The sequence below is a fragment of the Solanum dulcamara genome, chromosome 4 (assembly GCF_947179165.1).
Source record: "Solanum dulcamara chromosome 4, daSolDulc1.2, whole genome shotgun sequence".
In the NCBI taxonomy this organism is placed as follows: Eukaryota; Viridiplantae; Streptophyta; class Magnoliopsida; order Solanales; family Solanaceae; genus Solanum; species Solanum dulcamara.
In genome coordinates, this window is record NC_077240.1 from 37,444,772 (window position 1) to 37,516,860 (window position 72,089).

A 72,089-nucleotide genomic window follows, 5' to 3' on the forward strand; every position below is an offset into this window, starting at 1 on the left:
GATCTCAATCTGTATCGTCAATCCCTGCAGCTCTTGAGAGATTTTCAAGCTGGTCATTGAATAGTTAGTCACCTTACTATAGGATTTATCGTTGCAAATTTACCAAAAGTAATAGCTAGATATCATTTTGGAACGGGCATGTATTCATGGTTGGAAGCCTTGTTATACTATTTCCAAAATGTAGTTTTTCCTTTTTAGCTCTTGTTAAAAGAGAGCATGCATGACCAGTGGTGATGTTTGAAGTAGTAGTATTATATCAGTTGCCTATTTGCAGACTTCTGAATCTCTATGTTGGGAGATAAGAGGGTACTGGTTGTTTTTGGGTCCTCTCTGTCCAACAAACATATCTTTTCCCAACTTATTTCCAGAATTTGAGTTCGACCGCGGCTTCCCCTGTTTTTGGGGGGATCAAGTTCCTTGCCAACTGCCACCTATCGACCAATGCCGCATCAAAGATCCCCTTCCATCGGACTTTCCATTAAAAAATGGAACTCGAACGGTTGAAGTTTTATAGCTAGTCAAAAAAGTGATTAGAAGGTCTAATCATGCTACTTCAGTCGTATGTCTGATGGATAAAAGCCCTTGGGCCTTCGTTCATTTTGTTTAAGAAGCGCCTGCCTTAGTGGTCACAAATAAGGTGTGGCAAAATGGACAAGTCTTTTTGTTTTGAAAGTCCAAGATAATCCGCAGCTGCTATTATCTCTACCCTTTGGGTGAGCAATCTTTGTGCGCACAAACAAAATAATCTGCAACCGCTATTATCTCTACCCTTTGGGTGAACACTCTTTGTTGAGCACTTTGTGCGTACGGGTAAATCCCCCTATTGTGTAATCTTTTGTCTTAGGTCATCCATGTAGATGATCACCCTCCAAACGAATTGACCCATTCCGAAGGATAATTATTGGCCCCACTTCTTTTTTCAATAATTGTTGGACCCTGAATATCACTTTTTTTCTTAAGGGCAAAATCATGATTCTTTTCTTGTATGTTGTTAAATCATTTGTTCTTCCTTGTAAATAGGTGAATGAATTTTAATATCTAGGCATGTTAAGTGTCTTTTAGACTATTGATTTTTTCCTATTTAGAATCCAAAACACTATAATGATTTAGGTGGTACATGTCTGGGCAAATCCAAAAGCAGCTGCAGGGTTGAATAGTAGCTAGGGCTGTACAAGGCAAACCGATAAACTGCACCAAACCGACAAACCGAACCAAATCGGAAAAAAAACCCGACTAGTGGTTTGGTTTGACTTGGTTTGGTGTTTGGAAAAAAAACCCGACCATTATAGGGTTGGTTTGGTTTAAACTAAAAAAATTCAAACCGAACCCAAACCGACCCGATTATAGATATACTACTTTTAAATTATGTTATACATAAAAATATTTATTAAAATGTAATTTATAAATATTTTTTTACAATTTTTCATAATTTTTGTTTTCTTTCTTACATTTAGATTTGGACTTGAGAAGCTCATCTAAATAATATACAAAAAAAGTCCATCTTATAAAGTTAAAACTTCAAACAGTGTTCTGCCTCCATCTTTTATGTTGATATTTTGTACTAGAACTCTTTTTAAGAAGCATTGCTCTGTGCTTTTTCTTAGATATTATGAAAAATACGAGAAACTCAAAAAAACCCAAAAAATCCGAAAAAAACCGAAAAACCCGAAAAACCCGAGAAAAATTGATATCGAAAAATCCGACTTTTATTGGTTTGGTTTGGTTTATAGATTTTATAACCCGTCACAGATGGTTTGGTTTGGTTTGTAAAAAATCCGAACCAACCCGGTCCATGTACACCCTTAATAGTAGCTATAGATCTTGGAACGGTTGATCACAGAAATAGCATTATATACGAGAAATCAATTTCTTTTTTGTGCATTTTACTCCGATTAAAAATATCATTTTCTTCTATTCATTTTGTAAAGGGTCAAGAAATCTTAATTCCTCATTTTTTTCTTCGTACTTACAATTCAATCTTAAATCTTTCACTTGGATTTTATATGCGAAAATGTTCAAACTTCACATGGCTAGGGATCCTAAATAGGGCACTAGCCAAGCCAATCATCCCTAACCCTGTTCCTCGGATTAATTGTATCATCTGTTTGTTAGGTACTAAAATTTTATTTATTTATGGCATTTTTAGCCAAGTGTTGTATCATGCAAATCCAAAAACCATAACAAACATGTTGTAGGTGTAAATCGCATGAATGGTAAATGAGAACATCACTGATTTTCATAGAATCCAATGGTGAGCTTTAAAAAAAGGAAAAGTTACCTTAATTTAGGGGAGGTACTTTTGGTGGTGTGGTACAGGAAAGAAATGCCCCTTTGTGACATCAATGACATTTGAGAGGGACATTACAAGTGCTTTTCAAAATGGAGTAGCTATATTATGTACAATAAAGGTGCAAATAACACTAGACAATTGCCTCTTAATTGATCAAATATAGGACATACTGGATCAACTGGCTCTTGGCTTCCCCATATAGCTATTAATATATATATATATATATATATATATATATTCTCATGTTCATCATTTCTATATTGGAATGTAGCAATTACTTACTTCTTTTGGTCCCTCAATAATGCATGTTGTATCCTTAGACCTATCACACTTCTCTCCCTCTCATTCTAATTGTCAAAAAACATGTCACATGCATTTCCCCAACTTGCTCATTCACCTCTCTAATTATTTGGGTCATAAGACAACTCTTGCTCATCCAACGTGGATCAAGAACTTGAATTTATGAGTTTTAAGTTATAGAATCACGACTTCAAATACTAATAATTAAATTTAAAATTTAGATAAAAAATATTGAATTCAACTGAAATTTTTACCTTACATGTGGATCAGCCCTTGTTTCTTCTCCTTTACTTTCCACCCCTCAAATAAAATATCAGCAAGGGTCAATTTTGTAGGTTGACTTACTTTTCTTTTCATGATTGCTGACTTCTTTTAATGAAATTATTTATAATACCACTGTAAGTTTCAGATAAGCAACTTGAAAAAAAGAGCTTTATTAAGAATTTAGGTAAGAGTTAGAAAATAGAGGCAATACCAAAATACTATTAAAAACTGTCCAAAAAATGACGGAAAAAACAGCGATGGACCGCGTCGCTCAAAAAAACAATGAAATTTGAGATGTTGTCCGTCGCTTTTTTATTTTATTTTATTTTTAAAATTTTTTTTAATAAAAAGCGACGGACAAAGATTATTTGTCCGTCGCTTTTTTTGACGGATTTTTGCGCCATATATAAATATATTTAAAAAGTAATTATAAAATAAAATTAATGACGGAGTCCGTCGCTTTTAATTTAAATTAATTAAATAATATTTAATAATTGTGTCTCCGTCCGTCGTTTTTTAATACATTTTTTTTTTTAAATAAGCGACGGACAGCGTCTCCAAGTCCGTCGCTTTTTTGATCAAAATGACGGTCAACTACTTAAAAAAGCGACAGACAGGGAGACGTTGTCCGTCGCTATTTCTGAAATATTTGAAACCTGCAGCCCACTTTTTTTTTTATTTCTGCGTTTTCTCTCTCTCTCTCTAAACCCTCACCCTTCTCTCTAAAAATTCCAACCCCCACCCCTTCGCCACCGTTCGTCGTTGTTGCCGCCGCCACGCCCTCCCCCATCGCCGTTGTTGCCGCCACCACTCCCCACCTTCTGCCTCTCTCTCCTTATTGTTGTTAAGGTTAGTTAGTTTTAGGGTTTTAATTTTGAAAAAAAATAATTAATTTGTTGATTTGTTAGTTATTTATTTCATTTAATTTGATTAATGTATGTTATTAACATAGTTAATTTGTATATGTGATTTAGAATTGGTGAATGTTAGAAATTAGATTTTAGGTCTTTTAATTATTTGAGTTGGAGTTTTTTTTAAATTAAATTGTGAATTGAATATGTTTTGAAGTTGGAATTAAAGTGTTGTTGATGTTCAAATGTTATGTTAAGTTGGTTAGTTCTTGAAGTTAGATTGTGAATGAAAATTTTAGGGCTTTAGTTTGAATTGTTTTTTTTTTAATTAGATTGTAAATTGAGTATTGTGTTAGTTGGACTTGAAGTGTTTTTGAAGATAAAATTACGGTTAGAACATGAAGTAATTAGAAATTAGAATTTAAGATTTTTTAAGTTTGGAAGATATTCAAGTTAGAAAAACATTGGGTTGAATGATTTTTGATGTTTGGAAGATATTCAAGTTATGAACTTGGACTTTAAGATTTTTGAACTTAGAATATTTTTTTTGGTTTGAATAAATTGTGAACTTTAGACTTTGGAATTAATTAGAACTTAGATACTTGAATTTTAGGATACTTGAAAATAATATAGAACTTGACCTTAGAACTTGAATTTTGAACTTGAACTTAGAACTTTCAACTTGAAATTTTGTTGACTTTAGAAATCTTGTTGAATGTAGTACTTATGAACTAATTAAGCTAATTAGAGTTAGACGATATTCAAAGTCATGAACTTAAACTTTAGAAATTTTGGAAGTGGAACTTTGAAATTTTTAGGTTTGTATATGTTTGAACTCTTTAAACTTTAGAAGTAACTAGAACTTAGAAGTTCATATGGTTATTAACTTGAACTTTAGATACTTGAATTTTAGGAATTCAGAACTTTATAAATTATTTTAGTTTGGATATAAATTTTAAACTTTTAGACTTTAAAACTAATTAATTAGAACTTTATGTTGTCATGAACTTGAACTTTAATTAGATACTTGAATACTCCTATTTTAGAACTTTAATTTGTATATACTTGAAACTTGTAATTTTGTTCTTATTTAACTTAGAACATCTGACTTGAATTAATTATAACTTGAAATATTTATAATTTGAACTTAATTATTATATGAATTAATTAATTATAACTTGAATTAATCATAACTTGGACTTAATTATTATATGAATTAATTAATTATAACTTGAATTAATTAGAATTTCAACTTAATTATAACTTGAACTTAATTATTATATGAATTAAGTAATTATACATTGAATTAATCATAACTTAAACTTAATTATTATATGAATTAATTAAGTATAAATTGAATTAATTAAAATTTGTAGTTTCGATGAATTGTAGTCATTATGAACTAATTAATTAAGCTTGAATATATGTAATTTTGTAGATGGATCATCGTTTGTGGATGTATAACATGCATTATGAAGTTGACGGTGGTTTGAAACCTGAATTTATTAACGGTGTAAGAAGTTCTATCGATCATGCCATGACATTTGATGTTTTTAAGTGAAATGGATTGGTTAGGTGTCCTTGTCGTGAATGTAGGTGTTTGAAATTTTCTAATCCAGATATAGTTATGGTTCATTTGTATGGTAATGGATTTAAGCTTAGATATTTTGTATGGGTTGATCATGGAGAAATAGATGGATTGAATAATATATTTTATAATCTGCTGTCCGTGGATGAATATAATATGCTTGCACTACATGGTTAAGTTAGGGTTAAACATGATAGGGTTCTACATGATAGAGTTCAACATTATACATTTCAACATAATAGCGTTCATGAAATGGTTAATAATGCTAACTCATATATTTGAAGAATTATCCCGGTATTGGGATACCGAAGAATTCAAGGCTTTGTCCGATCAAGAAAAAAAAGTAAGAGCCAGCCTAAAGGGTGGCTCGTTGCACACCGGAGGTGCAAAGAGTGTTGGTACGATTCAGAGGGAGATGGTAAGGTTTCTAAATTTTAAGTATAAATTCATTTTCTCAAATAAATTATTTGACAAAATATTATTTCATTAATTGTATTTTTATTTATAGAAAAAAGAATTGGGACGCCACTCCCTATCGTCATGAAGTCTTTAAAAAACTTATGTGAAGAAAAAGACTAATGAGTCGGATCCGGATGAGTGGGTGGAAGAAAGGGCCGAACGAGCCTATGTAAGTTATTTAAGATATAATGTATAATATATTTTGATTCTAAGTTTTATTTTTATTATATATATATATATATATATATATATATATATATATATTGATTATAACTTTTATTTTCTAATATGCAGCAAGATTATGAGCGGCACATACGTGAGATGGGAGATTCGGTTCAGCTAACGCCTGAACAATCCACTCAAATTTGGATAGAAAAAGTGGTTGGAGGCAGCCACAAGGGCCGAATATATGGAATGGGCTCTAGGTACGACGACTCCAATTAGGTTTAGAAGGTATTGGATCGACGCGTCAAGCCGAGGCCATTGACGGGGTTCAGATAACTACAATGTCTCAGCAAATTATAGAACTTACACGCGCATTGGCAGAATCAGAGAAAAGATGGATCGCAGATCAAAAAAGTATGAATGAACAAATTAAGCAAATTAAAGAACAAGTGCTCAACCTCGCCCGTCAGCCTCCGCCTTGTTATTCAAGAGGGTCACCTCCGGATGATTCCAAAGATAGTGATGAATATATAGCAAATAGTCCTTAGGGTTCCATATGTTAGTTTATGAACATTTTGAAATTTTTTGTTAACTTTGAAAGACTTTAAATCGTTCTAAATTATGATTTTATTCGTTTAAAGTGTTTAATTATGTTTGTTATTATGTATTTTGCGTATTTTATTTGTTGTTATTTGTGTTTGAATGAACTGAATTGCATACAAGTGAATTGAATTTTGATCGCAGGTGGGCAGCAGAAACTCCAGATTTTTGCTGTAAAAAATATTGCAGAAAAGCGACAGACAGGGTCCTTTAGTCCGTCGCTTTTCTTGATTTTTATTTTTACATTTTTCCAGAAAAGCGACGGACGGAGACTCATAGTCCGTCGCTTTTTTGAAAATTTTTAAGAAGCCAATATAATAAAAGTGACGGACGGAGACAAATAGTCCGTCGCTTTTTAATAAATAATTATTTTTTTAAAAAAATAAAAAGACGGAGTCCGTCATTTTTTACATATATATATTTTTAATTAAAATAAATCAGGGGCGACGCAGTCCGTCGCTTTTTACGGCGCTGTCCGTCGCTCCTTTAGAAACTTCGAGCAAAAAAGCGACGGAAGTGACTGCGTCGCTTTTTCGTCGAGTTTGAACAAAATAGCAACGCAGTCCGTTGCTTTTTTGCGTTGTTTTTTTACCTTTTTTTAGTAGTGAAAGTATGTTATATTTAATCTTACAATTTCTCTGTTATCCTTAATGAAATAATGATTTATTGTTACATAAATTTTAAAAGTCTTTTTTTAAAATTTTTTTATGTCAAGTAACGATATCACATAAATTGAGATAGAAAAGTATTATACTATACTAGATTAACGTATGTAACAGTCCGTCGCTTTTTACGGCGCTGTCCGTCGCTCCTTTAAAAGCTTCGAGCAAAAAAGCGACGGAAGTGACTGCATCGCTTTTTCGTCGAGTTTGAACAAAATAGCAACGCAGTCCGTTGCTTTTTTGCGTTGTTTTTTCACCTTTTTTTAGTAGTGAAAGTATGTTATATTTAATCTTACAATTTCTCAGTTATCCTTAATGAAATAATGATTTATTGTTACATAAATTTTAAAAGTCTTTCTTTCTTAAATTTTATGTCAAGTCAAACGATATCACATAAATTGAGATAGAAAAGTATTATACTATACTAGATTAACTTACAGTGGAACGATACTTGAGTTTTGCAAAAAGAAAAAAGAAAAATTTAAAGAAAAAACTTTTTCACTTATCTTTAAATAAAAAGACCACCAGTTTTGAATTTGTCAGTCTAGTTTAAGTACAAGAAGAAAACAAAAACATTAATGAGATAGAATAAGGTTTAATGAACCGCCGAACCAATAAGAGTATATATGGAAAACGTCAAATGGCACCTACAATTATTTAATGAGAATGTTTAATGTTTGTTTATGTAGAATGATAATGTTTATTAATCTAACCAATAAATTATTCACATCAACTACTACTGCAATAACGTACTAAATTTTCATCTATTTAGAACCATAATGATACTATATTTAATTAGCAGGCCTATTAATTAATCCATATAAGTGGGTCAAATTTTATGTTCATTAGTTTAATACTATTTTTGGTTAGATTTTACGCAACTAATAACAATGCATGGCCAGTATTAATTTGATATCATAAACTATATGCTCCTGCAGAATTGGCTGGCCCCAAAATTATTATTATAGATAAAACAAGAAAATAAAGAAAAATAAAGGTCAAAATCAAAATTAATTTGACCAAAATACCCCTACAATTATTGTAATTTAATTTTGAAAGGGCTGTTTAGTATAATTTAGGCGACTTTGGACATGCATATATATTAGAGCAACTCAAGATGAATGAAGAGTCTAAGAATGGAACATAAATTGGTTGAAGTTTCTCCGATCAGCTTTTGTCACCGGAGTTTTGCCGGAGCTCTGACGGAGACGTGTGCTTGCCAGGATTTCGTAATCTGAACACAGAGCTATCGATCAATAATACGTTACTCAGCTCGTTCCCGTACGTTTTCTATACTATTCTAGCTTCTCCCATCCTTTATCTGCCTCTTTGGATCCAAAAATATTGCAAGTATATATCTATATATGGTGAGAAAAACAACTATTATATATTAATTAGTAGTTACTACTAGTATATATATATATTCTCTTGCAAGTGACTGAAGATTAAAATATATTTTGGTACATTTATTGAAAAGTTTTCTTTATTTTCTTAAATTTTTTGTCAGTCAAAACCAGACAAACAACTTCAGATTGAGAGGGAGTACTGTTATATACGTTGGAGTATATAATAGATTTTCTGTAGCATATTGTTATATATGTTGGGGTATCATCATTTCAGTCTTTTTTGGTTGTTTTCATATATTGTAGTAACAAGGAGTGTTAATGTCTCCATAATTGTAAATTGGTGGAATCTGCAGGTATACTTTGGAACGAAAAAATGGTGCAGTTCTCTTCTATTTTCACTGGCTTTACAAAATCTATAGCAATCAGAAATGGGAAGAAAAGTAAACGTGATCATGTCGGAAGGGAAACTGCGGATGCACTGGCTAAGGAAGCTAAAAAGAACGAGATGATGTTAACGTCATCTAACAATTTGGCTGTTGTTTTCTCTAAAGGAGGGAAAAAGGGTATCAATCAGGATAGATTTGTTGTGTGGGAGGTAACTACGAAAATCAAATCTCGTATTTTGCATTAGTACTCTTAAGACTATAACTTTCTATGCCATTGATCATATATCTGAAGTTGTTGATATATATAAAATTTGAATTTTAGGACTTTGGATGCCAAGATGATATGATCTTCTGTGGGGTGTTTGATGGGCATGGTCCTTGGGGTCATTTTGTTGCTAAAAGAGTCAGAAAACTGATGCCACCAGCTTTGCTTCGTAATTGGCAGAAACGGGTTGATGGTACTGATGGGATAGATAGAAGTTGTTTCCAGTTTGACATTTGGAAGCAGTCCTATTTTGAGACTTGTTCCATCATCGATCAAGAGCTCGAGCAGTATGCTGACTCTTTCTACAGTGGTACCACAGCTTTAACGCTCGTTAGACAGGTAAAGTCTACACACTTTACAAATCTCTCGTTTAGAATCATGAGTGGACAGTTGTTTAAACTACATCACTTTTACCTAGTAAGGCAGTTGGATTGCTTAATACGGTACCTGCATCAGTGACTAAAATTTATTTGTCTCGTGTCTGAAAACTCGGTACTTCAGGGTGATTTGCTGGTAGTTGCAAACGTTGGAGATTCTCGAGCTGTATTAGCAACAACAGATGATGATGGTAGATTAGTATCAGTTCAGCTCACCGATGACCTCAAACCCAACTTACCTCGTTAGTTCTCTTCCGTGTTTCACATAACATAGAGTTTCATGAGCATTTTTTCGAAAAGACTAAATATGTAAATGATTACATTACAGGGGAAAGCGAGCGAATAATGCAGTCAAGAGGGACAGTGTTGTCGTGCGAGGATGAGCCAGGAGTGTACAGAATATGGATGCCCACAGTTGAAGGACCAGGATTAGCAATATCAAGAGCCTTTGGTGATTACTACATAAAGGACTTTGGCCTTATTTCTGAACCAGAATTGACATCCAGAAACATAACACTTAGAGATCAGTTTACCATCTTGGCAACAGATGGAGTATGTATTCCCTTTGTTCAAGTTTATATGACACTCTTTACCGCTTTAGTTTTTTCCATAAAAATGAAAGCTTTCAAACTTCATATTTTACATGTTCTTATAGCCATAGAAGTGTCTGGTATGTTTAAGACCAGATGCAAGGCCAAAAGTTTCATGTCTTTCTTTCTCAAACGCTATGCCTAATCAAATTCTGCTATTTGTTAGTACTGAGATTTGACAATAAGTCATTCATTGTTGATATTGATTAGGTTTGGGATGTGATGTCAAACGAAGAAGCAGTGGAGATAGTTTCTTCAACAGAAGAAAGGGAAGAGGCAGCTAAGAGGCTGGTGGAAAGTGCTATTTGGGCGTGGAAACGCAAACGAAGGGGCGTTCCCATGGATGATATCTCAGCAATTTGCCTCTTCTTTCATAACATTCCTCCTTCAAAACAACAAAAATTCGAGAACAAGCTTACATGAACTACCAGCTGACTTCAGTTGCTGCCTTTTTTTTTTTTTTAAATCTTTTTTCTAGTACTGCATGGTTTGTACATAAGTTCATACACATACATATGCTCTTCATGTTTGCTATATTTCATTTAGGCAATGAAATGGAAGATTTGAAATATAGCTTCAAAACTTTATGTTTCAGTACTATTTGTCATTTCAATTGAGAGTTACAGAACCTGCTTATTTGTGTATTCCAGAGCAGAAAAAAATGTTCTAAACATTATATGTGAAAACTTTAAGGGCTTGTTTAGCCATGATTTCAAACATGATTAGAAGTCATTGATTTGAGGACAGGTTAATTTTGAAACTCGAGAGGGGGTGAGGTGGGGGTGAATTGAAATCTTTTCGTGAACCAACAGTGACTGTTTTTACGCACTAGTCAACTTACTTGCAAGTTCGTTAATAGACAAAATATAATGAATGGCTGAAAGACAAAAGAAGACTGGAATTTTAATACCGGTTCGGATCACCAATGTGGTGCCTAATCCAGTCCCCTTGTATTACAAGAATTTTCTTTAGAGCTTTGAATTAGCTTTGATTGTACAACTTGTGCTGCTATCTCCGGATCTGGACAGTTTCTGATTTCTCTTTTTGGCTACAACCTCTACTTGTATAACTCAGACTAATCTCTCTTTTTCTTTTGTGCTCGCTAAAATATTTGTAATATCTCATTTCATGAGAAAGTACTTTTGTGTGTGAAATGATAATTTTTCCATTTTCTTAGTGTTTTCATGTTTATTATGTGTTGCAGAAATGGTTAATGTGGTCACCGATGTGATCGGATGTGATTTTGAGCCTTTTTGAGTTGAGTTATATTGAGATAGTTGACTTTGGTCAATATTACGAGATTCGAGTGTCGGATGGTGATTCTGTCAGTTTCATTGCGTTCGAAACGATGAGTTTGGTCTAGTAGGGTGGTTGGTTAGAGCCTCGAGACCATAGATTGTATTTTGAGTGTTTAGAGGAGAAGTTGGAAGTTTAGGCCTTAAGAGAGGTCCGAGAGGGTATTTTGGTCATAACAATTTTCCCCCAGAAATCCAACGATTTTATTGAGTCCAAAATATAGAATTCAGTGGGTTAGCATATCTAATTTATTTTTATCGGACCACAAATGAATTCCGAGGATTCGATTGTAGACTTTGTGAATATGCCATATCTGGCTCTGGTGCAGACATTTTTAACCCTTCACAGTCGTGGCCAAGTGGCCCGCGTTCGTGATGAGTCCTCCCCAGCGAGCTTCGTAATCACAGCACTGAGCCTACATTCGCGATGCACTATCTCTGTGTGCTCCATGATCGCGGTGGTTAGTGGATCGCGATTGCGAAGAGCACATCGTGCATGAACAGTGTCTAAGTCGGGATTTCTTCTCTTTTTTCTTATTTCCACCATTTTCACTCGTTTGGGAGCTTGGGAGAAGGGATTTTTGAGAAATTTCTTGAGAAATCTCATTTGGGTAAGTTCCTATGTCAATCTTTAGTCATTTATTTTTTCAAATTTTATCTTCCAAAACTCTTTAAAAATCAAGATTTCAATGTGGATTTGGGATTTCTTCCCCAAATTGGAAATTGATTTTCTTTGATTTCAAACATGTTTCTTACTCGATTTTAATGGGTTTTTCAATCACAAACATTTTTTTACTTATAGAACATGATTTTCAAAATAAGTTCTAATTTTAACCTTATCGATTTTGGAAAGATTTTTGGATAACTTGAACGCCGATTCCTAACCTTAGTAATATAGGTATCATCGAAACCTTTTTGATGAATACTTTTCATTATTGATAATTGGGGATCGTTTCGAAGTCGGTGTTTGAGAAAGTAGTTTGGATGAAGTTTTCAGCCTTCGAGATAAGTTTGGTTTATCCTTCTTCTGGACTAGGTTTGATAGTTAATCATTTTTATGAATTAGGATATGGGATGGGATCGTACCATGAGATTTAGGCATTGTAAATTGTGAACTATGCTATTTTGCCTGTGTGGGGGCTTGTTTATTGTATTTTGCCTGTGTGGGGACTTATTTGTTGTGATTAGCCCCATGTGGGGCCCATATGTGATATTATTATTCGCTTTGAGAGCATGTGTGAAAGACCTCGAAAATTGAAAAGTAAAAAAAGAAGGAATTTAAAGGAAGTTCCCAAAAAATCTCAGCTTTTTTGTGCACCAGATGACTTTCACTGGCCATGTGCACAGATCGTGTAAGCCACCATAGGCCGTGAAAGGCACCATGGTGGTGCCTTGGAAATTTGAGGAAAAGGGGGCAGGGGTCCATGAATAGGTTCACGGCTCGTGATAGACTCCCCAGACCATAGACCCATCAGTGGACTTGACCTTCCCCACCCTAAGACCCCTTATATGGGAGACGACCACGATAGGCTTCAAAGACTGTGGTGACCTTTGTGGAAGTCAATCCCTCCTAGCCCAGTCTAACCCTCCTAACCACGACCATCACCAAGACCCGTGGTGAGCTTCACGGGCCTTGGTGATCTCTCATCTAGGTGCCTTCGTTCAGTTAAGCTAGGGGTATTTTGGTATTTTTTCTACTGGTTATTATTGTATTTGGACTGTTTTTGAGTACAAATCCTATCCTATTAACTATTCCAAACCCTCCTAACTCTCTCATTCACTCCCTAACATCCAAATCATAGAATCTTCTCTCTAAAAGTTCTCCAAGGTTCATCTTCTTCCTCGAGCAACATTTAAGGGTTTCAAGCTCCAATATCCAATTCAAGTTCAATTTAGGGCTTCTATAGTCTAAGGTATGTGGAAATTCTTCCATGGACCCTTCCATCCATGGAGTCCGAAGGTTTTCTTCAAATCTCTTTTATGAATTCTTTTTTTAACCCCAAGTTTTATGAAATTACATTGAGTCGTGGGCGGGACTTTCTCAATGTTATCACTTCTCTCACTGACGAATCAGTAATTCAATAAATCACTCATCATATAGAAAAACGATCGACAAATCTAGAGTGTGTACCAACGAGAGTCTGCTGGAAAGATTGCTCGAATAATATTTATTTATATCCAATGGCTATCATATAACAATGAGTGGACTGTTATTGATTAATTTGTGCTTAATTCAAGTCACATTGCATGATTTCAAGTTGATTTTCATGGACCCATGCTATATGCTATTTTTAATTATGATTTCAAGGATTTATGATCATGATTTATAAAGAAATTCTATGAATGTTTATCAAGGCTTATGAATGACTCATGAAAGTAATGAATGATGATGAACCATGAACTCAATGATGTTTCAATCAAAGTATTAAAGTTGTGATGGGTTTTTCTTACACACTCATGTTAAAGAGGTGAAAGACTTTTCTTAATGGCTCATGGTTTCTTATGAATCAATCTAGTTAATGAGCTACTCTTATGATTATTTTATGATGAGGATTGATAACTAATATTTTCTTTCCTAATGATGTTAATGACTATGATTTATGACTTTCCGCTGGGATAATGACTAAGCACCGATAGAATTTTAGGATGTGGTTCGATCCGAGAGTTCAAGTAGCGACCCAAGGAAATCATAGTAGCAACCCTTAGTCCCTAACTAAGTTGCCTACATAGGTTTACCTTATGGCCTAACTAGTGGATCCATAAATATCTCAATGTTAAAGAAAGGTTCTCATAGAGTCTACCTTAGCAAAATAGTCTCTCTTTTCTCGATGTGGGAGTTACATCAGATTCCATATTATAGCTCACATGGTCTTATATTTCGGTTAAAATTCCTATACCACACCAAGGTATATGAACTAGTATAAGTTTTCATGATGATGTTTTGATGCATTGACCTCATAACTATGACATTTAAATGTTTTCAAGTTTTACTTATATTTTCACGACATAGGTCATGCATCTCATGCTCATATTGACTATGTCCTATTTTCATTGATCATGCATACTTCTCACATATTTAGTATATTCCATGTACTAATGCATACTTTGCCTACATTGTATCATAATGTAGGAATAGACGATCGTTGCACTCATCCTTCCATTCGTGGCTAGAGCTTATTACTATTCTCATTGTTGGTGAGTCTTCATATTTCGACGACGTGATAATCTATCTCTTCTTTATGTTCTTATGACTTTTCTTGCGTATTTTGGGTGAGTTAGGATCTTTTCTTACGCCGCCACCTAGATTAGTAGAGCCATGTTAGATATTCATGAAGTCTATGTCGTCTTTCCATTTGATACATATTCTCTTTTATTGAGATATTCATGTTATGACTTTACTTCTACTTTCATGGTTTAGTTTTACTGGTTTAATTACCTTATGTATGATCATGTGTGATATGCTAAGAGGCTTGGTTGGGGTATCTCGAGATTCTAATTTCTGTGTCACACCTAGGGCCTAGCTTGGATCGTGACAAACTTGGTATCAGAGCACAAGATTTAAAATATCCTAGAGAGTCTAACATGACTACTCAAGTAGAGTCTTGTTCATCAATGTGAAGCGCGTCACATCTATGAATAGGAGGCTATGAGGTGTTTAGAAAATCTTCATTTCTTTCATCATCTTATCGTGCGATAGAGTTGAACTCTAAGGTTTTCATTCTAACACTTTCTCTTTGCGATTTTAGAACTATGCCTCCACGAAGAATCCCTGTCCGAAGGAATGTAGAGGAGGAGAAACAAGCTCCAAATGATCCCTTGAATGATCAAGTCTCTCATGTGGAGTTTTGAGCTGCATTCCAAGTTTTTGCTCAAGCCGTAGCGGCCCAAGCCAACAGAGAGATAGTTTCTTCCGTGAATCCAAATGTAGGTATGACGGTGACAAGGGTTCATGATTTCAAGAGGATGAGTCCCCCGGAGTTTCATGGGTCAAAGGTGGACGAAGATCCATAAGAATTTCTTGAAAGCATTCATAATATTATGGAGATTATGGGAGTTAGTCCGGTGGAGATGGCGGATTTGGCTGCTTACCAATTGAAAGAGGTTTCTAGAATTTAGTTTGATCAATGGAAGGTTGAGCAGGCTAGAGAAGTGGATCCTATTATTTGGGACGACCTTAAAGAGGTGTTCCTTGACCATTTCTTTCCCCTTGAGCCAAGGGAGGCTAAGATTCAAGAATTTATCAACTTGATACAAGGTAGCATAAGTGTGAGGGAGTATGCCCTTAAATAATTCACGCAATTGTTAAAGTATGCTTTGTTTACAGTATCCGGCCCAAGAGCCTAAATGAATAAGTTTGTGTCGGATGTTTCAAACTTGGTGTCCAAAGAGTGCAAGACCTCCACGCTAATTAGAAAGATAGATATTTCAAGGCTCATGACCTATGCTGAACATATTGAGGATGAAAAGCTTGGGAGAAGGCAATGGAGTCAAAAAGGGCAAGAACTAATAGTGGCGACTTTCGCACTCTAGATCCGATAATTGTGGTCACCATAAATTTTTCCAAAGGTATCCGAGCCAAAATTCTTCAAATGCTCTGGCTCTAAAGTTTGATAAATATAGGGTGCCTAACCTTAAGGTTGAAGAAGGAGCTCCAAGTGGCCAAGTCATTCCTCCATGTAAGAAGCGTGGAAGGAACCATAAGGGAGAATGCTTGGCGAGTTCGAATGCGTGTTATATGTGTGGTAAGCCAAGTCATCAATCAAAGGATTATAGAGGTGGTGGTCGACCCAAGCTCAGACTCAAGCTACAGGCTGTCTGCTTCAGTAGGGTGCTACCACGAGCTCTAGTGACGGTCAACGCCAAAACTAATTCTATGCTCTTTAGACTAGGTAGGATTTATAGGAGTCTCCCGATGTTGTGACAGGTATGTTGAAAGTATTTGATTTTGATGCTTATGCATTGTTATATCCGGGTGCTACTCTATCATTTGTTACTCCTTATCTTGCTATGAAATTCATTATTAGTCCCAAGATCTTGTTAGAACTTTTTTTGGTCTAAATTCTATTGGTGATTCATTTGTGGCTAAAAGAGTATATAGAAATTGTCCAGACTCAATTTTCCATAAAATCACCTAAGTCGATATTGTAGAGCTTGATATGACTAATTTTTATGTTATCCTTGGTATAGATTGGCTCCATGCTTATTATGCTTCTATGTATTATAGAACATGTGTGGTTAATTTTTAGTTTTTGAATGAGCCAATCATAGAATGGAAATATAGTAATTTTGTGTTTGAGGGTCAATTCATCTCATGCCTTAAAGTTTGGAAAATGATTTCCAAATGTTGCGTATATCACCCAGTCTAGATTAGAGATACGAATTCTAAAGCTCTTACTCTTAAATCAGTTTTGGTTGTTAATGAGTTTCCAAAAGTATTTTCCGATGATCTCCCAGGTATATCTTCTGAAAGGGAGATAGACTTATAGGATGGCCTCGACAGAATTGAAAGAGTTAAAAGATAATTTGATGGATTTGTTAGACAAGGGTTTTATTAGATTGAGTATCTCTCCATGGGGTTCTCCGGTTCTCTATGTTAGAAAGAAGGATGGTTCTCTTCGAATATGTATTAACTATCGACAGTTGAACAAGGTCACTATCAAGAATAAGTATCCCATTCCAAGGATTGATGACTTGTTCGATCAACTTCAAGGTGCAAGTTACTTTTCAAAGATTGATCTTTGATCGGGTTATCATCAACTCCGAGTAAGAGAATATGACATTCTGAAGACGGCTTTTAGATCTCGGTATGGTCACTTTGAATTCTTGGTTATGTCTTTTGGACTAACAAATGCTCTTGCAAATTTTATGGATCTGATGAACAGGGTGTTCAAATATTTAGACATGTTTATTATTTTGTTCATTAATGATATTTTGGTCTACTCTCGGAGTGAAGAAGAGCATACTGACCATTTGAGGATACTGTTGCTAGTTCTCAAAGACGATTGACTATTTGCTAAGTTTAGTAAGTGTGACTTTTGATTGAGGTCAGTTGCTTTCCTTAGTCATATTATCTCTGGTGAAGGTATTATGGTAGATACTAAGAAGACCTAAGCGGTTAAGAATTGGCCTAAACCTTTGTCTCCTTCTGATATTTAAAGTTTCTTGTACTAAGCGGTTATTATTGATGGTTTGTGGAAGGATTCTCTTACATTGCATCTTCCTTGACTACTTTGACTTAAAAGAAGATAAAATTCCAATTGTCCGAGGTATGTGAGAATAGCTTCCAAGAGTTGAAAAATAGGCTTACCTCTGCTCTGGTATTGACTGTGCCGGAAGGATCCGATGGGTTTGTTGTTTATTGTAATGCTTCAAGAGTTGGTTGTATTTTGATGCAAAATGTAAAGATGATAGCCTATGCTTCTAGGCAACTCAAGGTGCATGAAAAGAACCCTTATATGAGAGATGACCACGACAATCTTTACGGACCATGGAGCACTTCATGGACTGTGGTGACCTCTGTGGAAGTCAACCCCTCCTAGACTAGTCTATCCCTCCTGACCACAACCATCACCACGACCTGTGATGAGTTTCACGGGCCATGGTGATCTTCACGAGCCGTGGTGTCTTTGTTCATTTAAGTTAGGGATGTTTTGGTCCTTTACCTATTACTTCATTAATATATTTAACTGTTTTTGGGTATAAATCCTATCGTATTAAGTATCTCAAACCCTCCTAACTCTCTCATTCACTACCTAGCACCCAAACCACAAAATCTCCTCTCTAAAAGTTTTCCCAAGGTTCATCTTCTTCCTCAAGAAAAATTCAAGGGTTTCAAGCTCAAGTCTCCAATTCAAGTGCAATTTAGGGCTTTTATAGTCTAAGGTATGCGGAAATTAATCCATGGAATCCCAAGGTTTTATTCAAATCTCTTTTATGAATTCTTCTTCTAAGCGCTAATTTTTATGAAATTACATTGGGTCATCTCAATTATAATTTATCTTATTATTATTGATTAATTTATGCATAATTCTAGTCACATTCCATGATTGCAAGTTGTTTTTCATGGATTCCTGCTATATGCTATTTTCAAGTATGATTTCAAAGATTTATGATCATGATTTATAAAGAATTTCTATGAATGATCTTTGCATTTTCATCAAGGCTTATGAATGACTAATAAAAGTAATAAATGATGATGAACTATGAACTCAATGATGTTTCTGTAACATCCCCTAAAAACATTGTATACGATGTTTCAATTCTCGCCTAAAAATAATATAGCCTCTATATTTTGGGCATAACTTTTTATAGGATTGTCAAAATTGGGTGATTCAAATTTCTAGGTAACCACAAGATCATTACCTACAACATTTGTGAAGACCATAATTTAAGTTTCGAAGGTTAAGTAGGTCAAAGAAATTAATTATTGTAAGACAGTGTGCTGTGATGAAATAGAGTATTTGTAGAGGAAAATTCATATCTCAATGTAGGATTCTCCAAATTGGTTGATTATTGAACGACATGAAACTAGACTTCTATATATACAATTCTTATGAAGACACCAAATCCTAATAAAGAATTTATCTTATTCAAAAGTATCTCCGAAAAGGAGTATTCTGTCAAAGATAACTCATTTCACCTACCATGGAAAGATCTAGATACATTTGACATCACTCATGACATAATTGTCCTCCAATTAACATCATCCATGACATCATAATTTTCCATTAAATTTTCACATTTTTTTTATAATTATTTTATTTATTGTTAGGTCCCTCTTTTCCACCTATAAATACCCACCTTATTTTCTCATTTTATTCATCAAGCTTTCTCAAGCAAGTCTTCTCTCTATACACTTCTTTACACATTCTCAAATATAGTTTTAGTTCTTAGTAGTAAAGAAATACTATTCCGGTGATTCATATATTCCAGGTAATACACAAAACATTCTGGCAAGGAGAAAAGCTAAGACTCAAGAGTGTTCATTAAGTCTTTCGGTTCTGACTAAAACTTCGGATTCCAGGTATGTAAGGCTTCAATGAGAGTATTCCTTCCACTCTCATGCCTAAAGTATTTTAATTATATGATAAACTATGTTTATTTTGTTTAAGCTATACTCTAAGTTATGTGGGCATTTATCCATGGGTTCTTCCACCCATGTAGTCCAAAAACTCTTTCAATTAAGTCTCTTGATTTCAAGTAATATTTTCTTATGGTAATTCTTATTTTTACTTAATAGTATGAATTATGGTTAAACTAATGATTATTGGTCTATTTAGATGCAACATAATTTTATATGTATGAATTGATGGTTTGTAAGTAATTCCTCTATTTATCTATTTAAAGGTTCTTGAAATTCATGGTGGGTTGTTTAAAGCATGATTTTTAATTAATGGATTTTAAAGTATTTATGTATATTTATTTACATACATGTTTGCAAGTTGAAGTGATTTGAACCCACCTAGTTTTACTATGTTTTTAATAAAGTTTGACTTGAAAGCTTTGACTCCAAATGAATATTTATGAAAGCAATATCTATGATTAAAAGGGAGTCTTATGAAATAAAAGAATGATGAAATGATATGAATGATGGATTCTTTATGCAATAAGGACAATTCTTACATATTTTAATTATCAAATGTTTTAATGAGCTATTCTACCGAATATGATATTTGAATTCTCAAGTTATATGCTATAAATATTTTAAAGTATTAAACTATTCCATGGGATTGACTTAGCACCGAATGGGGCATTGAGGTGGGATTCGGTAAGGGAATCCTAGTAGCAACCCCTTGTCTCATTAACTATGTGCCAACATAGGAGCCCTTGTAGGCTTAGGCTAATGGATCCATAAATAGCCCTTAAAGTTAATTTTAAAGAAATGAATAAAGTTGACGGAGTTCTACCTGGCAAGTAGTCTCCCCGACCAATGTAGGAGGTTATGTTGGATTCCATGTAATAGCTCGTATGGTCTTAAATGTCGGTTATGGTTATTTTCCCACAAAATGAATGTTTTAAAGGATATCTATATGATTTATTATGCATGCATTACATTATGTTCCATATTACATAAATGTTATAATGTTTCCTCAATGTTCATGCATCCTTACATACTTAGTACATTCAAAGTACTAACATATATTCTTTTGCCTACATGATATCATCATGTAGGGATTATTGCTCCTCCTCGTTCTCCTCCACATGGCTAGTTGAGATTTTATTGAAGACTAATTTTGGTGAGTTCCCATATTCTGGGAACAATACTTCTTTATCTTTCTAGCTTATGATATGTTAAGATATTTTACTATGACATTTCTTCTATTATGATTGAAGATGAACTAGAGACTTGTCTTAGCCCCATTAAATCTAATAGTTAGAGGTATTGTTGGACATATGTAAATTGAAGATTTACTATTATGATTTTCGCTTGTTTATTTGTCATCATTACCTATGAAAGGCTAAAAGAATGCTAAGAAGCTTGTTTGAGGTACTTTCGGGTTCCTCATTCGCCATGTCACGTCTAGGACCTAGGCTTGAGTCGTGATAGTTTCAAGCAAAGTTTTAAAGTTGTGATGGGTTTTCCTCACACACTCATTTTAAAGAGATGAAAGGCTTTTCTCACCGACTCATGGATTCTTATGAATCAATCATGTTAATGAACTACTCTTATGATTATCTTATGATGATGATTGATATCTATTATTATATTTTCTAATAATGTTAACGGCTATGATTTATGTCTTTCTGTTGGGATAATGACTAAGCACCGAGATAACTTTAAGATGGGGTTCGGTCCGATAGTTCAAGCAGCTACCCAAAGAAATCCTAGTAGTAACCTTTAGTGCCTAACTACGCTGCCTGCGTAGGTTTGCCTTATGGCCTAACTAGTGGATCCATAAATATCTCAATGTTAAAGAAAGGTTCTCACAGAGTCTACCTTGGCAAAGTAGCCTCTCTCTTCTCAATGTGGGAGTTACATCGGATTCCATATTATAGCTCACATGGTCTTATATGTCGGTTAAAAATTCCTATACCAATAAAAGTCGATAAAAGATTGGTGCCAATATTCCATTATGTCACGACTCGATTTCTCGAGTCATGATGGCACCTACTATAACCCACCAGTAAGTAAGCCAACCCATAACTCAAAATGACAAGTATGGGTTTGAGGGAAGAAACTAAACAAGAATAGGCAATTCTAAGATAAAAAAGATAGATAAGTGAAAACAACCCAAAGCACACATATATATATATATATATATACAAAAAAGGATCCCTCCCAGAACCTAGAAGTCACAAGTACAGAGCCACTAACAAAATGAGTACAAGTCTCAAAATTGGACCACAAAAATTGGACTGTCTCAAAATGCAAAAGCCTAGTCAATATATACAGATAGAGACTAAAATAGTACAAAATTCCATGTGCTCACCCAATCTCCGGACCAGACTGTTGCAGGCTTGATATCAATGTTGTCCACTGGTGCTCGGACCTGCATCACAAAAAAGATGCAGAGTTTAGTTTGAGTACCAAAATAACAGGTACCCAGTAGGCATCATAGGCTGACTGAGCTTGAAAAGTAAAGGTAAAATGAAAGGAAGTAATAGAGTAGAACAGAGGTTAAGAGCAGAAAGCTATACTGTAATAATAAGATATGCACGAGTGTATAAAGGACTAACTGAAGGTATATACAAACTAAACTATACCTAACTATACCCCCATAAGCCCCAAAGGTACACTCGTGTGCAAGTTTAGATAAAATCTCGAACAGACCCCCATAAGCCCGACGAGTACACAAAATAGCTATGACTAGAGAACTGAGTCTGAGGACTCAAAACCAGAGTGTACCAAACCAGAACCTCAACCAAAACTAATAGAATCTGATTGAGTGGAGGCCAGACCTCACATCGGATGCTTCCTAAAAGTAACCAAGTAACCAACTAAAAGTACCAAGTAACTGAGGCCGATCCTCCAACTGGATGCTTTATATGATTATCTTAGTGATCGAGGCCGAAGCTTGAATCCGGATGCTCTTTCAAATATCAATAAGGTCAGGGCTAAAGCATGAATCCAGATGGCCGGCAAAAGTGCCAATGTACCAGCTGAAGGAGTACCAATTGATCAATAATCATAACGTCTGGGGAATACTGTCCACCCTTAGCTAATCAATGTAATTCTTGAGGCTGAATCCATAACTAACTTCCAATTGCAAAATAAAACTAGTGTTACCGACGTAACTCAGGAAACCATAGAATTAAAGAAATAAGGTCAAACAATCGTCGAAGAAAGCGCATCGCCTAGCTAATGCTCAAACTATCAGATTCAAGTCTGCTATACCAGTCTATAGGGATCTAAGCTAGAAAAAATGATATCGAGGTAAAGCTAAGACCTATCGGGTCTGAATCATGCAGTACTAAGGCAAGCACTAGTCAAACCTATGCTAAGGCCCAAAATACTTCCAAAAAATAGTTCCACGACCTGATTCCTCAGGTCATGATGACACCTACTATAACCCATTAGTAGGTAAGCCAATCCGTCAACTTGGAACTTCAATTAATGGGTTTGAGGGCACAAACTAAATAAGAGTGGTGAATTATAAAGATAAGCAAAAAGAATAAGCGTAAGTAAACCAAAATATGATGTCGAGAACTAAAGATCCCTCCTAGAACCTGGAAGTCATAAGTACAGAGCTGCTATAAAATAAAAAATAAGTACAAGTCCCAAAAGTAGATCAGAAATATATATACAACTACTGGCTAGTCTCAAAAGGCAAAAGATGGGCCATCCATACTGAAGGAGAAAGAAATAATCCAAAAATGCCAAGTGCTCACCCTAGTCTCCGAAGTTGACTGCAATAGGCTTAATCTATCCACGACAGTAGCTGGTGCTCGATCCCGCATCATGAAAGTAGATGCAGAGTGCAGTATGAGTACTAAGACAACAGGTACCCAGTAGGCATCATAGGCCGATTGAGTAGAAAAAGTGAAAACAATATGAAAAAGAGGAATAAGACTAAATAGAAATCAACATAAGCATCTAAAGTGAAAAGAGTATTATCTACGAGAACTACATCTAACTATACCCAACTAGGACCCCATAAACCCAGCAGGGACACTCGTGCGCAAGTAATATAAAAACCCGAATGAACCAGCATAAGTCCGCCGAGTACACAAAATAGCTACAACTACCAAGGGTGGGAATCAAGACTCTGCGACGTCAGGAATCGAAGAACTACATCATTTCAAAATCCAAAATCTCCAAAAGTCAACGAACAAGGGGGTGCCTTAGGGGTCGAGGCCAGGGCTGGGACCTAGATGCTCGCCCAAATGCCCAACATAGCTAAGGCCGGGATTGAGTACTCGGATGGTTGCCATAATACATTGATGTGGTCGAGGCCGGGACTAGGTACCCAGATTCTCACCATAACACATCGATATAATCGTGGCCGGGACTGGGTACCCGGATGCTCTTCATACTAGCAAGCCAGTAGAGGTCGGGGATGGGTATCCGGATGCTCCCCGATAATTCAAAATAGAGGCCGGGACTATATACCCGAATGCTCGCAGATAATTTAGAACGGAGGCCGGGATTAGATACCTGAATGCTCGAAGATAATTTATCTCATGCTGTCGAATATTCTCCTTTCCAACTAGACAACAACAGTACCGAGAATCTCTTCCCCAATGTGTCAACTGATATGCCACCAGAACTTGAACTGGAGTCGAAGTCAAATGATCACAAAGTCCAGTATTGTTGATGAATCTTGGAGTTATGATTATACCGAGTTATGGATGAGGGTATTATTAAAGGCAAGGGTATCGCCTAGCTAAGGCCAACTATCAGGCACTAGCCTGCTACTCCCTTCTACAAGGATCTAAGTCTGCCGGAGAGATTCCAGGGCAACTAAAGAAGGTTTACAACCTATACTAAGTCCAACATACTCCAAAATATAAGCAACATTCTCATTCAACTCTTTTTATAATACTAACAAATAATGGTAAGACACACATGCTTCCAAATACCCGAAAAACCTGATAACATGTCTAAAACATAATTTCTAACACCTAACATATACCATTAAGCTACCCAACCCAAATTTCAATATTTTCAACATGTTTTCACACATTCTAGCTCAATCTAAAGAAAAAAACCGTAGCCTACCTGTAGGCTGAACACTTGAGCTCCAAATTACAGTATCAGAGCCTTTTCCTTCTGAGCGGTCTCAAAATGATGCGACGCTTTCAAAAATAGAAGCACAATATTGATACGGCTGTTTAGACACTAATTTCATAATTTTTGGAGACGGACAAATATCAGAGTCTAAAACAGGAAATATGGGACCCTCATCCATAATTCCAAATTTGAGCGAAAAAATAGATTCTAAATGTCACCCAAGCTCACAAATCAACACTATAACACAATTCTGGGTGGGAAGCTACGCGGAACAAATATGCAACCAAAATTCACAAAATTCGAATTAAAAAATGAAAATAGCAGCTTCTTGACCAAGAATTCTGAAAAAACTAGACCCTCCCAATCCAAATAAATTATACCATGACGTTCCTTACGAAACCCCCCACAATATAGCCTCAAAATCACTAAAACTAGAGTTCAAATGATCAAGATACAATCTTCTAAAATTTTACACAATTTCAATCCGAAAATGGCCAAAAATTCTCTTGGCAGGGTCTGTTTGAACATGGATAGAGCCGCGTGAGATACATTCTTCAATCGCGAGCCAAGGGTTTACTTAGAGTAGTTAGATTCATAAATTTATCTCACACGAAGCATACCCACAAGATTATGAGTTTACCAGCGGATTTCCCACGAAATTCTCTTGAACTTAAACCCTTAAATCATCAAAATCAGATTTATATAGACCAAAAAATAAATTCTCAAAATTCTTCAAAAATTAATTCCGAAAATGGACATTGCAGCAACTAGAATCAAGATTTTTACCTCAATCGAAACCCTCCCCTCAAGATTATGAGCTGACCAACAGATTTCTCATGAAAATCTCTTGAATTACTAGATTTGGACTTAAAAAGTTTAAGAAATGAGAGTTCAAAGTTGAGAGAAAAATCTGGAAAAAAAATCTGTACTTTGCACTAGATTTTTCTGATTTTTGCATTATTTAACATCTCCGAACGGACTTTCAAAATTCATTTAGAATCTGATAAAAATAAACCAGATAAGCTACCCCACTAAATTCAACATTCTGCACTCAATGTCGCATTCGAAATTATCATATGAGATTATTTTAATAAAAAATAAATCCCATATTCAAGTGTCATTTTAAGCCAAATTCTACAAGGGCCTCGAGATTAGACTGAAAACTTTGGGAAGTAAATGAAGGATCCTTCTGGACCAAAATCGAAATTTTGAAACTTACAGCGCTATCAAAATTTTCATCCAAGCGCATTTTCCAAGAATATTGACTAAAGTCAACCATAGGCTAACTTTCAAAGTCAAAAGCGCTAAATGACTCCAAACTCATATCGATTGCCTCGATAGTCATGCAAACAAAGCTTTATTTCTTTTCTATTGCAATTTCTGGATTATTATATGATGATTTTTGAACTTAGCCTAATTTGTCCATTCTAGAGAGTATGGAGCAATCAGAATTTGAATTCGAGGTTTCCTTGACCTGGAACTCAAAAAGTTACAACTAAACCAACTTAGACCTTCAAAATACCAAAATGGGCTCGGAACCTCTAAAAATTCCACCAACACTTCTTCTAGACCAAAAACCATCCCCCGAATCTAAGGAGGCATCAAAATTCCATTTCGAGTATTGAAACTCCAAAAGTTGACCAAAGTCAAACCTTGGCCTAAAATTCTTCAAATTTTTAACTCAAGACCTCAAATCTTGGTTACAACTCCAAAACTGATTCCATAGACTCCCCTAGGCCAATTTGGACATTCTAGAGCTACTGAAATCAATGAAATTCTGTTCTGAGACCCGTAGCTCTGGTTGGCCCCAAATACCATTTTTGAACACTTAAAACTTATGAAAACTCAAAATTTCCAAAGACTTAACTTTTCATAAAATTCTAAAACTGACCTTCAGGGTCATTACAACATCTACTACTAAATAAACTTTCATCCGCAAAAGTAAAGACAAGAGTATACTTGGAGGGCCAAATAACTGGGGAACTACTCCCACATCTCCTCCTCGGTCTCCCAGGTAGCCTCCTCGATCGAACGATGACACCACTAGACCTTAACCACAGGGATGGACTTAGAACGAAGCTGGGGAATATCTCTGGCTAGAATAGCAACCGGCTCCTCAACAAAAGTCAAGCGATCATCCAATTCAACAAAATTATACTAAAGCACATGAGACTCATCTAGAATGTACAAGCGCAACATAGAAACATGAAAATAGGGTGTATAGCTGAAAATGCTGGTGGCAAAGCCAACTCATAAGCAACCTCTCCAACTCTCCTCAGAATCTCAAAGGGCCTGATATATTTGGGGCTAAGATTACCCCGCCTGCTGAATCTTATCCGCCCTTCAAGGGCGACACCTGCAGGAACTCCCGATCTCCAACCTCGAAGCATAAGGGCCGACGCTTGCGATCAGCATAACTCTGGTGCTTACTCTGAGCTGTCCTTAGCCTATCCTGAATAACCCTGACTCTAGCTATGGCATCCCAAAGTAAATCGGTACTGTGTGACCAAGGCTCTGAAGACTCAAACTAACCAACCGGAGTGCGATAATGTCTACCATATTAGGCCTCAAACAGGGCCATCTGAATACTAGTCTGGTAGCTGTTGTTGTACGCAAACTCCACCAAAGGAAAGTACTGCTCCCAATGTCCCTCAAACTCTAATACACAAGCTCGCAGCATATCCTCTAGAACCTAAATAGTACACTAACTGTTGGTCTATAGATGAAATGTCGTGCTAATATCAACCCAGGTGCCCAACTCTCTCTAAAAGTCCCTCCAGAAACTGGAAGTAAACTAGGATCCCCTATCTGATATAATGGACACCGGTACTCTGTGCAGATGGACTACCTCCTGAATATAGATCCGAGCTAGATGATCTACCATAAAAGTGGACCGTACTGGCAAGAAATGTGCTGACTTTGTTAATCGATCAATGATGACCCAAATACCATCATTACCTCTAGGTGTCTGAGGCAATCCCATCACGAAGTTTATGGTAATTTGTTCCCATTTCCACTTGGGAATAGGGAATCTCTGAAAGACTCCCCCAGGCCACTGATGCTCGGCCTTAACGTGTTGGCAACTCAAACAATGGGATACATACTCTGCTATATCTCTCCTAATGCCACACCACCAGTAATGTTGTCTCCAATCCTGATACATCTTCACAGTGCCCAGATGAATAGAGTATTAGAATTATGGGCCTCGCGAAGGATCAATTGAATGAAGTCTCCAACTCTGGGGATACAAAGACGGCTATCAAACCAAAGTATCCCATCCAAATCTATAAAAGCCTTGCCACCCTCGCCTCACAATACTAACTCTCGAAGCTCCCCCATCCTCGAATTGCTGGCCATGAATCTGATCCAACAGAGATGACCGAACTCCCATAAAATCCAAAATTGATCTAGAATCTGTGATGTCCAACCCGACCATCCTATTAGAGAAAGACTGTATGTCCAAGGCTAGTGGTCGCTCCGAAGCAAACAAGTAGGCTAAACTACCCATAATCTCCGTCTTCCAGCTTAAGGCATCTGCTACTACATTTGCCTTGCCCGGGTGGTAGAGGATAGAGATGTCATAATTGGCCAATAGCTTAATCCTGCGCTGCTGTCTAGAATTAAGATCCTTCTGACTCATAATGTACTTTAAGCTACGGTGATCTATATATATCTTGCAATGGACTACGTATAAGTAGTGCCTCTACATCTTGAATGTGAAAACTACCACCGCCAACTCTAGGTCATGAGTGGGGTAGTTGCGCTCATTTACTCTCAATTGTCTGGAAGCATATGCAATAACTCGGCCCTATTTCATAAGTACATACCCAAGACCCATACTAAAAGCATCACAATATACAGAAAAGATCTCTTCCTCAACTGGAAGAGTCAGAATAGGAGCGGTGGTGAGAAACTCCTTAAGCTTCCACAAGCTTGACTCACACTCCTTGGACCACACAAAGGGAATATCTTGGCAAGTGAAATGGGTCAATGGGGATGCAATGGTGGAGAAACCCTCGATGAAGCGCCTATAATACCCAGCCAATGCAATGAAGCTCCGAGTTTCCATTATAGATGTGGGCTTATCCCAACCACGAATAGCCTCAATCTTCATTGGATCCACCCTGATACCCTCTCTGGACACCACATGTCCTAGAAATGCCATAAACTCCAACCAAAACTCACATTTTGAGAATTTAGCATAAAACTGCCGATCTCTCAAAGTATAGAGCACAACCCTCAAGTACTGCGTGTGATCCTCCCTACTCCTCGATATACCAGTATATCATCCATGAATATGATCATGAAAGAGTCAAGATAAGGCCTGAATACTCAAGTCATAAGGTCCATAAAAGCTGTGGGGGCATTGGTAAGCCCAAAAGACATCATAAGGAACTCATAATGGCCATAGTGAGTCCGAAAAGCAGTCTTAGGAATGTCGGCTGCTTTAATCCGCAACTAGTGGTAGATGAGCCTTAAGTCAATCTTAGAAAACATGGACGCACCCTGAAGCTGGTTGAATAGATAATTGATATGAGGCATGGGGTAACAATTTTTCACCATCACCTAGTTCAGCTGCCTGTAGTCAACACACAAATGCATAGTCCCATCTTTTTTCTTAACAAACAAGATGGGAGCACCCCACGACAACATACTTGGGCAAATAAAGCCCTTACCTAGAAGATCATCAAGCCGCATACTGAGATCCTTGAGCTCTGCAGTGGCCATACGATAAGGTGGTATAGAAATAGGCTTAGTTCCCAGCTCCAAATCTATGGCATAGTCAATATCTCTCTCTGGGTAGGCAAGTAGGTCAGTGGGGAAGACATTAGTAAATTTCCTAACCATAGCGACTGAATCAATAGTAGGGGCCTCACTGGACATATCACAGACATATGATAAGTACGCCAAGCACTCGGATGCAACTAGCCACAGAGTCCACATAAAAGATAAAATCCCAATCGGTGAGCGACTATAAGCGCCCTGCCACAAGACCGGGGGAATGCCAGGCATGGCTAATGTAACGGTCTTGGCATAACAGTCCAAAATTGTATGATGAGGGGATAGCCAATCCATGCCCAGAATAACATCGAAGTCCAGCATATCAAGTAAAATAAGATCTGCTCGAGTCTTATGCCCCTAAATAGTCACCGCACAAGATCTACAAACCTGATTTACTACTAAAGAATCCCCTACCAGGGTGGAAACATTCAACAACACCTCAAGTTACTCATAAGTAACACCTAAATATAGAGTAAAATATATAAACACATATGAGTATGTTTAACCTGGATCAAATAAAGTTGATGCAGTCTGCTGAAAAATAAGGATAATACCTATGATAACATAATTTGATACCTCTGTATCTGCCCTCATCATAGCAGCATAGAAATGGCCCTTTTAGCCTCCCATACGACCATCCACCCTGCCATCTGACATTTCTCCTCAGGGACCTCTCCGATCACCCTGTTGACCATCGCCGCGGCCCTGACCCCAATCTACACCTCCTGGTGGAGGTGGCACTACTGCTAACAGTCTAGTCCGGCTGGCATACTCTCTAGCCTAGTGCTCTAAGGAGCCACAATCAAAGCATCCTGAAGTTGAGAGGCTCGTGATAACTCATTTATGGTAGGAAGGAAGTAGACTCGATCCCCTCGAGCTCTGCCCTATGGTGGAAACCCCCGAATGGGGCTAGCTATCTTCAATTGCTGGTAGGGCAGCATGAACTGACCGACTAGACTAACCCTACTGGTACCTATCCTGCTGGAACCACTAGAGGGGCCTATCATAACTGTCATGGCCTTAGAATAGGACCCACTATAGCTGCCTTGATGTCTGGGCCTTTTATTGCAGCCCCTTTAGGCCTGGCGATGAATAATCTCGATCGTGCGGGCATGATCCACCACATCCTGAAAAGAGTGGCCTTCAGAAACTAAGTGCTCAGTCCCCAACCTCAAGTAAGGTCTCAATTTGCATACAAAAAATTGTACCCACTCCTCCTTAGTGGGTAGAATCATAGTGGCATATTGGGATAACTGATGAAATCTAGCCTCGTACTCGGCAATCGTAATGTGGCCCTGCTCCAATAAAGTAAACTTATCTTGGAGTCAGTCCCTAACACTCTTAGGGATGTATTGAGCCAGGAAAGCCTTTGATAACTAGGGGCCAATATCAATGGTGGTAACCCAGCTGGATTGGACTACAAATAAGAGCGCCACCACTGTCTAGTTGTTCCTCTGAACTGGTGAATAGTGAATTCGGTGCCTCTAGACTTTACAAGACCCAAGAAATGGAGCTTCTCGTGACAGGTAGTCAAGAACTCCATGAAATTCTCACCAATGGCTCTAGAAAATATCGGGGGTGACAGCCTCTAATATACTTCTAACATCTTCTGCTCCTGTAATGACATCACACCCTTCGAAATTGCCGACAGGGGTGCAACAACTGGTGAAAGTGGTTGAAGCTTAGGTGTTGGCTAGGAGGACAGATCCCCTAGTACTGGTATGCCCATTACTAGGGTTGGGTCTTGTGGTACAACCCCAATAGCCGTGAGGAGCTAAAAAATTATTGTCTATAGTGCTGGGGTCATAACTAGTGTGGCTAGGGCTGTGCTGCTGGTGGTGGCCCCTCTGACTGAGGAGGAATGAGAGCGTCCTGATGTTCCTCTACTAGCTTCAGCTCTATCTCTGGGTTGTGAGCTGGTGTTTCTCCCTTGTCTACTTCACGGGATCGGCCTCTAGGCCTTTCATGCCCTGGTACGTCATCACGACCGGTTGTACCATGCGTACGAACCATCCCTGCGAAAGAGTAGAACAAATGAGATTTTAGGAAACCAATAAGACACAATACTGCATGAAATGATACAACATAGAGAACATTTCTAATGATATCCTATAGCCTCTTGAAGATAAGTTATTGACATCTCCACACCCATCCACGAGACTCTACTAGACCTTAGCTCTATATAAGTGTGATCAATGAACCTGGGGGCTCTGATACCAACTTGTCATGACCCGATTTCTCAGGTCAAGATGAAACCTACTATAATCCACCAGTAGGTAAGCTAAATCGTCAACTCGGAACTTCAAGTAATGAATTTGAGGGCATAAACTAAACAAGAGTGGCAAATTATAAAGATAAGAAAAAAGAATACGCGGAAGTTAACCAAAACATGGGCTCAGGACCTATAAAAATTCGGCCAACACTTCTTCTAGACCAAAAACCATCCCCCGAATCCAACAGAGTCATCAGAAGTCCATTCCAAGCATCGGAACTCCAAAAGTTGAACAAAGTCAAACCTTGGCCTAAATTCCTTAAATTCTCAACTCAAGACCTCAAATCTTGGTTACAACTCCAAAACAGATTCCATAAACTCTCCTCGACCAATTTTGACATTCCAGAGCTGCTAAAATTGATGGTATTCCATTTTGAGACCCGTAGCTCCGATTGGCCCCAAATACCACTTTTGAACACTTAAAGCTTATGAAAATTTAAAATTTCTAAAGACTTAACTTTTTATAGGGTTTTCTATAAACTGACACCCGGTACCACTCAGAAATGACTCGGGCAACTAAAGGGAGTGGTAAAATAATTATTTTATAAAATTCTAAAAATAACCTTCAAGGTCATTACAAATAATAAACAAGTATACAAATACTCCATATAGCACAGAGAATCAAATAATATTACAAGGCATGCTCACAGTTAAATGATAATCCCAAAAATAGGCCTAAAACATGAATTCTAAACACCTATGCATGATTCAATAGCTAGCAAACCCAAATTTTAACTAATCAACATACAAGCATATTCTTAAGCTCAATATAAAGGAACAGAAGTCGTACCCTACTTGTAGGCCAAACACGCGCGCTGCAAACTACTCCACCTGAGCTTTTTCCATTTGAACGGCCCTGTATAGCTACCACGCTATCAAAAATATAATCATAACATCATTACGGCCGTTTAGACACTAAAGACACAAAAATAGAGATGGGCTAATTTTGAATTCAAAAATGAAAATGTGGGACCTGCTCTTGATAATTATAGAACCGACTCTGTTAAGAGGTCCTAAACACTACCCCGAACTTGTGTTCCAAACTGGAACACAATTCGTGGATCGAAATAGCCCAGATAAACACATGTAATAATTTCACAAATTTATCACTCTTGAAGAGACATGGCAACAGATATAACTAAGAAATTACAAAAAAAGGGCCCAACTATTGACACCAGCTACACTACGATGATACTCACAAAAAACTCCACAATCTAGGCTCTTGAATTACTAAATTTGGGCTTAAAATGGCCAAGAAATCACCTTTCAAAATTTCTCAAAATTTGAGCTAGAAAATGAGCCATGGAAGAAGTTAAAAGATAATTCTTATATTTAACAAAGCTTCAAATATGAATTCGAACCATGCCAATGCGTTCTCCTCAAAAAACTACTCAAGATAGCCCCAAGAATCACCAAAATCAAACCTAAAATGGCTAAGCTATCAAGGGTCAAAAATTCCCACAATTAAACTCACAAAATGGGTCATGGAAGCAGGTATTTCACAAAATTTACCTCAAACGGAGATCCTAAATCAGTTTTCGAGCTAACCAACGCGTTCCTTCAAAAAACAAACCACAAGATGGACCTTCAAATAACTAAAATAGGACTTGAAATGAGAGAGTTATGGTGGGTTTAGGTTGAAAAATGAGGCTGAAATGGGCCTGCACCAGCTATATATATTAGCTGAAAAGATGATACTTTTTGCCAACTTTAAAATTTCCGATGAGGTGTTCGGAATTTGTTCAAAACTAGATAAAAATAAAATAGATATGTTACCATATTAAATTCGATGTTTCAGACTCAATGGTGCTGTAGAAACTTTCCATACGAGGTCATTTTGACTGAAAGTGGGTCCCATAACCAAGCGTTATTTTTAGTCAACTTCCACAATGGAGCTCGGGATTAGACCGGAAGCCTCAGATTGCAAACAAAGGGTCGTTGTAGACTAAATTCGACATTCTAAAACTAACTATATTGACAAAATTTTCATTTGAGCGCATTTTTCAAAAATATTGACCAAAGTCAACCTTAGGCCAAATTTCAAAAGCTAAAATGCCAAATGGCCCTAAAGTCATACTAAATGCCTCGATACTCAAATTGACCATGCTGCTAGCCTATTTTGACCAATTCAGAGCTGGTAGAACCATCAAAATTCTATTTTGAGGTTGTTAACCTGATATTTTTACTATAATTTCAAAAGCTCCATAATAGGAAAAAAGGGTATAAAACTTAAATGAACGACTAGGCGACCGAAAAATAGTGCCAACATATCACAAATGACTTGGGATCGCTATAGGAATGCTCTAATTGATGAAAATGAGGCATTAAGATAAAAATAATCTAGAGGGTCATTACACATTGCTAATTCAGAAACAATAATGAGATGCTATAGCTCATTTTCTATATATTCATCCTTATTTGGGTGTGGTACTACCCAGTTTTGAAAGATAGTAACTTATTTCTGACTCAAAAAAGTCAGAGTTGAAGCAAGATCATCCAAGGCATGGATTTTCTTGTTTTTCTTCCTCAGTACAAGCTAGAGGGTCAAATCTTCTAGCCATCCTATCAACTTCTAAGCATAATTGTCATAGGGGCGTAGTTCTGATTTCTTGACCTCGTAGCTTCCCAAGAGTTGAATGATCACCAACTGAGAGTCACCAAATACTTGAAATTGTAATTGCTTCACGTCGACAACCATTTTGAGTCCAAGTATTAACGCTTGGTATTTAGGGACATTTTTGGAGCAACAAAGTTTAAAAGTAAAGGAGAATGGCAAAACCTCTTCTTATAAAGTGACAAACACCAAGCCAAAACTAGCTCTGCCATAATGTGGAGCCCCATCAAAGTACATCTTCCAAGGAGGTTGAATTTCAACAACCATCGCATCTTCATAAGAAAGCTCATCGGTTAATTTCTAATCATCTAGTATTGGTGGCCTGCTAAGAAGTCTGCAAATTCTTACACCTTCACAACTTTCTGAGGGATGTGCACAATCTCAAACTATTGGAACCAGAAATACCACCTTTCTAGTCAGCCACTAAGGACTCATGTCGACATACCAAACTTGATTGGATTTGCTCTAGAAATAAGGCGAACAATGTGAGCTTGAAAAGAATGCTTCATCTTTTGGATTGAGAAGACTAGCGTCAAACACAACTTTTCAATTGGCGAGTAATTTAACTCATTTGGTGTCATCATTCTGATCAAATAATAAAGAGTGTTTTCTTTGCCTTCACTATTTTATTGAGATAATAAGGATCCTATAGACTTTTATTTTGCCGTAATGTAGAGTATCAATGGCTTTCTAGATATAACAACTACAAGAACTGGAGGCTTTACCAAATATGCTTTGAACTTTCGAAGGCATTACTACATGTTTGGTTCCACACGAAGGGAGCACCTTTTTCATGAGATGATTGAATGGTTGGCACCTTCCAGTTAGATTTGAGATGAACCTCCTCAAGTAGACTAGCTTTCCTTAAAGACTTTTTAACTCATGAATGTTTCAAGGCTTGACATCTTCAAAAATGCATCAACTTTAGCTTGATCAATTTCGATTCCTCGATGTCACACAATGAAGCCAAGAAACTTGCCAGAAGTAACTCCGAAGTGTAAGACCCTAGAAGTTATAAAGTCAAAAAAGGAAGTTGGAATGAAATCTTAAAAAAATGGAGCTTTTTGCCTTTCACGAGGCCCTTCACGGGCCGTATAAGGCACCATGGCCCATGGAAAGGGATTGTGGAAGTCGGCTGGAAAATATGACTAAGGGCAGGGGTTATACGGACCCTTCTACAGAACAAAGTCCACGATAGGGTTTATGATCCGTAGACCACTTCATAGACCAAAGGGTGGTTTGTGAAACTTGACACTTAGAATCTTGTGTGAAGAATTCTTCACGGAGCTCTTCATGACCCATGGAGCTTTTAACGAGCCATGAAGGAGCCGTAGAAGTCAACTCTTCTAAGCCCAGGTTCCCCATATAGTTCACGATCTATTTCACGGATCGTGAAGGGTTGCACGGTCCATGAAGATCATCTATCCAGGGACCTGTTCAATGATTTTTGAAAGGGAAATTTTGGTCTTTTTCCATTATTTGAATTATACTCTTGGACATTTTTGGGGATTAATTTCTATTCTATAACTGATTCCTAACCCTCCTAAAACTCCATTGTTCCAAATCACAAGTTCAATTCTCTCAAGCTTCTCTCAATTCTCTCCAAGGCTAAGACTAGGGCAAAATCTTCAAGCTTCCATTGAAAGTGTTGATTCAAGCTTTTAAGTCCCGATATGTTGGAAATTCATCCATGGATTTCTTTTGGAAGTCATTTCTATGTTATTTGCTAATTGAAAAGTTGAAATGAGAGGTAGAGATTGTCCCATTAGGCGGCTAGAATTTATAGACAATAAATTTTGCGTCAAGAAAATAATTAAGACTGTAAATATCACCACAATCGTATTTATTTAATTTTCAAATGTGAATGCTACAATCTCTATGAATCCTCTAATTCGTCTTTTCGAATATAAATTCAAGAGCTTGTAAGCTTGATCTTGAATCTTGAACTTGATCTTGACTTATACTTGAATTCAAGGGACTTTTGAGCTTGTTCTTGAATCTGGTGGTCTTGGTCTTGAGTTGTTCCTGAATTTTAATGATTGAGTGTTTGAATTTAAGAACTTGTAGCTTTTAGAGATATCTACATTTTATAAACTTATTAAATATTAACATTAAATACTGTAATCATTTAAACTTTATAAAATATTTCATTTCTAAAATTTATAAAAGGATTCAAATCATTTTATATAAATTTACATTTAATAAATTTTAAATGATTACAGTCGTTTTCAGAAATCTTTGTGTTGCTATTTAGATTGGTTTAATCACTATTTTCTAGTTTTTGAAAAGATTTTTTTACTGGATCGCCTATAATAGTTAAGTTATGCGGGGCGGGACAGATTGAAAATAGAAATTTTTGCAATGCAAAATAGGGCGGGCTGGTTGGAGTCTTTGTGCATTTATGTGGGTTTGACCTGCAACCTCCCCCCCCATTTGTCATCCCTAGCCAATAAAGTAGTTCCCTTTACTACATCATATCATATCATCATCATTATATATCATCATCATATAAAGTTGGATTGTCATTTTACCCCTACACTAGATAATTTTTATATAAAAAAATATAATTAATAAAATATTTAATAATCATATCATATTATACTAAATACTAAAAGTGAAAGATGTTAAGTCAAAAGTTGATTATAATATTACATATTAAATTGAGTCTTTTCCACTGCTCATATAAAATTTATGAGTTTTTAAATTGAATACCATGTACTAATGTGAAATACTGAACATAAAAAAACTCATAGCATCACGGGACATACTTTAGAATTGATAATAGAAGCTATTAATTATTTTATTAAGAGTACAAAAAGTTAGCAAAGTAAATCATTTCTATTAATTAAAATAAGAAATAAATTTAATGTCTTCTTAATTTTAATTAAGATCCTATATCAAATGATAAAGTATGGCTGAATCCTTTGGTGAACTTGTCAATTAATCACAATTCAAGTCTTTTTCCCATCTAAGCTTAAGTGTCCATGACTAGTAAACTTTTAATTCATTAAAGTCTATTACTCTAATATATTTTACGGTTTTTGGTCTTTTGCTTTTTCATTATTCTATGTATATTTAAATGAATTTATAATGTAAATTTTCGCTTATAAATAGAGTTCACTTCAAAGTCATTTGATATCATTTGTCCTACCCAAATTCTTTCAGGGGTAAAGTTGGTGGGAGACCAAAAAAAAGAATAATATTAAATTTATTTTAGAATTTTATATTCTTATCTTTCTACTATAAATAAAATAAAATATCAAGTACGTTTATTATATTTTAATTTCACTTTCTAATTCTATGTAATATGAACAAGAAATAAAACACAAGAAACCACCTCAAAACCTTACATTAGTCCGTAGTCAAGCATCTAAATCAAAATAGGAGTACAAGGCTTTCAAGATACAAATATAAATACCGACAGTCTTCGAAAGCAAGTAAAGACTAATCCTAATCCAACATAGATAGAAATCAGCAACTTCGGATGCCAGGAGCTCACCAAATTTTTGAATCAAAAGTTGCTCCACACCAGTCCAAATCAATGACAATAACCCGTACTATGATCTATAGGGGGTAGAAGTGTAGTATGAGTACCAAACGAATGGTACTTAGTAGGCAAAGGAGTTGAGATCTACAGATAAAACAAGTATAAATCACAGATAATCAAGTGAAAATAGCACAAGTAAACAGATAAGATATAATATAAGATAAAGCACGAAATGAGAGTAAGAGCTAGGGTATATAAATGAAGGAGATAGGGTCAAAGGACACACATGTACACACAAGCCACAACCTATTAAACAATAAGGAGGCACTAAAGGAGTCAATTAATCAAAGACGGAAGCACTGTCTGCCACCACTAATCGCAAAGCCACCTAAGGACTAGACCAACTGAATCTAACAGGAAATTAACAACAATAACCAAGAATAAGAACTCTACAAATCAACTACAAATACAAAAAGAGATATGTATAGGTATAATCAGATAATAACCGACCAGACGTCCATGCCCCCAAAAGGTACAAACAATGATAAACATACCCACGGACCCCATAAAATCGGGGGACCACACTATACAAGCATTCTAGTGATAGGTGATGTTAATGAATGCAAGTTTGTAGAAAAACCAGTAACATTATCGATGGCTTTCAGTAATCATCAACAAGTGTAGAGATCCACCCAGCACTCGGCCTTCTAGGTAGGACCCATGCAGCTCATCCAGTTCAGTGATGTACTAACCAGAGGGGCCTATAAGGTACACGGGAAGTCCTTATATACTTCTTGGGCCCGAACTAGGTCTTACATAAACGTACAATATCCCCGTAGTGGTATTGAAGAGAAAGTAGCCAAGATGATGTAGAAAAGAGCGATGCCACGCTGGATAATCAAGTACATGTTAAAGGCATCCCAAATGCAGCCAAAGTGTGAAAAGGGTGACTCCGTGCTAGATATTAATAAAAATTGAGCACATCCTCAATGCATATAAAACTGTCAGTATAAAAGTAGTATGTCCTCGATGCCTCGTAGATCTCAAAACCAGTGCTCAAATATCTTAGATAGTATGACTCACGTTAAAAGCAATTTAAAAGTAGTAAAAATGTGAGAATGTCCTCAAAAAAGTAGTGAAAATCCATAAAGAATCCGAGATAGTACCACAAAATAAGTGAATATACTCAATCAATGAAAGTATGTCATCAAAGCATCCAAACAAAACATACACAATCCGGATAGTACATTAATCTATACCATACTATCAAGGCAAGAGAACTAACCTGGGATCCAATTGCTCTTCGAATATGGCCTCAGACCCAAAATAGATAATAATTATGATGGCATCAAAAGTCAGCCGCTATACAAAAGTGAAGAACTCGAGAACAGTTCAATATTAGATAGGGGAGAAACTATCTCTCGGATCAACTCCTTAACTAGAGATATACCTTCTCATCTTCAAACAAGCACAGTTAAGACACACCTATAGCTACGAAGGGACACAAAGGTATCAGGCACTAGCATAAAGGCACACCAACCGTAACAAGAACTACTAGAAGCTACGCCTGACTATAAGGGCGATGAAACACAAGTTGAAGCATCTAAGGCTCAACCCTAATCTAAGGCCATCAATACCAATCCTAAGAAGGATAAATCTCACCACTCCAATATGTAAGTAAAGCCACGAACCTAAAATAAGGATTTTAAGAGGCTACACTAGTCTAAGACTCACTCAGAGTCAAGAAAATGGAATAGAAGGGGTGAGAAGTATTAAACTCGACATATATACACCTAAATCATTTGAAATATATACTAGGCAATATCTACTAAAGGTCAGTCAAAGTGGAAGACCGTAGCCTACCTCGAAGTCAATCAAGCACGCTCCAAATCTACCAAATTAAAACTCTCATCCTTATAATCACCACTTATTTCATCAATGATAGAAAAATATTGATCACGATGTCAATACAAATATTTTGACATAAAAATCATATTTTTTGAAGACAGATCCTAAATTGAGTCTAAAATGGAATTATGGGACTCGCAATGGAAATCCAAAATTCATCTCCGTGAAAAGGTGTATTTGAGATTAAGGATCTCGTGTTCCAACCTACAGCTCAATGCAACGCTAAAAAATAAAGGAACTATTTCATGCAAAATTTTCACCATTAAAGCTTTAAGAAGAGAAAGAGCAGTCCCTTGGGGATGGAATTTACCTTAATACGAATATTTCCAAAGCTCCCCAAATACTCCCATGTGTATCCAAGAGTTTCAAAAACATCCAGCACTTGGAATCGCTTAAATTGGAGCTTTCTAGCTCCCAAAATCACAAAATGACTAATGGAGGTCTAGTTGGTGCATGACTGGTCTTATTTAAAAGACCAGTCCCAGAAACTCATCGCGATCGTGACCCAAGCAAAAAAGGTTCATCGTGATTGTAGAGGAATGCCTCTCAAATACGAAGATGACAAAGCTAGGGGTTCGCGATCGCAGCACCTGGGGATCGCGAACGTGATGAGTAATGGTGCTTGCACCAGCAGGTGCTGTATCGGCTCAAACTTGAGCTTTGTAAAAGTTCTAACGGGGTGCTCAAAATTTGTTCGAAACCCCGTACGCACAAAGGAACTATGCTACCCACCAAATTTGACGTTTTGGACTCAACGACGCACTTGAAGTTTCCATCTGAGGTTACCTTGACAAAATATTAGTCCCACACCCAAGCGTCATTTTAATTCAAAATCCACAAGGAGGCTAGAAATGAGGCCGAACTAACGGAATTTCAATCTGAGTGCATTTACCAAGAATATTGACCAAAGTCAACTTTTGGCTAAATTTCAATGGCTAAAGCACCAAATGACCCAAAACTTGCACCAAATGCCTTGATACTCATGTCGATCATGATACTAGTCTTTCGGAGTTGATAGAACTGTCAAAATTATGGTATGATGTTAGTTTCATAGAGTTTTTACCAAAGTCAATCATTCAAACTTCAAGAGCTCCAAAATAGGAAAATGAGCATAAAAACCAAATGAACGACCAAGCGACCGAACTGTTAGTGCCAGCAAGTCATAAATGACTTTGGGTCGCTATTGAAAAGCTTTAAACGCTGAAAAAATTGGAAAATGGAGAAAATGACCTAGAGGGTCATTACATATATTATCGTATTTATTTTATCTATTATGTAAATAATCTCCCTTTTATTTTTAAATTTTATTTTAATAGGTATTACCATGAATCATCATCACATTATTGAATGTTCTTACAAAAATTTAGCATAAATTTTTCTTTCATTTATTTGTTTAATTGCAAAACTAATTAAGTTGCTACCTAAAATAAAATTAAAATTAAACTCACAGTAGCCGAAACAAATATTTTGAGGGAGTCATATAGCATGTTTTTCCATGCCAAACTATATAATTGACAAGGATTACAATTTCACACGTGTAATTATTATTTTAATATTTTTTCTGGTAGAAAAATTAATAGTGTTTTCACTTACCTTCCAACATAATTCGAACTCTCAAAACTTATCGATTGATGATAGAAGTTCTCAACCACTTGAAAAAGCCTCATTTTTTATTATTCTAATATTTTTTATTAAGCACATGAGATCTTTTCATTCTCTTAATTCTCATGTTTGAATTGAAATATTTGGTCGATAGTTGAACCATGCAACTAAAGTACCATATATATATATATATATATATATATTACACCCCACACACTCTTGAGCTTGGAATGTCTCTTAAGACTCTTAGAAGTTATCAGGGGATCCGGATAGTCTACAACGCTATTAAACAACTCTAAACAAGGGAGAATATGATACCCCATAGTAGGGAAGGGTGGAAATAAGGTCATGAGAAGTCGGAAGGAGTTGGAGGCCAAGTTATGAGTCGTAGGACTCGATTTACCTACGTAAGCTATTAGCTTAGTAGTCCTACATACTTAAGTTACTTGAGTACATATCAAGCTTGCGTGGAAAGAATTACATAGGTTATTAAAATAAGACGAGATTACGAACCCACGAGGAAGAGGAGAGAACGATATATGGCAGCAAAAAGAGGGTGCCATGTGGCAGAAAGAGGAGGTGCCATGTGGCAGTAGCTGAAGCAAGCAGCTGACCCACCTGCCTTCTTGGTGGGGGGTGGACCCCACCTGCCACATGGCAGCCTAGGAAGCAAGGCATGGATTAGTGGCCCAATAGGGGATGGACACGCGTCACCCTTAGGAGATGACACATGTCACCTCTTGAGGAGATATATATATGACTCTTAAGTCATTACTTATCACATTTTGGGCTGAAACTTAGTGAAAACAAAGGAAAAGAAACTAGAAACCTAAGAGAGAGTACCAACGGGAACTAAGGAAAAAAGGGTAAGTCTTCAAATTTTTCTCCTTGAATTAATTGTCTAAGGTGTTCCTCGATCATGTGGAGGTATATATATGTATATTATGATGACTAAGGAGTCATTTATTCATCCCTACACTTAGAAACTTGAGGAGAAAAATATTGGAGGGCAAGAAGAGGGAGCTACGGGTTTGCTTCAAGAAAAAGGTAAGGCCCGATTTTGTTCTGTGAATTAATTATTTAAGGTATCCCACAGTTAAATAACGGTGTTTAGTAGCATAAAATCACAATTTGGGGAAAAGGATAAGTGACACAAATAGTCTACCCCATTTCAGCACATCAAGATGTTTTCGAGGTGCAATTTTGGTGAGTTTTGGCCAATTTTGGGTAAGGTAAGACCTTTCCCTTCAATTTGGAGTTTATGGTATTTTTATTAAGTGTATTACACATTTTTTAAGTGGATGTAAATATGAAAATCCCATAAATATGCTTGACGTTTGAAACAAACTAAATTGGAGTCGCTATAGTTAAATTATAGTCGAAGTAAGGTGTTGTGCTTGTGTTGTGCTGCTGCAGGTGTGTGGTGGTGTGTTACAGGGCCTATAAGTATTATAAAAGAGGTGTGGGGGCTTCTGTTTGCATCCACACGACTCCTCATTTTGTATAATTAATTTTATAAAATAAAGACTAGAACCCCTATTTTGGTATCACAATTTTCAGCAAGTTGTTGGAGCTTATATTGTGTACTGTTGCCATATTTTATTTGTATATGAGCTGCAGGTTATTGTTTTTAGTTGGCTGTAGTGATTAGGGATCTAATTGGAAATTCGGATAGGGCATGTTATAGGGGAGGTGCTGCCCAATTTTCGTTAACTCCTTAACTAGCTAAAGAACTAGTCAAAAAGACGAGCGAGGAAATAAGTTCTATGAATACTTGTGTGCAAATTAAGATGTTGGAAAGTCAGGGATGGTTGATATTTGTATTTCTTCTGTGTTGAATAGGTTCAAAGAACAACGAGGCAAACGTGATAAAGAGTAACTCGTAAGAGGTATGTGAAGCTTTCTCTTGGCATGTTTTTGGCATAGGTATGTAAAGCTATCTTTCTTTCCTTTTGGCATGTGTTAGCCGTAAGTGAATTGTATGTGAAATGTGGAGGTAATTCCATTCCCAGGACTCCAAGTACGCCTCATAATCCCTGTCCATTGCTTGGTATTGGAACCCCTGCAAAATTTGAGTATCGCCTGTCAAGGCTTTTACGTGTTAAAAAGTAGTGTGTGGAAAGCTATCTCTCCTTTCTCTTGATATGTACTTGGCATAAAAATGAGATTATGATGCCATGGTTGTTTATCGATCCCCAGGATGTGCCGAGTACGAAATATATACATGATGACCATCTGAAGGGAAGTACAGACTAAATAGAGCTTATTCTCCTTCTTTTTTGGCATGTCTTAGTTGTAAGTTAAATATGATATGAGCTCTGGGGTAATTCCATTCTTAAGTATCTCTTATTTACTTCTGAATATTGAACTCCTATAGTAGTTGAGTTATTTCCCTGGAAACTTCTATACGTTAAAGAGGTACTAAATGTACAAGCTCTTAGTCTTAAAGACTATATGATAACAAGTGTTTCTGATTCCATAAGCGACTTGGACTTACATTGGTACATGTCTAGGGTCCCCAAGGTTACAATTGGTATAGCCCATAATGGTATTTAGAGGGTACTCAAGATGACTACACTACTACTCGGGTCCTCAGGCAAAAGCTTAACTTTCTTATTCTGTTGAGTCTCTGATAATGATTTAAATTGCATATAGTTACTCACTACTCTACTCGTGAATACTATAACCCTTCTATCATTGAGTCTTAGGCTAGGGTATGTTCTCATGCACAATTCACTGCAAAACTCACTGAGTCCCTCACTAGAGAGCCGGGAACGTATATATATATATGATGTGTTATAATAAGGTGGTGATGGAGTCGGGCCTATGATAGTCCTACATACATGATTCGCCGTATCCCTAACAGGGACGGCTATATGGTATAATTTGAGCATGCATGTTTTTATGATTCACAGAATATAGGTACAGGTTTCTGATTTGACATTTTATCCCCTGCTTCTCTATTTCAGATATGCCTCCAGTCGTATTATGTTATGTTTTACATACTCAGTACATATGTCGTACTGACCTCCTTTTCTCGGGAGGATGCATTTCATGTCCGCAGGTACAGACACAGGTTTTAGGAGTACGTCAGCTTAGGATTCCGTTCAGCTCAGCTGAAAGAGGCTCCATTGTACAGAGCCTAGTTTTTGGCACTGGCCACTGATGTATATAATTGCATATAGTTACTCACTACTCTACTCATGAATATTGTAAACTTTCTATCATTGAGTCCTGGGCCAGGGTATGTTCTCGTGCACAGTTCACTGCAAAACTCACCGAGTCCCTCACTAGAGGGCCGGGAACGTATATATATATATGATGATGATGATGTATTATAATAAGGTGGTGATAGAGTCGGGCCTATGATGGTCCTACAGATATGATTCACCGGATCCCTGACAGGGACAACTATATGGTATAATTTGAGCATGCATGTTTTTATGATTCACAGAATACAGGTACAGGTTTCTGATTTGACATTTTATCCCCTGCTTCTCTATTTCAGATATGCCTCCAGTCGTATTATGTTATGTTTTACATACTCAGTACATATATCGTACTGACCTCTTTTTCTCGGGAGGATGCATTCCATGTCCGCAGGTACAGACACAGGTTTTAGGAGTACGTCAGCTTAGGATTCCGTTCAGCTCAGCTGAAAGAGGCTCCATTGTACAGAGCCTTGTTTTTGGCACTGGCCACTGATGTATATAATTGCATATAGTTACTCACTACTCTACTCGTGAATATTGTAAACTTTCTATCATTGAGTCCTGGGCCAGGGTATGTTCTCGTGCACAGTTCACTGCAAAACTCACCGAGTCCCTCACTAGAGGGCCGGGAACGTATATATATATATGATGATGATGATGTATTATAATAAGGTGGTGATAGAGTCGGGCCTATGATGGTCCTACAGATATGATTCACCGGATCCCTGACAGGGACAGCTATATGGTATAATTTGAGCATGCATGTTTTTATGATTCACAGAATACAGGTACAGGTTTCTGATTTGACATTTTATCCCCTGCTTCTCTATTTCAGATATGCCTTCAGTCGTATTATGTTATGTTTTACATACTCAGTACATATGTCGTACTGACCTCCTTTTCTCGGAGGGCTGCGTTTCATGTCCGCAGGTACAGACACAGGTTTTGGGAGTACGTCAACTTAGGATTCCATTCAGCTCAGCTGAAAGAAGCTCCATTGTATTGGAGCCTGGTTTTTGGCACTGGCCATTGATGTATATAATTGTTTCGGTTTATTCAGGTGTATGGCAAGGGTCCTGTCCCGCCATATATTGTCATTAATATTTTTAGAGGTCTACAGATATGTATATGTGGGTGGTGTATGTCAGTTTGATTCAGCTGAATCTATATGATATATTGTATGTGTTATTATACTACGAAAGCCTTATCGGCTTGCATTCCCTTTCATGTTATGATACAAATAAAAGAGGCTACAGATATATGAAATGTTGTTTGTAGTTCGACTTGACTACACTAGATTTATATGCATTACGTGTCTATAATTCGACTTGACCACAACTGATAACTATGTATACGAGGGTCCAGGTTGGACCCTAGTCGCAGCCTATGGGGTTAGGTTGTGACATATATATATATATTATAAGCTATAATGAGCATTCTTTTATCAAATTCATGGAGAAGAAATGACTCATAATTTAGAATCAAACAAAAGGTATGTACAATGAATTGCCATTTTAATATATTTATACTAAAAAGCATAAAAAACACATGCAATGCACGTATTTTGAAACTAGAATATTCATATATGCAAAACTATCCAATCTTTCTTTTTCTGGTATTGCTTTGCACTTTTTCTCAAGTAAAAATTAATAATCTTTATGTTCTTTTTATAAATAAATATTTACTTGAAATGACCCTCCAGGTCATTTTTGAGTAAATGCATTCTTTTCATCATTTAGAGTGTTTTTATAGTGACCCCAAGTCATTTATGTCTTGCTGGCATTGACTGTTCAGTTACCTGGTCGTTCTTCTGGAATTTATGCCCATCTCCCTATTTTGGAGCTTTTAAAACTTAAAAAGTTGATTTTGGTTAAAAAGCCAGGTAAACGACCTCAGAACAAAAATCTAGCCATTTCATCAGTTCTAAAATGGTCATTTTAGGTTGGTAATATGGTCGGCATGAGTTTTGAGGCTTTCGGTGTGAGTTTGGATTATTAGGCATTTTAGCCTTTGAAATTTGGCCTAAATTTGACTTTGATAAATATTTTTGGAAAACGCACTCAGACAAAATTTTGTCACCGCGATTAGTTCAAAAATGTTGAGTTTGGTTTAGAATGACCTCTCGTGTGCTTCTCGAGGATTTCGATCTAATCTTGAGGCCCCTTGTGGAATTAACTAAAAAAGGGACTTGGGTGTGGGACCCACCTTTTGTCAAGATAACCTCATATGGAAATTTTGACTACATTATTGATTCTGAAATATCAAATTTGGTAGAGTAATATATCTTATTGGGGCGCATAAAATTTCAAACAAATTACGAGCACCCTATTGGAGACTTGGGCATTGCCAAAATACAGCTGGTGCATCTGTGTCTGATGCCTCTACTTTTGCGGCCCTATATCACTTTAGCGACCCTTACTTAAGAGACCATGTCATCTCTTAAGCGAGGCAGGCCCCTAAGATGGGTGTCGCTTTATCGACCTGGCCATCGCTAAAACGACCTTTGGTTTAACAACCTGGGTCTTTCTTTAGCGAGGCCCGCCTCTTGAAGGGTGGTCGCCTTAGCGACCATTTTGGTCGCTTTTACGATGCCTAGAGGTTGTTTTAAGAACCGTATTTCAGTTATTCTCCCAACTTCAAAACCCATTTTCTCTCTCCTTTTAAGTTTGAATTTGGTGGTTCAAAGGCTGGATTGATGGGAATTGTTGGGGGAACTCATTGGAGTGATTCAAAAGTGTTGGAGAGTCTTCCTTTGATGTGATTCTTGATTTTTAGCTACTCCCATTGCTGTCTTCTTTAGCTAAAAATGGTGTTTTGTTGCTTGCTTTATTTTTCATTGTTCTGCTCCCCGAATTGTGTTTTATTTTGGAACACAAACTCAGGGAGGTGAATTAGACCATTTCACAGAGTCAATTCTAGAATTCTTGAAGCGGGTCCCATATTTTCATTTTAGATTCTGAAATAATCCATCTCTGATTTTAGAAATTTTAGTGTCTAATTGACCGTATTAACATTGTAAAACTATTTTTGATAGTGTGGCATCATTCCAAGATTGTACATAAGGGAAAAGCTCTAGAAACTTGATTTGTAGCACGTGTGGTAGGCCTATAGGTAGACTATGGCTTCTCTCTCCCTAGACTTAGCATGGTTGTGTAAATTTGTGTTAATTTGTGTGAATTTGGGGGTTGAATTGGTAGTTGACCATGTTTAGTTCATAGAATCCATGTGTTAGGATACTTTTGGGTATTTCAAGCTTTGAAGCATGTCGGTTGTGTTAATTGATCACTCATACCTCTGGCGTGCCTTTATTATGGCTTGAGTATATGGTTGAAAGCATGTTAGGCCTTAGTCTAGGCTTATACTAGTGATTGCCAAAGACTTAAGTACTTTTGGAGCTGTTAGGCCTTGAAATCTCTCTGACATAGCTTCAGATGACTTAGCTCCCCATAAGCTGATATAGTACACTTGAGTCTGATAGTCTAGGCCTTAGCTAGGCAGTAACACATCTTTAAGAACCTTATATCCATAATTCCCTTATTATGATCGGTCCTGCTGTACTTGGTCTTTGATTCAGAAGATGATCGTCGATTATCGTTGGATTTGGTTCGGGCTTGGAGTCATTTATTAATGGCACTTAGTTTGAGGTTCTCCCCATAATGATCGGTTGGACGTTGATCCTAAATCTACCTGATTCACATCTATTCGTGGTTCAAGTCCCTATTCACTCTATCAAGTGTGGTTCAAGTCCATGCCTTTGTATTTTAGCCTCAAATTCAGCCTTGGTTCAAGTCAATAACTATATTCAGCCTTGGTTCGAGTCCTTGGCCTCTTATTTATTTGGTTTGAGTCCATGATTATCCTCAACCTTGATTCGATTCCTCAGCTACTCCAATCTCGATTTAAGTCCTTGATTTCTCATCTTTCCTTCTATTCAAGTCCTTAGCTCCTATTCACTTATGAATAAAGTTGCAGGCACTCAGTTGGTATGGTTAAAGTTCTTGGAAGGTTGTAGTAATCTTTAAAATATCATCAGATTCTCTTTATTGGTCCTAACTCTTTTGTGCACATATCGGGATTATGGGAGTCCATACGGATTTTCCTTAACCTTGCGCATGAGTGTACCCATCGGGCTTATGGGAGCTCGGTTAGAGTTATTTAGTTGTACTCTTTTTCTTTATGTGTTAGTACACTCATGTGCATTTCAGTTAGATTCCCGCCCTTGTTTCTGGTTGTATTTTAAATTCTAGAATTTCATATTACTTTTACTTTTCCTGCTCAGTTGGCCTATGATTCTTATTGGGTACCTATTTTTTTGGTACTCATACTATACTCTGCATTTATGTTTATGATACAGGTCTGAGCACTAGCTACCAGTATTGAGTTCAATCCTATTGCAATCTAAACCAAAGGAGAGGGTGAGAACATAGTGTATTGGATTTACCCATCTCTTTCTGTATATATTATGACTAGTCATTTGCTTTTTGAGACAATTCTTGTTTCTGTGGTCTACTTTTGGGATTTGTATTTTTTTTGTAGTAGCTCTGTACTTGTCACTTCTAGGTTCTGGGAGGGATCATTTATTGTATATAGTTTTGGCTTGCTTCTGCTTATTCATGTTATTCTATTATTTCTTTATTTTTGGTTTAGTTTTCTACCCTTAATCCCATTACTCACAATTCTGGGATACGGGGTTGGCTTACCTACTTGTGTTTATAGTAGGTGCCATCATGACTCAAAAAATAGAACCGTGATAAGATGGTATCAAAGTATCGGGTTCACTAGTCTCACTTGTACAGAGTTAATGTCTAGTAGAGTTTTGTAGATCGATGCAAAGACATCTGTAGCTTATCTTTGGGAGGCTACAGGATGTCTTTGGAAATCCTTTCTCTGTTGTATCACATTCATGCAGTGTGTGGCTTATTTGTTTCATGAAATCTCACTTGTTCCACTCTTTTACATGATATCTTACATGTGTGGTAAAATTGTTGGGCGATGATACACCTGGGACCATGGATATAGCCCCAGCTAGAGGTAAAGGTTAACCCAGAGGTCACGATAGGTCTACAGGACCAGCCCAGGATAGAGGCGAACTTCGGAGCCAGAGCTATAGGTAGCTCCAACTCATCACCAACCGATAGGACCGACACCAGTCTAACCACCACCCATACCAACTATGGGACTCGACCATCAGGCTGCCATTATACATCTCTTGACAATACTTGGGAGCATGCAGCAGGAGGCCACTCCAATTCCAGCGCCAGCTATACCAGTACAACAGGGTCCGATTGCACCAGCAACTCTAGAGGTTCATCCGCCACTGATACCTACCACCACCCAGCTGGATAATTTGGCTAGTGTTATAACATTACAAGAGTAGAAGATGCTCGGGGTGTTTTTGAGACTATCACCGTCGAGGTTTTTTGGGGCGATTAGTAAGGATGCCTACGAGTTCCTTACTACTTATTGGGAGAAGTTGCATGCTTTGGGATTGTTGGAGTCGCGAGAAGATAACTTTACCACATATCAGCTTGATGGTACTGCCAGGCAGTGGTGGCGCTCCTAATTCCATTGGTATAGTAAACAGAGTTTTTAGAGGATTTCTTGGCCAGATTCATACCTTGGAGCATCAGGGATCAGCTCTCTGAACAGTTTTTGTAGTTTGAGTAGGGCTCTATGACCATATTAGAGTACGAGGACATATTCCATGAGCTCTCTCATCAAGCCACCATGATTTTACCTACTGAGGAGGAGAGAGTTCAGTGTTTTGTTAGAGGATTAAGACACTAGCTATGGATCAAGACCCAACCCATGGTTTTAGTGAGTTGTTCCTTTCAGGATGTTGTGGAACATGCCCGTACACTTGAGCAGCTTTGATGCAAGGCCCACAGGGGCAGCGACAAGAGGTCTAGAAAGGAGAATAGCCACAACGAGTCCTATTTTAGTCCTATAAATTCTTATGAGAGGCCCCAGAGGTTCCAGCGGGGTCAATCTAGTTGCCCATTTCAAGCCTCTCGACATGTTTCAGAGGGTGACCAACACCATCAGGATGGCTCTAGTGCCGGTCTGAGTCAGTGCCGAGGTAGTTCATATTTGGTTTCATCAAGGCATAGTGGATGGCCTCCAATTACTAGAAGAACACCACAGTGTTGTTATGTTTATGGGGAGCTCAACCACTAGTATAGAGAGTATTCCCTTTGTAGGACAGTTAGGCACGCACTAGCTTTATTCGATCTAGGCTCTACTCAATTATATGTATTTGTGTATTTGGCTCCTTGGTTGAGTATGAGTCCATAGCCCTTAGCAGTACCGTGAGTGTTTCAACCCTGATAAGTGATTCTTTAGTAGTGGATCAGGTTTTTAGATCCTCTTTGGTGACTATTTAGGGGTGGGACACTCGGGCTGGCATTATTTTTCTTGATATATTAGACTTTGATATGATTCTGGGCATGGACTTGTTATTCCTCTCATCAAGCAATATTGGATTGTTATGCCAAGACTTAGCCATGCTCGGTATTCCACCGATAGTGTGGTAGGGCTTTTGTAGTCGCATACCGATTGGGGTTATCTCTGTCCTTTGAGCTCAAAGGTTAGTGACTAGTGGGTTCTTAGCTTACCTAAAATATATGATAGATATTAGTAGAGAGGCCCTACAATTGGTTCAGTTCCTATAGTTCAAGAGTATACAGATGTGTGTCCTATAGACCTTTCTAGTCTTCCCCCGGATCGTGATATTGACTTTGCCATAGAATTAGAACTGGGTACCAATCCTATTTCTATCCCACTGTATAGTATGGACCCCACAGAGCTTAAGGAGCTCAACTTTAGGATCTCTTAGGTAAGGGCTTCATTCGGCCTAGTGTATCATCGTGGGATGCCCCAGTCCTATTTGTGAAGAAGGACGGCTCTATACAAATGTGTGTTGATTAGAGGCAACTGAACAAGGTTACTATAAAGAACCATTGCCCCATGCGTCGTATTGATGATTTATTTGACCAGCTTCAGGGTATTATATTATTTTCTAAGATTGACTTGAGATCCAGCTATTATCAGCTGACGAACATCCCTAAGAACGTATTTAGGACTCATTATAGCCATTATGAGTTACTAGTTATGTCTTTTGGGTTGACTAATACCACTGTTGCCTTCATGGACTTGACGACTCGTGTATTCAGAAAGCATCTTGATTCCTTTTCCATAGTCTTTATTGATGACATATTGTTATACTCGCGCAGACAAAGTGAGCATGAGTAGCATTTGAGAATAGTGCTCCATACTTTGAGAGATCAATGAATTTATGCCAAGTTCTCAACGTACAAGCTTTGGCTTGAGTCTATAGCATTCTTGGGACACGTGGTATTCAAGGATGGAATTATAGTGGATCCGACAAAGATTGAGGCTATTCATGATTGGGATAGGCCCACCTCAGTGATTGGGATTCGTAGCTTCATCAGACTAGTTGTACACTATAGGTACTTTTTTGAGGGCTTCTCTACTATAGCATCACCTTTGACTCAATTGACTCGCCAGGATGTTGCCTTTGAGTAGTCGGAGAAGTGTGAGAGGAGCTTTTTAAGGCTTAGGGAGTTGCTTACCACCGCTCCTATATTTATTCTTCTAGAGTTAGGCGAGGGCTTCACAGTATATTATGATGAATCCACACTAGTTTGGGTTGTGTACTAATGCAACGGGTTTAGGTTAGAGCATATGCGTCGAGGCAGCTTAAGTTGTATGAGCGCAACTACCCCACTCATTACTTAGAGTTGGCGGCAGTATTTTTTGCACTTAAGATTTGGAGGCACTACCTGTATGGAGTTCATTGTGAGATATTAATTGATCACGGGATCCTTAAGTAAATTATGAGCCAGAGGGATCTTAAGTCAAGGCAGCACCGTTGGATTGATCTCCGAAAGGACTATGACCTCTCTACGCTCTACCATCTAGGCAAGGAAAATATAGTAGTAGATGTTTGAGTCAAAAAGAGGTGAGTATGGATAGTCTAACCTTTTTTTTGTTGCGGAGCAAACTTTTCCTTTGGACATTCATTTCTTAGAAAACAATATGATTCGATTGGATATTTTAGATTTCAGGCAGGTGTTAGCCTATGTTGGAGTTCAGTTATATTTGTTGGATCAAATTCGCAGTCATCGGTTTAAAGATGAGGACTTGGATACTTTTTGAGATCCAGTTTTGGGAGGTGATGTTGGTAAGGATACCTTAGATTCAAATGGCATGTTGAGATTTGCTTGCCATATCTTTTTTTTGAGAGTTTAGGGTTTGATTCAACTGATTCTTCATGAGGCCCATAATTCCAGATATTCTATCCATCGTGGAATAACAAAGATGTATTGTGACCTTAGACAACATTACTGGTGGAGCGGTATAAGGAAAGATATAGTGGATCATATGTCCCGTTGCCTATGCTGTCAGCAACTGAAGGCCGAGCACTTGAGGCCTGGTGGCAAACTTCAGAGGTTACCCATTTTGGAGTGGAAGTGGGAACCGTATCTCCATGGACTTCATTGTACAATAGTGATGTACCATGAATTTACGGTACTTGTACTGCTTTAAACTTAAGAAATTGTATGTCTTTTAAGCTTAAGTTAGTAGATTTGATGTTATTTATGCTTGATTTGTAAGAAAATAGGTTTCGATAGCGGCAATGGACTGAAGGCAATGTGGACAGAGTTTTTGGCAGCCTACGAGTCGTGGCCTTTACCAAAAGCCATAAGTAGTACACATAGATAAGAGTCTGAGGTTCTGAGAATAAGTCTGAGGCTACAAGTGATCCTACGAGCCGTTGGTGTTTCTCCAAGCCATAGACTATGTTTGTGCATTGAGAATCAGAGAGATGAAAATTGAAGAATCAGATCACGAGTTAGCAAGACGAGTCATAGATGGACCTACAATTCGTAGGTCCTGTTGGGAAAAAAGATCCTGAAGATAATCTTGCCACTGGTTTTTACTAATGCATCACATGGGTTGTTCAAAGACCTACGACCCATAGGTCATGGGTCGTAGAAGCTAACTGTCCTAGTTTTTCTATTTTTCCTAGATTTGGCTTATATAGGATTAGTTGTCTATAAATAGATTTCTTGGTTTCTTTATTGTATTATTCACGTTTTTTGGGTTTAGGAATTAAGCATAAACTTTTTTTGACTTTAATTCTTGAATTCATGGATTTTTGTTATCGACGTTTACTTTTCGATTCAATTGAAGACTTTGGATTTTCTTACTCTTTATTGTAAGTACATGAATTACTTGAACTATAGTATTATGAATTGTGATTACTCGATTATGAATAGTTAAATCCACAACTAGAGTTGTGGGAACCATGAATAATTAACGATGTAGAACTAATAAAAAATAATTCTTGAATAGTGTGCATATATGTATTATTTTTTCTTTTCTTTTGATTGATTTTTAATGAGGTTCCACGTAAAAAATTTCCTTATCCTTGTCGGATCAAGAAGGTAACGGATGGGAAAAAGGATTAACATCGAGATTTGAATCTATCAACCCTCATCTAATAGATTCAACGGATCAAAAAATAGCTAATCTGAGATCATTAGTAAGGGTTAGTAAACCGTACACCCGTAGACAGATCAGGTTGCGTGGTGATAATCACTTATTTGCCAGAGTAAGGACCTAGGTGAAATTAACTTACCGATTCCTCATGAAACACACTAGAAAAGGATTACTAATAAAAGGTTCTACATAGTTAAGGATTCGTGGGGGGAACAAACACCCTAGTTTTGTCTCTCATTAAATTAATTAATATTAAATTATTACTTTATTACTTGATACTTGCGATCAAATCAAATTGATATTTTTATACAAATAGCCCCACCCCACCCCTTTTAAGGAAATAATCTAATTACGAACACAAATAAAAAACAATTAACTTAAGTCTAAACCATATACCTCGTGGGATCAACCCTAACCTTCATTAGGTTCTATATTTGATCAACGACCGCTTTATTCTTCATTAGGGTAGTGTAATTTTGGTGTAACAAATTTTGGTGCCATTTTTGGGGGATATGGCTTTTAGATTAGATTAATTCTTAGTATTTTATTTGTAGACATTATTTCCTGATTTTACTTTCTTTTTTTAATGGTGAAATAGGTTTAAATTCTAGTGCACGCCAACTACGCGGAGTCAAGGCATTCTCTTGATTCCATTTAACCCCAAAATTTAGACAACACTAAGACGAATGGCGAAAAATGGTAGGCACAAACCTGAAGCAAAAGTTGCAGAATAGCTCAGAATGTAAGGAGGGAATGCACATCACAACCCTCTTCAACATCTATCGCAGAATGTTCTCAACAACCAATCAATGGTGAGAAAACATCCTCCACCCAGACAGCGTCCCGAATTTGGTATATGGTATAACTGTAGGGTCAACCATGACTTCACCGGAACTACTGGTGCCATTGTGTTACCACCATTGCCTCCTAGAGTAAAGTTCAACATTTCGAGTGGCCTGATGCAAATGCTTCATAGTCGAGGAGTGTTTGGTGGCCTATCGTCTGAGGATGTATACACCCATCTCAATAATGTGGTGTACATTTGCAAGAGAATTGTTTTAACCCAGACTTAAACATGGACGTTATCAGACTGCAAGTGTTCCCACTATCACTCACTGGTGATGCAACTACGTAGTTGACTGAGCTTCCATATAATTCAATAACTATTTGGAAATAGTTACATAGAGTTTTTATCGAGGAATACTTCCCGTTTTCAAAGAAACTGAAACTAAAGGATAGGATCAACAATTTCTAATAGATGCCTGGAGAGAAGATTAGAGTTTCTTAGGAACAATTTGTTAAGTATCTAATAAGTGTACCAAATCACAGAATTCCTAATGAGTCACTTCTTGAGATGTTTTATCGAGCACTTGATGATAATGGGAAACCTCTGGCATACACCATCACTAAAGAAGCATTCATGGCCAACACATTTGAGCAAGCCGCTGAGAAACTTGATCGTGTTGCAAAAACTAATAGAGAATGGAGTACTAAGGATAGTGAGTCTTCGAGGAGCACCTTTGCGGTTGGCACTAACCAGAACTCAACATTAGCAAATGAGGAAGTGATGTAAGAGATAGCTCAATTGAGGACTAAATTCAAATTGGCATTCAAAAACTTGGGGTCTAAAAAAGTTAATGCAATTATTCAATAAGGAAGAGCGTCAATTCATGATGAGTATGGTTATGAGAAAGATGCATACTATGTGAATGAGAAATTGAGGGGTTTCCAAACTAACGTTCAAGCTTCCAATAAGGATTCTTGGCACCAAGTTCAAGGAAATTAAGGTCGAAACTATTGTAACTTCAATTGAGAAGGCCATTACAACCGTGATAATAATTACTATCATGACGGGAACTATAACCGTGAGAACAACTATAACTGGAATGGGTACAATGATCGAAACTGCGATCAAGACAAAGAAGGTGATTGGGAAAGGAAAGATAACAACAAATGTGGTGCATATATCCCACTCAAAAATTGAGATGAGGTGGTTCCGAACTTGCAAGGATTGAGCACACGATGTCAAACATGATAAAAAAAATAACTCTACTGAGGAGAATCTTAAGGAGATACGTAATGATCTTTCGGGAATAAATCAAAAAGTAGAGTCACGTGTTATATCCATCAAGCTTATTAAGCAAAAATTAGGCCAAACTTCTATGTCTTTGAATCCACGCTAAAAAGGAACTCTCCCAAGTAACACAATTCAAAATCCTAAGAATGAAGCACAATGCATAGCTATAACAACCCAAAGTGGTGCTCAAATAGTGTATCCACCAATGCAAGTACTTGAGGATGATGCACACGAATCTGATTCAAGTGGGGATGAGAAAGCTAGAAAATCCTATGAGAAAGTAGAGGGTGAATAGTTAAGCACAGAACAGCTTAAAAAGAGGAATAAAAAGATCAAGGTGGAGGTTGACAATGAGAAAGAACCTTCTTCAACTCCAATTCCAATTTCACGATTTCCCCCACCTTTCTCAAAGAGATTGAGAAAGAAAGTCGAGGATAGAAAGAATCTCAAATTCATCTCTATGTTAAAGAAAATTTTGGTAAATATTCATCTGATTGAAGCGCTGGAGAAAATGCTTGGGTAAGCAAAGTTTATGAAGGATCTTGTTACAAAAAAAAAGAACTGTAAGCTTTGAATCAGCCAACAATTTGCATCATTATAGCACTATATCTACTCGCTCACTTGTGCAGAAAAAGGAGTATCCTAAAGAGATCACCATACCATGTAGTATTGGAGCGTTCAACTTTGCCAAAGCTTTGTGTGACTTGGGTGCTAGCATTAATTTGATTCCACTAGTAGTATTTTGACAATTGGGCTTAGAATCTCCCATATGCAGCTCTAGATAGGAAATCGTATTGTGAAGAAGCCTGTGGGCATTCTTTATGATGTTTTAGTGAAGGTCAAATAATTCATATGCCCTGCGAACTTTATCAGTCTTGATTGAGAGGTAAATTATTCCTATCATCCTAGGAAGACCATTTTAGCCACTGGACATGCTTATGTAGATATGGAGACTGGTCAATTGAAATTTAGACTAAATAATAAAGAAGTGGCCTTCAATGTATGCCGAGTAATGAAACATCATAATAATCTATAAATGGTTTCTGTGACCGATCTTCTTGATGAAGTGCAACCTGATATACCAATTAAGAAGAGAGTAGCTGTTGAAGCACTAGCTGTCATTATAATGAATTTTGATGAGATCTTATTTGGGAGTACGAGGAGATGGTTAGTGAAGTTGATGGCCTTGGGAAATACAACTTTGCTCCAAAGATACTTGATTTGGACCTAAAGTATAGAGCAACCCCGCCTGCAAAACCATCTATCGATGATTCTCTGACGTTAGAGCTCAAGACTCTCACTTCTCACTTAGAATATGCATTCTTGGGGCTCAACAACACTTTGTCGATCATAATAGTTGTTGATCTTAACCAAAGGCAAGTAGAAGCATTGAAATATGTCTTGAGGCACTTCAAACGAGCAATTGGATGGTTCATAGCCGACATCATAGGTATCCCACCAGGCATATGTTCTCACAAAATCTAACTTATGGCGGATAGCAAACCAAGCATTGAGCACCAAAGGTGAATTAACCCACCTTTTTAAGAGGTAGGCAAGAAAGAGATCATCAAGTTGTTAGATGCAGGAGTGGTTTACCAAATTTCCGATAGTAAATGGGTAAGTCCTATCCAATGTGTACCGAAAAAGGGTGGTATCACTATTGTGCCAAACGCAAAGAATGAACTCATTGCAATGAGGCCTATCACTGGTTGTAAGGTATGCATGGATCATCGCAAGCTGAATACTTGGATATAAAAAGATCACTTTCCAATATCGTTCATGGACAAATACTAGATCGTCTTGCTGGCAAAGGATGGTTTTGTTTTCCTGATCAAAAGAAAACCACTTTCACCGGCCTGTATGGGACATTCGCCTTTAGAAAAATATCATTCAGATTGTATAATGCACCGGTGACCTTTCTAATATTGCATGATGTCCATATTTTCAAACATGGTAGAAGATACAATCGAAGTTTTCATGGATGACTTTTTGGTGGTTGGTGACTCGTTCGACGATTGCTTGGTATATCCTAATGATGTACTCAAAAGGTATGGAGAATGCATTCTTGTGCTAAATTGGCAAAAGTTTCACGTTATGGTGAAAGAGGGCATAATGTTAGGATATAAGATCTCAAATAAGGGCATTAAAGTTGATCGAGCCAAAAATTGAGGTAATTAAAAAGTTCCCCCTCCTATATCTATCAAAGGCATTAGAACCTTCTTGGGACATGCTGAGTTTTATCGTCACTTCATCAAAGACTTCTCCAAAATATCTTATCCATTATGCAAACTACTAGAGAAGGAGATGAAATTTATTTTTGATGAAACCTATCTGAAGGCGTTTGAAGAGTTGAAACAAAAGCTGATTTATGTACCTATCATCATTGCACCTGATTGGGGGCAACCATTTGAAGTTATGTGTGATGCAAGTGGGGTATCAATTTGGGTAGTTTTAGAAGATTCTTCATCCCATCTACTATGCTATCAAAACCCTTAATGTTGCTCAAAGAAACTATACGGTGACCGAGCAAAAGTTGCTTGCTATAGTTTTTGCTTTCAAGAAATTCATATCCTACTTTATTGGTAAAAGAGACATTGTACACATTAATAATATTGCATTAAGATACCTCATACCAAAAAAGGATGTTGAGCCGAGACTGATTTATTGGGTGCTACTTCTGCAAGAATTTGACTTCGAGATAAAAGACCGAAAAGGGACTAAAAATCAGGTTGACGATCATTTTTCCAAACTTGAGAATGAGGCAATGTTGAAGTTAGAAGATAGAGTTGAGATAGATGATATTTTTCCTGATGAACAAGTGTTGGCAGTATCATACAATCTAATTCCATGGTTTGCCGATGTTACTAATTACTTGGTAAATGATGTAGTGCCTTCTGACTTGAATGTTCATCAACAATGTTCATCAACATCATAAGTTCATGTGAAGAAGTTTTTATGGGAAGAGTCATACCTATTCTGTGTCTGTGCTGATTGGATTATTCATTGTTGCCTACTTGAGGTCGAGATGATGAGTATGTTGGAGGTGTGCCATTCTTTTCCTGTTGGAGGTCATCATAGTGGTATCTAAGCAGCCTATAAAATTTTGCAATATGGGTACTACTGGGCAAAAATTCATCAAAATGATCATGACTTTGCCAAATCTTGTGATCATTGTCAAAGAAAAGGTATTTCAAGGAAACATGAACTCCCACTCACTCTTATTCTGGTCATCGAATTATTTAATTTATGGGGAAATGACATTATGGGACCGTTTGTGAGTTTGAATAGGAGGAAGTATACACTTGTCGTGATTGACTTTGTGTCTAAATATGTAGAGGTTTTTACACTTACCAACAATGAATAAAAGGATCTCACCGCCTTTCTCTTTATATTTTGAACAACAAGGGCAATAATCAGCGATGGAGGTTCCCACTTTTGCAATCAATTGTTTAAAACATTGCTTGATAAATATGGTGTTCGACATAGTTTAGAAACTCCTTATCATCCACAGACTAGTAGGCAAATTGAAGTCACCAACCGTGAAATCAAGAAAATACTTGCAAAGACGGTAAATGTAAATAGAACTGATTGGTCGAGAAAGTTCGATGATGATTTATGGGCATATCGCACGGCATTCAAGACTCTCATAGGTATTTCACCTTACCAACTTGTTTTTGGAAAGTCTTTCCATCTACTTGTAGAGTTGAAGCACAAATTCATGTGGGCATTTAAGAAACTAAACCTGGATTCGGATGTCGAATCAGAGTAAAGAATGAATCAAATCAATGAGGTTGTCGAGTTTTTTCTAAACGCATATGAAATTTCAACCTTGTACAAAGAGAAGATGAAGAAGTACCATGATCAAAAGATCAAAAAGAAAGAATTTTCACCTAGAGATTTGGTCCTTCATTTCAACTCAAGGATGCGCTTACTTCCTGGAAAGCTCAAGTCAAAGTGGGTAGGACCATTCCGAGTGATTCAAGTCTTCCCACATGGTGCGGTCAAACTACAGAATAGAGATGGAATGAAATTCAAAGTAAATATCTAAAGAATCAAAGTGTATATAGACAGTGAGGATGAGATTAAAACTATGAAAGTATGGGTGCTCGGTGAAGTCTGAGTAACTAAGGAACCTGCGTCGTGTCGCCTTTAAATCAAGCGCTATTTGGGATGCAATCAAATATATATTTTTTATGTTATTCCTTTGTAATTTTGCACATTTTAGTCTTTCTTTTTAAGAAAGCATAGGGTTCATGTCAAAATAGTGTCAAGAAAATGACAAAAAGTAGGCCAAAATATGGTTACGTGTTCAAGGAACAAAAGTTAAAACTGGAAAATTCAAGTATAGATAGCACTATAGATTGGATCTACGACTCGTAGGTTTACCTATGGCTCATAGAATTGAGTCCTAGAAGCCATGTCTCAAAGCCCTGTAGAAGCTTTAAGTCTACGAGTGTACTCTACAAATTGTAGAAAAGTCTACGGTCCATAGACTATCTACTGATCATAGACTTGTCTACCACCCATAGATGAGCCTCGTAAAAGCTCAGTGCATTTAATTTCCCAACTGACCCAACCCACGATTAAGGGAATAAAATCCCCAAACAATTCTAATATTTTTCCCACTTTCAATTGAACATCCAAATGATCGAATCCCCAACCCCATTACCATCGAACTCTTCCTCACAAATTCCATACAAAAGAACCATCATCTCCATTAGCGAACCATCATCTCCATTAGCTCACCACCATATTCCCTATCTCCATTTCCCTCTAAAATTATGAACTCATAGATCCCAGAGACTAGGGTCAGTGCAAAAAACTGATAAAGAAGTCGTTGGGAATTTGTCGAATTCATACTCACAAACTCCAAGCAATTCAGATAGGGTTCTAATCATATTTTATTATAGTGTGGACTCTTGTGATCATGGAAAATCTCAAGGGTGAAATAAAGATCAAAATAGGGGAAATAGGGCACAAATTGAACCAAAGATGTGGGTTATGGGTTTTTGGGTGTTGTACTGTAAACATAACATTGGGATTGATTAAAATCGACCAACTTCAATGATTAGTAATCTTGAAATCTGGGCACTGACACAGGTCTCATGCTTATGGAGGTTTTCTATGGGATGTAGGTAACCTTACGACCCATAGTTACCCTTCATAGACTTTTCCCAGATGTCCAATGATTGAACTTTAGCATACCAAACATTAGGAGTTCTATAATGGGTCATAGACCTTTCCACGGTCAGTAGGTTGGACTTTTACAAATGTCAATCCCAAACCAGTAGCTCAGACTTTGTGTGCATGAATTGTATAAGCACTTTTTATGAGCCGTAGACTTTTCTACGGCTCGAAAGAAGGTCTCGTACAATTCAAGCCTCCAAACCAACAACACTGGAAAGGGTTCTATAATTGAACCTACGATCGTAGAGTTATTCCATAGAACACTTCTAGTAGCTTAAAATATTTGGCCTGGTTTCCTACGATAGAGTCCTATGGGTCGAAGAGTCTTCTACGGTCTGTAGAAACTCGATCATAGGACCAAATATACAAAGTGTCAATTTGAAAAAAAATAATATATTCTATGCTTTATATTCTAGTCGTTGGTTACTAACCCTTATCCTGTATGTACCATGCCACCCAAAGCAAACCCAAAATATGGAGGAGCATCGTCCATACTATCAAATAAATTCGTGACTCAAAAACTAAATGCCCGGCTATAAGATGAGCCGACTGATACTGAGGCTAGCGGCTCTGAGAAGGAATACCTTAATAGTTCTTATTCACATATCAAGCGTCAAACCACTTAGATTCACTCAAAGAAAATTGAAAGGGTATCAGAGATGATCAGAATCTCCTCCCCTCCCCACACCACAGCAGCTGCTAAATCCATCTAGTCTGTCGAAGGGTAACAATCTTCAGGAGATGAGAGTGATAGTGGCGAGTCGGGATCATAGTCCAGCTCTAGCTTAAATTCTGAAGGAAGGCATTATGATCCTGTATCGGGCAAAATAGGTGGTTTCCAGGTATGTTCAACATATACCATGAGGATATACAAAAAATGATAAAGCCAAGTCCACTCGGGCCATCACAGAATATCTCCATATTCGGACAGCTGTCCTTGCATCGGTTCTTAAGATTCAAGCATTGTTTGATCATCACAAATGTGGGTGGATGGCAAACCCTCTTGGCTAATATAGTGCAAACATGGTCCATGATTTTTATGCATATTACGGTAACTGTGATGAATACCAGACCATCTAAGGCCAAGGAATTGGGCCAGCCAGCACTCTAGTTTGTGATGTTCTCATTGACGTATCGAAGCGCACCATTAGACATTTCTTTTATGGGTCAGAATATGAGCTGCCCACCTCAATAGCCAAATATGAGCACCGAATAAGCCCTGATCAAAATTGACACATCATGTGAGATCCAACACAAAAAAGGTGTATTAAAATGGATAGCAGAGTATATTGCCGACCAAGGAGTTAATACCGACTGGGTATCTAGTACAGCACTAATTAAGAAGGCATCACTAAATTTTGCAGAGAAATTTTGGTGGGCCATAGTGTGATCTCGCCTATGCCCTACTATGGAAGATAACCACTTGACCTTATACCACGCGATGATGGTTGCAAGTATCATCGTCGGCTATGATATAGACTTTGCCCGATGCATTATAGCTGGCATATATGAAAGGGTATTTTGGAGGCTCACGACCATTCCATTCCCTTTCTTGATCTATAAGTTATGCAGGGATTTTGGCGCACCCATCATACTTGGGTATGATCAACTATTAAAGGCCAGAAGGATTCAATATGTCAGGCTAATCAAGGACAACACAAATCCAGTCACTCAAAAATATGCCTCGTAGCCTGAGGTTGTACTGCAAGAGTTGTTTGAGGGTCAAGCTGTTAAAATAGCTAAATAGCAGTTATTCTAAATAGTTCTACACTTGCTATGGAGTCTTCTAAGGCTGTCACGATCTCTTCCACACGTCCTCCAACTAGCATACCATATCTACAAGAAACAGGCATTATCACTATTTCAGTCGAGGTGTTGCAAAACTTGGTGCAGCGTCACACTTAGACTAAGGCATAATTAACTCAGTTGATATAACAGCTCAAGCCTTGGGTATGGAAAGGGATAGCTGAGTTAGAAGAGTGGGCTACTATAAAACATCAAATAGCCTTAGATGAGAGGGATCGGCATGTTCATGGTAGGATTGATGGTTTTGAGAGTAGGTTGAATGAGCGCTTTAAGGGAATTCAAAGTAAAAACACGATTGATATTCAAACAGAGATCGAACAACTTCGATTCGAGGTTACTTCCCTGACAGCATCGGCACCACTTTATTTCCCTCTCCCAATTATCTCGCCTACGGTAATCTTGGATTCTTAACTGAGGATCAACCTCCATCGGAGCATGATAAAAGGTCGTTTACTAATGATAACATTGTGTAGGGATTTTCGGCTCAAGCAAGGAAGTGAGAGTGCCAAGTAATTAAGGAAGCCAGACAAGCTTACATAGCATCTGAGTAGATACAGGTACATAGAGAGGGGAGGAAGGCTACTAGAATATCGACTTCTAGAGTCACTATGGATAGCGGCTTACATGCTAAGACATATCCACCTGCTAGTACAATAGGCTCCACATCGATAGACCCGGCCATCATTAGATAGACATCGGCGCTTAGGCGCCACTAGTTCACCCTCTATATTTACTTTTGATATAGTGTATTGAGGATAATTAATGACTTTTCTAGAGGAGGTAGGGTGGTTATTAACATTGTGAATATCTAGATGAAGCGATTGAGTCTTTGGGGTTTTCATGCCAGTGTTCTTTCCTCAAGAACAGTTTATTTATGTTGAACCAGTATGTCTAGGATGTAAATTTGAAATAAGAATAGAAATATATGGCATGATGATTATAATGTGTACTATAGACCCTTCAAAAATTTGATCAAGTGATGTATCTATTTTTTTGATAGATTGACTGTGTGGAATCTTTGTATGATATGACATAAACTAATAAGATACGCATGACTTAAGCAAAAACATGAACCGGACATTGAAAATTAATAATGGAACTTGGTGCCAAGTGTGTGTGAGGTATTTGTGCATTCTTACTATTTGTGTAAATCTAGAATTTGCCCAATTGATCATAATGTGGTAATTGAACTGTTGATTAGAAAAGGATCATAGGCCATTGTTGAAATAGTCCACTTATCCTGAAAACAACCAACCAAATAACATTATACCCTTTTGAACCAAAGATTTGAGCCTAAAAAGACCTTTTGATTCGAATAAACATAATTCACCTTCCCCTTCATTGACTGTTAACCTTTGTTTTGGCTTTGGTCCCTTCAAGGAAAATGTGAACCTCAAATCAGGCTAAAAACCTTAGTTGATGGTGGCTACTATAGAGGAAAGTGAGAAAAGAAGTGGTATAAAAAGAGATGTGTAATAAAGAAAAAAGGAAATAAATATGGTGTAGCTGTGATGAAAGAATAGTATTAATGAACAAAAGCAATGAAAGTACCAATCAGAAAAAAAACATTGAGAAAAGAGCAAACGAAAGCCACACCCAAGCCTAAATGAAAGTAAAGAATAGGGATGAAACAAGTCATGTGTTGTAGACCATGGAATCAAGTTAGTGTAGTGTCAAGGAGGAAAAAAAGTCACTAAAATCTAAATTTATCACACCTATCCATGAGCCTACGTTACAAGCCGAGAAAGTCCTATAGTGATCCTAATTCAACTGTTCGAGAGTCTAACTATTGAAAATAAGGGCAAGCTTATGGTATTATCCATGAATGTTTGAATTTTATTTGTGAGAGTGAGTATTTACTGATTCCGTGTTCTTAAAGAAATATTTTGATATTTGAGTAAAAATGGGACTTTTTTCAGTAAGGGCACAAGTAACATTGTTGAAAAGTCATAAACTTCGTGATTGTTTGTCTGTGTATGTGAATCTGTCCATTGGTATCGTAATGTCATAAATTGATCCATGTTTGTTAGCTTGATTTGAAATAATGAATGCATTGTGGTTTGAATTAAAAGTGGAGGGTCATTTGAGTTGAAAAGGAATGTGATTACTATCAATTCTTGATCTTCTTTTGCTTAGTATCATTGTGTGAGAGTAGCATCACTTAAGGACAAGCAACCATTTTAAGTTGAGAGTATTGATATACCGGAAATATACGATACTAGTAATACTTTAAACTTATGAAATTACATGTCTTTTAAGTATATGTTAGTAGATTTGATGTTGCTTGTGCTCGATTTGTAGGAAAATAGGTTTTTGTAGAGGAAATAGAATGAAAGCAATGTGGACATAGTTTTTGGCAACATACGAGCCTATCCTACAAGCCATGGTCCTTTATACGAGTCGTAGGTAGTAATCGTAAGTGAGAGTCTAAGGTACTAAGAATAAGTCTGAGGATACAAAGTGATCCTACGAGCTAGTTGTTTCTATGAGTTGTAGACTATGTTCATGCATTGAGAATCAGAAAGATAAAAATTGAAGACTCAAACCACGAGTTGGTAGGACAAGTCGTAGATGGACCGTAGGTCCTGTTGGTAGAAAATATCCTAAAGATAATCTTTCCACTGGTTTTGACGAGTGCTTCACACGGGCTGTTCAAGGACCTACGACCCGTAGGTCGTGGGTCGTAAAAGCTAACTGACCTAGTTTTCCTATTTCTCCTAGATTTGGCTTATTTAGGATTAGTTGTCTATAAATAGATTTCTTGAGTTCTTTATTGTATTATTCACATTTTTGGGTTTAGAAATTAAGCATAAACTACTTTTGGCTTTAATTCTTGAATTCGTGGATTTTTGTTATTGACGTTTACTTTTTGATTCGATTGAAGATTTTCTTTATTGTAAATACATGAATTATTTGAACTACATTATTATGAATTTTGATTACTCAATTATGAATAACTAAATCCACAACTAGGGTTATGGAAACCATGAATTAATTAATGACGTAGAACTAATAAACGTAATTCTTAAATAGTGTACATGCAAGTATTATTTTTTTCTTTCGTTTTGATTGCTTTTTGATGAGGTCCTGCGTTAAAACTTGCATTATCATTACTTTCCAAATTAAGGAGGTAATGGATGGGGAAAAGGATTAACAATGACATTTGAGGCTATCAACCCTCATCTAATAGCTTGAACGGATCAAAGGATAGCTAATATGGGATCATTGGTAAGGGTTAGCAATGCATACACCCATAGATGGATCAAGTTATGTGGTGAGAATCACTTATTTGCCGGATCAAGGATCTAGCTGAAATTAACTTACTTATTCTGCATGTAACATGCTAGAAAAGGATTACTAATAAAAAGTTCTACATAGTTAAGAATTTGTGGAAAACACACACACCCTAGTTTCGTCTCTCATTGAATTAAATCATACTAAATTGTTACTTTGTTACTTGATACTTGTGATTGAATCAAATTATTATTTTTATACAAATACCCCCCCCCCCACTCTCTTAAGTAAATATTTTGGTTATGAACATATATAAACAATAAACAATTAACCTAAGTCTAAATCACATTCCTAGTGGGATCGATCCTAACCTTAGTTAGATTCTATATTTGATCAACAATCGCTTTATACTTCTTTAGGGAGGTGTAATTTGGTCATATCAGGTTGCCTCACACTTCTAGAGATGTTGATAGTATTTGGATCATTGTTGATCGATTGACCAAGTCAGCACAATTCCTTCCTATTCATACTTCCTTCAGTGCTGAGAGACTAGCTCGTATCTATATTTGGGAGGTAGTCCGTCTTCATTGTGTGCCTGTATTATTATCTCAGACCGAGGTTCACAGTTCACCTCTAGATTTTTGAGGACTTTTTAAGAAGATTTAGACACTCGTATCGACCTTAGTATAGATTTACACCCCCATACTAATAGTCAGTCAGATTGCACTATTTAGGTTCTTGAGGATATATTGCGGGCCTATGTTATGGATTTTGGAGGTCAGTAGGACTAGTTTTTGCCTTTGGTAGAATTCCCATACAACAATACGTACCACTCTAGTATTCAGATGGCCCCATTTGAGGTCTTATATGTAGGGCTGGGCATTTGGTATTCGGTTTGGTATTTTTAAAGTTTGGATTCGATAATTTGATAATCGATAATTTAAAGTATATACCAAATACCAAACTTTCAAACTTTGGTTCGGTAATTCAGTAATTGGTAAAATAAAATCTAGTTTGGTACGGTATTCGATAATACCATATTGAAGTCGAAGTCCACATGGAATATGTTAGTACATCATATTCACAATAGCAACAATAAAAGATGTAAAGATTTTTAAGAACAAACTAAGCAATGGATCGAATACAATAGAGAATACAACTGGGGTGCTAATCAGTGATCTTTGAATAGGTATTCTTATGTTCAATAGGTATCAACTTCAATATTACTGCAACAAGCAGGCTTGCAGCACCAATTAAGACACTAAGCAACCATATTTCCCAGCTGAGTGGTGTAGTGCTTGCAAACTTGCCTAAGAACTCAACGATTATAACTTGGAAGACAACAGTGGAAGTTATGACACCTAGGAATATCCAGCTTCCAAAAATGCCACGGAAAATATTTATCTTCTCCATGTCAAGACTGTTTATTTCATTGAAGACCTGTATCAAACCCCAAAAAATAAATGATAACCTCTTCATAAAGGTACATCTCAGTGACAATATTATAAATACAAATCCATAGCACGGAAAGTGTTCATTCTTTTTTGAAAGAGAAAAAGAAAGCAGTGTTGTTTGTAACATCCAGAAACAGAATAAAAAATGCAGTATTTGAAGGAATTTAAAGGAAGAAGATAATGGAGGAGTAGAAACTAGCTAAAGTTAAAACTTAAAAGAATTGAGTTTGTGCTTACATCTTTAAGTCCAACATATCCAGACTCTATCCTTGAGTTCTTTTCAAATGCTTGAAATATGTTCCAACCTTACTCTTGGTATGTCTTGTTTCCAGTTAAACGCCAGAGGTAAAACAGTGACTCAACTGTCTCTGGCCTTAATATGTTCCATGATGTGCCCACACTCATATCCTGAAGAGCATTAAACAGGAAGAACAATTAAAGTAAGTTATCACCATAACAAACAACAAAAACAAACATCATCCTGAACTAAACTGAAATCACTGACTTAGCCGTCATTAAAAAAATAGTTCTCTCCTACCAATTTTATAGGTGTTGACTGGTAAAAGTTATAGCAAGTCCAAGAAAGATGCAAGAGAACACTAGGATATTCAGCAAAATAAAAAAAGCAATACTAAAACTTTTTGACAACAAGAAACAGCACTATAGTCATTAAAAGCTCCTACATATTGAAGAAATGAAGAACTCGTATAGAACATTGAATACCTGATATGCATGCGGAGATAAAATTGATCATTAGAACTACCGTACAAATTTAGTCATTTACTGCAACCCTTCAAAAATCATAGAAAAACAGAACAAAATTCCTGAAAACCTGCAAAGGCAGAAATGCCATACTTTTGACAGTTCAGTTACTAAACTAAAGAAATGACACAATAAAAAAAGAAATAGTTTGAACTGAGAACACATCAATACATCATAGCTTGGAATTTTTGTCCATAACTGATCCAAAATCTTCTTTCACTGTTTTTCAGCTTGAACAATGCAGTCAATATCATCCATAGCTAAAAAGAATTTAAAATGTGTCAACTATTAAACTAAGTAAAAAAATATAAAAACTTAAAAACATACCAAGTTCAAGTTTCATAATATCATTAAAATCCTCTTCAACATTTATGGGATAAGGCTCATTTTGACGCCAATCTTGAAGACAAATAACAGCTTGCACCAATTTTGGAGTCAAAGAACTCCTAAATGAATCAAGAATACGGCCCCCGATGCTAAAGGCACATTCCGATGCCACACTAGAAATTAGAATTGCCAACACATCACGAGCCATCTCGAAAAGCATTTTATATGTAGGAGAATGAGCTTTCCACCTCGACAAGATATCAAAATTATTGTCATCATCATTCGGCTCTAGTTCTTCACTAAGATTTTTTTTCAACTACGACTTACCACCCAAACCTATACCATCTTGTTTGTTCCTCCTCATTTGGATCTTATTTCTCACTTTTATTGATTTTGTGCTAGTGTTAGAGATAGATGAATCCGATGTCTGACCCGATAAATCAGAGAGAGAAGATGAGCGTCGAGATGCATTAGAGAATTTTGCTACATACTCTTCAAACATAGATTTCATGTAAGTCACCATTTCATCTTTTATTTCACTCCCCTTTTCATCTCCAAACATATCCTCAAGTGCATCGCCAACATACTCAAGTTTATTATGAGGATCTAATATAGAGCAATAAAAAGCACTTTATTTATTTTTCAGGAGCACCCCAATACTTGGTAAACTTTTCTTTTATTTTTTCTCCCATTTTTTCCAAAGAAGGATCATTTTCTTCCATACACTCTCTTAAATGATTGTGAAGCTCAACTATATCTTTAAAGTGACCATTAGAAGTGACGTAGAGTGAACCTCAAACCTTCTCAGTTAGATCATAAAATCTTTTAAGAAATATTACCATATTTTTCACCTTTTGCCAATCATCACTTTCAAGTACACCTGCAACACTTCCATCTTCACAAATATGATTAGCAAAATAAGTTGATAATCCACAATCTTCAAGATCAAACCTATCAAATGCACTCTCAAAATATTGTGCGGCATCCAACATCAAGTAGGTCAAATTCCATCGGGTTGAAACATCTAAACATAATGACTTCTTACTGTCTATATTTTTTAGTTCACAACATTCCGCAAATTTTCTAATCCTTGCGAGAGATTGTCTAATATATTTCACCATTTGCCTAACACGTTTGACAGATGGACCAACTTCTTTCATGCCATCTTGCACAATAAGATTCAAAATGTGAGCCATACATCTCATGTGAAGATGGTTACCACATTTTATGTTAGATCCCCAGTTAACCATTTATTTGTGTAACTCTTTCACCATGACATCATTAGAAGAAGCATTATCTATAGTTATAGTGATTATTTTCTCCAATTTCCAATCAAGCAAACACTTACTAATACAACGGGCCATTTCATCACCCTTATACTAGTAACAACCTGAAAGTTTAAAATTCGTTTATGCAAGAGCCAATCACTATCAATAAAGTGTACTATCAAACACATATAATTTATTCTCTGTATATAAGTCTATGTGTTTGTGGTTAGACAAACTCTTGGTGATGTTTCTTTCAAATACTTCATAAACTTTTATCTCTCTTCACCAAAAACTACATAACAATCCCTAGTCACTATTCTACGGGAGGGAACTCGGAATAAAGGTTGGATTTTTTTCATAAACTTCTTAAAACCTTTTTTTTCAACAAAACAAAAAGGAAGCTCATCAAGGATTAACATCTCAACTAAATCCCTCTGAGATACCTCTTGATCAAAAGTCCAAATTTCCCCATCACGCATTTCACCTTCTAATGGAAAGTTTAAATTTGATTGTTTGTACTTGGAATTGAAAGTGTTAACCTTATTTAAATTTGTAGGACAAGTTTTCAAATGTTTATTCAGTCAACTTGTTCCATTTTTAGTTGAATCAGCTAGAGAACTTTACTACAATGCTTGCAATTTGCTTTATTAATTACATCTTCTATGAGCTTATCATAATGCGGCCAAGCAGTAGATCTTGATTCTATAGCTTTCCTCTTCACAGTCACTAAATGTTGTTCAACTTGTGGTGTTGAATCAAGAGACTCAGTAAGAGCCAGAGGTGCGCTTCCACTGACATTGGTTGTTCGACTTGTTTCATCTTCCATCTAAACATAGAAGAGATTACAAATGTTATAAGACATAAATTGAAAGTATAAAATAAAATCAAAAAATACAATATGGAAGCTATTAAAGAAACTTAAATAAGTTATATCTTCTAAATTGCTATACTATGTTTCTCCTATGAAAACAAGATCCATTAAGCTGAACTAACTATTCATATTTAAAAGAACACAGAGGATAATCATCTTCATATTTCACTGGGCATGTCAAGGGTAACATACTTCTGAAGCGAGAAGCCTGGAGTGAAGTGCATGCATTTTACAACTGAAGCACGATTCAATATATATAAAAATATACTTTATTAAATTTGCATACAAAAAAAATGGATCTCTCTTTTGGCTTGATTCCATTGAATAAAAAAGCAGATTTTACTACAATCACAATAAAAAAAATAGAACATAGAGAACAATTACAAAACTGACAACGTATTGCAGAATAGTGACAAAAAATAGAGTAGAACAGTGAAAGAAATTACAAATCAGAGAAAAAAATTATACAACATAGAGGGAAAAAGAGAACATAAAATAAAAACTAATTGCAACAAGTCGAAGAACTGAAAAGAAAAAATAGAAAAGAAGAGTAGAAGAAAGAGTAACCCAACCCCAGCAATAGTTGGGTAGCAAAAGAGAAAATAAAGAAAAGAAGAAGAGAAAAAAATAGAAAAAAAGAGGAGAAGAGAAGAAGGAAGAGGAAGAGAAGAAGCAAAGAGAACTTACCTTCAAGAATTCGCAGCAATCGAAGAGTAGAGGAAAAGAATTCGCAGTGGTCACTGGTCACCAGAATCACTCATCATTCCTAGCCTAGGGCTAATTGAGAAAGTTTCAGGAAAGGTGTATAATATGTTTACTTAGGGTTAGGGATTTGGGATGGACAATTTGGGGATTTGGGCTGAATATTTTACTAATATGTTTATGGTCCTTTACTCTTTTAGGCCCTACAAAATTGAGAATACAATGGGCTGGTCATTTACTCATTTAATTTTGGTATTCAGTATTTATCGAATACCAAATGGTATATTTGTAAATACCAAATACCGAAACCAAAATATCAAAATATAAAATTCGGTACCGAATACCAAACCGAATTACCAAAAATTGAAATAGCCAATTTGATTCGGTAAT

General features: G+C 36.8%; 3 protein-coding genes across 3 annotated transcripts in view; 2 read left to right on the top strand and 1 right to left on the bottom strand.

Moving 5' to 3' along the window:
- Positions 1-273, top strand: part of LOC129887322 (CST complex subunit TEN1) — a 7,078-nt gene extending 6,805 nt beyond the window's left edge. The window contains exon 4 of the mRNA XM_055962382.1: positions 1-273. This exon is cut by the window's left edge and continues 42 nt beyond it. Within this exon, the coding sequence (XP_055818357.1) occupies positions 1-60 (60 nt within the window). The 3' untranslated portion in view covers positions 61-273.
- Positions 274-8,288: 8,015 nt separating this feature from the next.
- Positions 8,289-10,602, top strand: LOC129884990 (probable protein phosphatase 2C 73). The gene is made up of 6 exons (XM_055959244.1): positions 8,289-8,460; positions 8,879-9,120; positions 9,234-9,515; positions 9,678-9,795; positions 9,882-10,105; positions 10,354-10,602. Exons 2-6 carry the CDS (start codon positions 8,899-8,901, stop codon positions 10,564-10,566), a joined length of 1,059 nt encoding a protein of 352 aa, XP_055815219.1. The 5' UTR covers positions 8,289-8,460; positions 8,879-8,898; the 3' UTR covers positions 10,567-10,602.
- Positions 10,603-21,864: 11,262 nt separating this feature from the next.
- Positions 21,865-29,337, bottom strand: LOC129884199 (uncharacterized mitochondrial protein AtMg00860-like). The gene is made up of 3 exons (XM_055958539.1): positions 29,286-29,337; positions 28,437-28,761; positions 21,865-21,928 (listed from the first exon to the last, which is right to left on the bottom strand). The coding sequence occupies exons 1-3, from the start codon at positions 29,335-29,337 to the stop codon at positions 21,865-21,867; spliced, it is 441 nt and encodes a 146-aa protein (XP_055814514.1).
- Positions 29,338-72,089: the final 42,752 nt, after the last annotated feature.

Excerpts from the sequence above, each read along its gene's own strand:
- LOC129884990 (XM_055959244.1), top strand. The coding sequence starts at position 8,899 with ATGGTGCAGTTCTCTTCTATTTTCACTGGCTTTACAAAATCTATAGCA. Across the intron at positions 9,796-9,881 it reads CCTCAAACCCAACTTACCTC|GGGAAAGCGAGCGAATAATG; the intron begins GTTAGTTCTCTT and ends ATTACATTACAG. Across the intron at positions 10,106-10,353 it reads CCATCTTGGCAACAGATGGA|GTTTGGGATGTGATGTCAAA; the intron begins GTATGTATTCCC and ends GATATTGATTAG.
- LOC129884199 (XM_055958539.1), bottom strand. The coding sequence starts at position 29,337 with ATGGCCACTGCAGAGCTCAAGGATCTCAGTATGCGGCTTGATGATCTT. Across the intron at positions 28,762-29,285 it reads GCGGCTTGATGATCTTCTAG|GACATGTGGTGTCCAGAGAG; the intron begins GTAAGGGCTTTA and ends TGGCATTTCTAG. Across the intron at positions 21,929-28,436 it reads GCTTTTAGTATGGGTCTTGG|GTCCGAGCACCAGTGGACAA; the intron begins GTATGTACTTAT and ends TTTGTGATGCAG.